At 38.1% G+C, this 72,089-nt stretch overlaps 1 protein-coding gene and 2 pseudogenes across 3 annotated transcripts; all 3 read right to left on the reverse strand.

Annotated features, from left to right (window-relative positions):
• Nucleotides 1–10,388: 10,388 nt before the first annotated feature.
• On the reverse strand, nucleotides 10,389–11,330 carry LOC306668130 (olfactory receptor 2L13-like; the record flags this gene model as incomplete). Its single annotated transcript, XM_079151201.1, has 1 exon — nucleotides 10,389–11,330. The coding sequence occupies one exon, from the start codon at nucleotides 11,328–11,330 to the stop codon at nucleotides 10,389–10,391; it is 942 nt and encodes a 313-aa protein (XP_079007327.1).
• Nucleotides 11,331–16,232: 4,902 nt separating this feature from the next.
• LOC306668859 (sideroflexin-1-like) lies at nucleotides 16,233–17,712 on the reverse strand (annotated as a pseudogene). The gene is made up of 2 exons: nucleotides 16,919–17,712; nucleotides 16,233–16,334 (listed from the first exon to the last, which is right to left on the reverse strand). The product of its transcript is annotated as a sideroflexin-1-like (transcript).
• A 2,723-nt stretch (nucleotides 17,713–20,435) lies between these two features.
• On the reverse strand, nucleotides 20,436–21,754 carry LOC306668911 (olfactory receptor 2L13-like; annotated as a pseudogene). Its single transcript has 2 exons — nucleotides 21,707–21,754; nucleotides 20,436–21,348 (listed from the first exon to the last, which is right to left on the reverse strand). The product of its transcript is annotated as an olfactory receptor 2L13-like (transcript).
• Nucleotides 21,755–72,089: the final 50,335 nt, after the last annotated feature.

The raw sequence follows: 72,089 nt of genomic DNA on the forward strand, positions 1-72,089 counted from the left end.
TGTCCCTCATGATGGCTCAGGGGAGGGGGAACTCCAGGCCTCTCATTATCAATACTAGTGTTATATAGGATGCTTTAGGACATTGTTCCCAAAGAAAATTTCTCTGTCCTGGGAAGAAGACGGAGCAGAGCAAGGTGGCGACCCCGAACCCTCCCCAGCACAGAAAAGAGCCATGAGGAACAGCTGACCAGAGGGGTGGATGACAGAACAGAAGCCCCAAGAGCCAGTATTAGACATTCTGAGTCCTGAAGGGCTTGAAGTTGGGTTACAGGAGAGGCAATCGAGGACTGAGTTCCCCAACCCCACACTGCATGGGGAGGGCAGTGGAGAGGGGAAGAAGAAACCCTTCACTCCCTTCCCACGGGGGCTGAATGAAAGCTGACCGAGGTAAGCATGCAGGAGCAGGGGCCCAGAAGGAGATCCAGCATTTCAACTCAATCATGGACAGACTGTGGAGTATGGCAGGACAGTCATCTCATGGAGCCCACATCTAGTCTGCTGCCTGAGAAGAACATAATCGCCTGCATCTAACACCTCAAGAGAGCAACTATCAAACCAGAGGGAGCCCTGCAGTGGACATCTCAGTGATCCAACTATGAGGAACTTCTAGAGGTTGGCTGCAACCCAAAGCTGCTGCAACTACCTCCCACTCAGACAAGGGGAGCAGGGAGGAGCAGGTCCCCTGGGAAGTGCTGGTCTAATCAACCCCTCACAGCCTAGGAACTGGGCCCAGAGAGTGCAGACACAGAAATTAACAATGGCATGAAAGGAGTCAGTAAGGTAACCTAGGTCCTGGGCAGTGAGAAGGGACTGGATCATGGCCCCAGGACCACAGCCAAGGCTATTTGGACACTGGGTGCTGCCTCAATACCAATAAGCAGAGGACCTATCACTCATGGTTCAGGACCTTGGGCAGTGGAAGGTAGAACCCAGGCAAAACAGCTGAGTCTGGACCTGGCAGCAGAGATGGTGCCCAGGCAAGCGATGTTGATGGTGGGGGGGTGCTTATGCACCACAGAGAATTCACCACCATGGGACCAGGGTTTGCAGACATTCACCAGTCTTCATGCCACTCTGAAAAAGACCCTGTGGAGGGGAGCAGGTTCATGGCCACCCTCAGTAGTCACAGGAACAGCCAGGAGCCCTGCATCCTGAGCTCCTACACACCACAGAAAGAGACAATGGACACCACCCACATCTTCTGAGCAGCCAGCCTCAGAACCTGAGTGACAAACGAGAAGCAGCTGGTAGGAAGTTCATGGCAACTAGTGGAGTGGTTCCTGTGCCCCAGTACCACTGAGGAGACCTAAAGTCAAAGAATGATGGACATCTTCTAAAGGTCCCAAATTCTGAAGAAAGCCCAACCAAACTCAAAAAGAAATTTTTTCATTTTGGCATAGTTTACTATAAATAGCTCTAACATTTTTTGTGAATAGCTCAAATTTGATTCTATATATATCATTCTTCATTTTGATTTGATAGTTGTTACCATGGTAGTCAACATTGTGTCCTCAAACCCTTTATAGTATTTCTTCTATTTTTTAAATTTTGTATTAGGGGTTTGAATCTAGGGGTGCTTAAACACTGAGTCGCATCCCCACATCCTCAGCACTACTTCAGGGTCTGGCTAAGTTGCTTACAGCCTCTCTAAGTTGCTAAGACTGGCTTTGAATTTGCAATCATCATGCTTCAGCCTCCCAAGTCACTAGGATTACCTATGTGCACCACCATACCCAGCTCTCTTCTAAAGATTTAAAGCATTAATTGGAATCATTCTCTCTCTCTGCTTTCCTAGATGAGGTTCACACAGTTTCCTCTTATCCCTCTTTTCCCTCATACATTACGTGCCACTGTCCCAAGTCCCCTTAATTATCTTTTCCTTCTTTTTGTCTTGGTATGTATTATTCTTAAATCTTTTCTTTCTTTTTCCTGTTTTTTTTTTCCTTTTATTCTTTTGACAAGTATTTTTCTTCTCCCATTTTCACTCCCTATACAAGATTTTATCAATTTTACTCTATTTAATAATAGATTTTTCAACCTATTCCAGAACTATATCACAAGTTCATACTTGAACTGGAAAACCTATGAAGAACAGTATCACCTTTTCCATTTTTCATAAGGTTGAATAGTATGTGGCTATGCTTTGAAGGAATTGCAGTTTTTGTGACTTCTGTCAAAGTGGTGCTGATACAGGGAACAGCAGAGGAATTGAAATATGAATCCTCAGATATTCACCCAGTCCAGGGCTTCTAAGAGAAAGAAGGTCATGAAATAGTCCCCTGGATAAAAACATGATAATCATCCCAATCGATGGGCAAATGTGTGGTTTGAAAAAGTGAGGGAACAAACCACCCTTTAACAGTCCACAACTCTTCAACAACTGACTATATTGATACCACAGTGGATAAAATGTTGGAAAAAGAATTTAGAAAATTCATAGTTAAAATATACAATGAGCTTAAAGAAGATGTAAAAAATGAAATTAGAGAGAAAATACAGGAATTGAAGACCATTTCAATAAAGTTATAGAGATTATGAAAAAGAGCCAAACAGAAATCATGGAAATAAGACCCAATGAATTCTATTAAAATTTTAATTAAAAAGCATCATTAGTAGATTATATGTCTTTAAAGACTGATTTTCAGGCTTTAAAGGCAAAGTGTACAATCTTTATAGTAAAGTAAAATATAAAGAAAAGATGTTAAGTAATTATGACCAAAATCTGGGATAATGTCAATAGAATAAATTTAAGAATAATTGGAGTGAATGAAGGCTCAGAAGTGAACTAAAGAAATGAACAATCTTTGTAATGAAATTACATTAGAAAACCTTCCAATTCTTAGGAACAAGATAGAAATCCAAATACAATAAGCATATAGAACTCCAAATAGGCAAGATGAAAAGAGATCCTTTCCAAGACATATTATGTCAAAAATAACTAAGATACAGAATAAGGATGGAATTTTAAAAGAAAGACAGCAGGTCACATATCAACTGATATCTCAACTCAGACCTTAAAAGCCTGGAAGGATTGAAATAATATAAAACAAGACCTAAAAGAAAATGGATGCCAACAAATATTACTACATTCAGTCAAATTATTCTTTAGAATATAAGACAAAATAAAAACCTTCCATGATAAGAAGAAACTAAAGGAGTTCTTAACCACCAACACTGTACTACAAATCATATTCAATGAGATATTTCATGCATAAGATATAAAAAATGAAAAAGGAAAACCAGCATGGGGATAAACTGTAGCAGAAGAATAGTCAATTAAAGGAAAATAAAGTCTGAATTATGCATTAGAATAAAATCTCTCTATAATAACATTAAAGGTAAATGGTCTATACTGTTTCATCAGAAGACATGCACTGGCAGATTGGATTAAAAAAATCAAGACCATTACCATTTGCTGTTTGCAGGAGACTCACAATTACAAAGATATCAACAGATGAAGGTGAAAAAATGAGAAAAGTTATAACATGCAAATGGTAACTGAAATCAAGCAGAGGTAGCTACTCTTATCTCAGACAAAGTAGACATCGATTAGGTCAAATTAATCAGAAGACACAACTAAGTCACTTTGAATTGGTTAAGGGCCTCATCTAAAAAGATATGTGATTTATATATTTATGATCCAAATTATGGTGCATCTACTCACATAAAATATATGCTTCTCAATATAAAGAAACAAGTAAAGTGTGATAAAATATTACTTCATCATTTTTAACACACCCCTGTCACCACTACATAGGTTGAGATTAAACTAAAAAAATGATTAATTTAGAACTAAAAATATGATTAATCAAAAGAACCTACCAGATATTTATAGAATATTTCATCCATTGACAACTGAATTCCTACTTCTCGGCTGTACATGGAACATTCTCTAAAATAAATCATATTTTAGGGCACAAAACAAATCTTAGCAAATACAATAAAAACAAGATAATGCCTTGCAACCTATCAGATCAAAATGAATGCAATTTAAAAATGACAGGAATAAAAAACAAACAATCCTAATGCCTAAAGATTGAATAATACACTTTAGCTTAAGGAATGGGTCACAGAAGAAATTAGGGTAAAAGTAATACAATTAGAAAAAATAAGACTAGAGATACAATATATCGAAATCTCTGAGACAGTATGAAGGCACTTCTAAGAGAAAAGTTTATAGTACTGAGTTCCTACATTTAAAAAAAATAGAAAGATACCAAGTAAATAATATAACATTACACCTCAGGGATCTAGGAAAAGAAGAACAAAGTAACACCAAAATAAGTTGAAGACAGGAAATAATTAAAATAATAGCCAAAATCAATTAAATTGAGACTAATGAAACAAAGGCAAAGGATAAATGGGACAAAGAGTTGGTTCAAAATTGATAAACAAGATTGATAAATGTTTAGTCAAACAAACCCCAAAGAAAGGAAGAGAAGAACCAAATTAACAATATTGAAGATAAAAAAAAAAGGTAAATATCATGACAGATACTATGGAAAGTCAGACTATTTTGAGAAACTATTTGTAGTTTTATACTCCAATAAGCTAGAAAATCTCGAAGATACTGACAGATTCCTAGAAATATATGACCTACCTAAATTGAGCCATGAGGATGCAGAAAACTTAAAAAGACCAATATAAAGAAATAAATTAGAAGCATTATTAAAATATTTCTAACAAAAACCCAGAACCAGATGAATTCATAGCTAACTTTTACTAGGCCTTTAAAGAAAATCCTCCTCAAATTATTCCCTGAATTCAAAAGGGAGCAAAGAGAGCAAAATTCATCCTACGAAGTTAGTGTTACCTTAATATGAAAATAAACAAAGTCACACAAAGGAAAGAAAAATTCAGGCCGACATCCTTGATGAATACAGATGTAAAACTTCTTAATGTAATATTGACAAACCGCATTCAGAAACACTATAAAATAGTGTATCATGAAAAATTGTATTTCATTCAAAGGATGCAAGTACAGTTTAAAATACACAAATCAAAAATGTAACTTGCCACATCAATAAAGTTAAGGATAAGAATCACAAGACTATCCCAATAGATGGAGAGAGAGCCTATGAAAATGTCTAGCACTCATTCATGTTAAAAACACTGGAAAATCTAGGAATACAAGGAACTTACTTCAACATTGTAAAAGTTATCTATGGCAAAACCAGGACTCATGTCATATTAAATAGAGAAAACAGAAAGCAATTCCTCCAAAATGAGGAACAATACAAGAGTGTCCACTCTCACCACTGCTCTTCAACAGAATCCTTGAAACTCTAGCCAGATCATGTAAGAGAAGGAACTTAAAGATAAATAGGAAAAGAAGAAGTTAAATTAACTGTTTGCAACAACATTTTGCAACATTTAGAATATGAAAAAAAATCCATTAGAAGATTGCTAGAGTTGATAATCAATTTTGATAAAGTAGCAGGATACAAGACTAACAAGTGTAAGTCAATCACTTTCCTGCACTCCATTAATAACTACTGAAAAATGAAATTGGTAAAACTATCCCATTCACAATAATATCAAAAATAATTGAAAGTTAATCTGATGAAGAAAGTGAAATACCTCTAGAGTGAAAAACCATAGGCCACTAAATAAATTGAAGACCTTAGCATATGAAAAGACTTTTCATGCTTTTGAATAGACATAATTAATATTGTCATATGAGGGCTAGGGAAGTGGTCCAGTGGTAGAGTGCTTGCCTAGTATGTTTAAGGCACTGGATTTGATTCTTGCAACCACATATAAATGACTAAAATAAAGTTCTATTGACATCTAAAAATTTTTCAAAAAATTGTTAATATGGCCATACTGCCAAACATGTTGTACATATTCAATGCAATCCCCATAAAAATACCATTGATATTATTCACAGACTAGAATAAGAGTTCTAAAATTCATCTGGAAGAGTAAGAGATCCATAACAGACAAAGCAGTCCTGAGCAAGAAGAGCTATATTGGAAACATCAAAATAGCAGACCTCAAAATATATTACAGAGCTTTACCAACAAAACCAGCATTGAAACAGACATGAAGACCAATTGAATAGAATAGTGTCATAGAGACAAACCCACAAACATATAGTTATCTGATATTCAACAAAGGTGTAAAAAACATACATTAATGGAAATATAATCTTTTTAAAAAGTTTTTTTTAAAAACAGGATATCCATATGTAGAAGAATAAAATTTGAACCCTATATCTCACCCTGTACAAAACTCAACTCATAGTGGACCAAAGACTAAGAAATTAGACAAGAAACCCTGATAATGCTAGAAAATGTTATAGGCTCACCTCTCCAACATGCTACCACAGGCATTAACTTCCTTAACAAAACTTGTAAGCATAAGAAATAAAACCAAGAGTGAATAAGTGAGATGACATCACATTATAAACCTTACGAACAGCAAAGGAAACATGAAGAGGTAGCCTGCAGAATAGGAGATCCTAGCTATGTGCACTTCAGAAAGAGGTTTAATATCTAGAAAACTTAAAGAATTAGCAAACTTGACACCAAACACCAACAATAACAAAAATTAGCCTAATTAATAAATAGGAAAAAGAACTAAACAGACACTCATCAAAAGAAGAAACAAATGGCCAATAAGTATATTAAAAAATGTTCAAAATCTTTATCAGGGAAATATAAGTCAAAACCACCTTGAGATATTATCTTACTCTAGCCAGAATGGCAATTATCAAGAATATGAATCATAACAATAAATGTTTTTGAGGGTGTGAAGGAAAAGCTACACTCATACATTTTTGGTGGGACTTCAAACTAGTGTAACAATTCTGGGAAGCAGTGTAGGAATTCTCCAAAAAATTAGGAAAGGAACCACCATATCACTCTGCTTTCCCAGTCCTCATCATCCAAAAGATCTAAATCAGCATACTGTAGGGATTTAGCCACATCAATGTTTAAAGCAGCACAATTTACAAGAGCCAGATTACGGAACCAACCTAAATGTCAACCAACAGATAAATGGATAATGAAATGTGGTATATGTACACAATGAAATATTACTCAACTATATGCACAAGACACTAATTTAAAAAAAAAAAACTTTAAACGCAAGAAACATGCATACAGTCAAGGAAAGGGAATGAGAGAGAGAGGGGAAAGGAAATGAGAAGTACCAGGACTAATTTGTAGCCTATTACAGTTCATGCTTCTATAATTACATCAAAATAAGGCCTAATATTATGTAGAACTAAAAGAACTATTGAAAATTAAATTAAAAAAATATTCTTTTAATGATATTGGGGATAAAGGAGAGTACTGGGTTAAAGAAATTGAAAATAGCAATGAAATAAACATGGAGCAGCTGTCTCCATGTTAGAAAGAGCTGTTTTATATACTATATGCCAAAGTACTTATTGAATAAATAATTCTTTTTTTATTGTAAACAAATGGGATACATGTTGTTTCTCTGTTTGTACATGGAGTAAAGGCCTACCATTTGTGTACTCATAAATTTACATAGGGTAATGTTGTTTGATTCATTCTATTATTTTTCCCTTCCCCCACCCATTGTACCACTCTTTTCTCACTATACAGTCCTTCCTTCCTCCATTCTTGCCCCCTCCCTAACCCTAACTCTAACCCTAACACTAATCGTCCCACCCCCCATTATGTGTCATCAACCACTTATCAGCGAGATCATTCATCCTTTGCTTTTTTGAGATTGGCTTATCTCACTTAGCATGATAATCTCCAATTTCATCCATTTGCCTGCAAATGCCATAATTTTATCATTCTTTATGGCTGAGTAATATTCCATTGTATATACATACCACAGTTTCTTTATCCATTCATCAACTGAAGGACATCTAGGTTGGTTTCACAATATGGCTATTGTGAATTGAGGAGCTATGAACATTGATGTGGCTGTATCTCTGTAGTATGCTGATTTTAAGTCCTTTGGGTATAGGCCAAGGAGTGGGATAGCTGGGTCAAATGGTGGTTCCATTCCAAGTTTTCTAAGGAATCTCCATACTGCTTTCCAGAGTGGCTGCACTAATTTGCAGCCCCACCAGCAATGTATGAGTGTACCTTTCTCCCCATATCCTCGCCAACACCTGTTGTTGCTTGTATTTTTGATAATCACCATTCAAATTGGGGTGAGATGGAATCTTAGGGTGGTTTTGATTTGCATTTCTCTTATTACTAGAGATGTTGAACATTTTTCCATATGTTTGTTGATTGCTTGTAGATCTTCTTCTGTGAAGTGTCTGTTCATTTCCTTAGCCCATTTGTTGATTGGGTTATTTTTATTCTTGGTGTAGAGTTTTTTGAGTTCTTTATAGATTCTGGAGATTAGTGCTCTATCTGAAGTATGATTGGCAAAGATTTTCTCCCACTCTATAGGCTCTTTCTTCGCATTGCTGATAGTTTGCTGAGAGAAAGCTTTTTAGTTTGAATCTATACCAGTTATTGATTCTTGCTTTTATTTCTTGTACTTTGTGAATCCTGTTGAGGAAGTCTGATCCTAAGCTGACATATTGAAGATCTGGACCTATTTTTTCTTCTATAATCTGCAGGGACTCTGGTCTGATTCCGAGGTCCTTAATCCATTTTGAGTTTAATTTTGTGCAGGGTGAGAGATATGGGTTTAGTTTCATTCTGTTGCATATGGATTTCCAATTTTCCCAGCACCATTTGTTGAAGAGGCTATGTTTTCTCCATTGTATGTTTTTGGCCCCTTTGTCCAGTATGAGAAAACTGTATTTATTTGGCTTTGTGTCTGTGTCCTCTATTCTGTACCATTGATCTACCTGTCTATTTTGGTACCAATACCATGCTGTTTTTGTTCCTATTGCTTTGTAGTGTAGTTGAAGTTCTGGTATTGTGATACCCCCAGCTTCATTTTTCCTACGAAGGATTGCTTTAGCTATTCTGGGTTTCTTATTTTTCCAGATGAATTTCATGATTGCTTTCTCTATTTCTGTAAGGTACATCATTGGGATTTTAATTGCAATTGCATTGAATCTGTATAGCACTTTTGGTAGTATGGCCATTTTGACAATATTAATTCTGCCTATCCAAGAACATGGTAGATCTTTCCATCTTCTAAGGTTTTCTTTAATTTCTTTCTTTAGTGTTCTGTAGTTCTCATTGTAGAGGTCTTTCACCTCTTTTGTGAGATTGATTCCCAAGTATTTTATTTTTTTCAAGGCTATTGTGAATGGGGTAGTTTTCCTAATTTTTCTTTCCGAAGATTCATCACTTATGTATAAAAATGCATTAGATTTATGAGCATTGATCTTGTAACCTGCTACTTTACTGAATTCTCTTATGAGTTCTAAAAGTTTTCTGGTGGAATTTCCTGGTTCCTCTAAGTATATAATCATATCATCAGCAAATAGAGATAGTTTGAGTTCTTCTTTTCCTATTCATAGCCCTTTAATTTCTTTGGTCTGTCTAATTGCTCTGGCTAGAGTTTCAAGGATGATATTGAATAGAAGTGGTGAAAGGGGGCATCCCTGACTTGTTCCAGTTTTTAGGGGGAATGCTTTCAGTTTTTCACCATTTAGAATGATATTAGCCATGGGCTTATCATAAATGGCCTTTACAATGTTAAGGAATGTTCCCACTATCCCTATTTTTTCTAGTGTTTTGAGCATGAAGGGGTGCTGTATTTTATCAAATGCTTTTTCTGCATCTATTGAAAAATTGTGATTCTTGACTTGAAAATAATTCTTTATGAATACTTGTGATTTCTAGGAGTCACTTGGAATTCAGTATCACTATAAGAATTAAAGTCAAAATTTAAAAGAAAATAGATGGTTGCTTATAAAAGTGAACAGTGCAATTCTTTGTCCCATGACCAAAAATAACAGTCTGAAAGAGAAACTCCATCTGAACCTAAGGGAGAGTATTATAAGTCACTCAGTGTTGCTGTGCTTTTACAAACTCAGTCCCCATATTTCTCTGGGACACTTGAAAAGTGTAGGGTGGAAATTGTTACATGGTATAAGCTCAAAATTTATACAAGGCTTTGTATTAGAAAGAAAAAACACTATGCAAAAATATTAATAATCTCATCTCAAAACATGTCACTATCATTATAAATATTATCACATATTTTATAGTAATACATATATAACTTAATGTATCAAAGATATGAAATAATATATGATTAATGTCAACATTGCTAACATTGACATTAATTATATTTCTTACTATAACTATACTTAATAATTATAGTTCTGTATAATAACCAACATATAATTTAAAATAATTTTGCTTTTAAATGTGTCATTAGAAAATTTAATTTCCATAGGTGGCTTGCATTATACTTCTATTAGTCTGCACTGTTCAGGAATCTGCATGGAATGAAGTCATACAGAGGAGCAGAGACAGCCATGCTCATTTCTTCCTGGAGGAGAACATTCCATACACTCTTCTCATGGCCCCTAGGATCTCCTTGTTTCGCAGGCTGTAGATGATGGAATTGAGCATGGGGGTGAGGATGGTGTTGAAGACAGCCAGGTTTTGATCTTCTCCTGGTGAGCAAAGACTCCTGGGCCAGATATAAGTATAGACCAAAGGTGCATAGTAAAATATCACCACAGTTATATGTGTGGAGCATGTGGTGAATGCTTTTCTTCTTCCCTCTTTTGAGTGTATATGGAAGACAGCAAGAAGGACCCGTCCATATGAGGCAGTGATGCCAAGGAAAGGGACAAGGAGAAACAGACTTTTGCTCACAAACACCCAGGTGTACTCACAGACCCAGGTGTTCATACAGGCCAGAGGCAACATGGCTGGAATGTCACAGTAGAAGTGATTGATGGCCCTGGAACTGCAATAAGGAAGATGAAGAGCATACATGGTATGTGCCAGGGAGTTGATGGAGCCCAGTATCCAGTTTCCTATGATCAACTTCAAACAAATCCTTTTACTCATGAGAATGGGATAGTGGAGTGGGTGGCAGATGGCCACAAAGCGGTCATAGGCCATAGAGGCTAGGATTAAACCTTCAGAACCAGCCATGGTCACATAGAAGAAGCTTTGTATGCCACAGCCCAGGAAGGAGATGCTCTTCTGGTCAGATAGGAAGTTGTATGCCATCTTGGGGACAGTGGTGGAGATGAACATCAGGTCCATGAGGGAGAGCTGGCTGAGGAGAAAGTACATGGGGGTGTGGAGCCGGGGGTCCAGGAAGATGAGGGCAGTCATTCCTGAGTTCCCCAAACAGGCAAGAACAAATAGAGAAATGATCAGAAGCAAGGGAAGTAGACCTTTCAGATTTGGGGGAAACAACCCCATTAAAATAAAGTCATTTGAAGTTTGGTTCCATTTCTCCATAAAAACCTTCTGCCTTAATTTCCTTCAAAGAAAGCAAAAACTAAGCAATAAATATGAAATAAAGTAGAAAAGGAGAATAAAAATAAATTGACTTTACTAGTCTTTGTTAATAAATTCTTTTTCCTTCAATACCATAGCCTTTATTAAATTTATTTTAAAATCTGAATTTAATGTTTCTGCCCTGGTTCTCTTTGCTAACCATCTCAGCAAGACATAGACAGATGTAAGGTCTTAATAAATAAACTCTAATACCACATGTATGAAACAGAATGAGGTGTATCCTTCCTTCCTGCTGAAACCTGGAAGGAGCATTCCTCAGGACTATGCACCAGTCTCAGCACCTGAGGAAGTCAGGGTCCTGCTTCCCCCCTCCTCAATTCAGCACTCCTGTTTACTACAGATATGAGCTGTGTGGCTCAGAAGGTCCTTGTGTGCTTGAATCTGCATCCTCAGTGACCTTGCCTGCTCCACAGCTTCAGTTTTGGCTCTTCCCTCTGCATGGATATTACTATTACTACACCTGAGTAACCAGCGTGTTCTCCCAGGAACTGTGTTGCTCACCTTCTCAACAGAATCTTCTCTGCTGCCCATGAACTTGTGTCACTGTCCAAAAGTATTGTTTTAAAACTGTGAAGGTATGGTGTGTCCTATATAATCTAAATAACACTTCTCTATATGAACTGTGACACATTCTGGAATTTTAACAAGTTCACATTAATTTTAAACTTATTTTTTATATTTTACAATTTGTTATGGCATGGCCTATTCTATATGCAAATAAATGTATCCTTAGGACTAGAAAACCTAGTCTCCAAAATATTTTCTTAGGAATGATGAGCAATTTTTTATATATTGTTGATCATCTGTATATCTTCTTCTGTGATGTGTCTGCCCAGTTCCTTAACCCATTTATTGATTGGGTTCTTTGTATTTTTGGTGTAAAGTATTTTAAGTTCTTTATAAACTTTGGAGATTAGAGATCTATCTGACGTGTGTGTGGAAAAGATTTTCTCCCACTCTGAAGGCTCTCTGTTCACATTGCTGATAGTTTCCTTTGCTGATAAAAAGCATTTTACTTTGAATCTATTCCATTTGTTGATTCATGCTTTTATTTCTTGTGCTATGAGGGTCTTGTTAAGGAAGTCTGGTCCTAAGTCAATATGATGAAGATTTAGGCCTAATTTTTCTTCTATTTGGTGAAGAGTCTGTGGTCTAATTCCTAGATCATTGATCCATTTTGAGTTGAGTTTTGTACAGGGTGAGATAGGGGTTTAATTTTATTTTACTGCATGTGGATTTGCAGTTTTGCCAGCACAATTTTTGGAAGAGGCTATCTTTTCTCCATTGTAAGTTTTTGGCACCTTTGTCTAGTATAAGATAACTGTATTTATGTGGGTGTGTCTCTGTGTCTTCTATCCTGTACCTATTTTGGTGCCAATTTCATGTTGCTTTTCTTACCATTGCTCTAGAGTAGAGTTTAAGGTCTGGTATTATGATACCTCCTGCATCACTCTTCCTGCCCAGGATTGCTTTGGCTATTCTGGGTCTTTTGTTCTTCCACATAAATTTCATGATTGCATTCTCTATTTCTATGAGAAATATCATTGGGATTTTAGTTGGAATTGCATTAAATCTGTATAGCACCTTTGGAAATATGGCCATTTTGATAATGTTAATGCTGCCTCTCCAAGAACATGGGAGACCTTTCCATCTTCTAAGGTCTTCTTCAATTTAATTCTTTAATGTTCTGTAGTTTTCATTGTAGAAATCTTTCACCTCTTTGGTTAGATTGATTCCCAAGTATTTTTTTGTTGAGGCTATTGTGAACGGTGTTGCTTTCCTCACTTCCCTTTCAGATGTTTCATCACTTATGAATAAAAATGCTTTAGATTTATGAATGTTGATTTTATATCCTGCTAGTTTTCTGAAATCATTTATGAGGTCTAGAAGATTTCTGGTGGAGTTTTCTAAAGAAGCTGACACAAATCAGTTTAGTACAATCGTATTATTTTACCTTACATCATCTGAAATTCTAAGACTGTGTTTTGAGAGAAGCACTTTTAATTACAACATACCATAACTATAGTGCAATGAATTCTGAAAGTGTTTAAGGTCCAACCTGTATTCCCACTCTGCCATGCTAAGCAACTAGGTCCTGCCACTGAGCAGCAGACCTGGATCTCACCAAATTCCCCTGATGTGACAAACCAAAGGCACCAGGAAAGAATTCTCAGAACACACTACTCCCATGTCTAGTATTCTCTTATGCTAAACTCACAAAGCTCTTCAACATGGAAGGTACTTTCTTACATCATTGCTTTCTTCAGTCCTCTCCCTTTGCTTTTGCCTTGTTCAAGTGAAACAGTCAAACATGTCACACTGACTTCCTCACATGTAGACAATAGGCAGGAAGGATGAATCTGTCTCTGGTGTGCAGAACATTCCTCCTTCAAGCCTTATATGTCCTCCTTCCTCTAATTGATCCCCAATGTCCAAGCACATGGGCAGAGAAAACTTGGTCATTTCACCTGATTTTGCTGGCTTCAAGGTGAACTCGGTTGATGTTTGGAACAAATCAGTCAACCCACTCAGTACTGCTACTGTAGCCTGCTGTACAGAATTAATCTTAAGAGGGATGAGCTCAGTTATTCCAGAACATGATGGAGAGCTATAGGTGGTGTTAGGTAACATCTACTGAAATCCTCCCATTTGTAAGTTAGAGTCACAAGATCAACAAGATGCAGTGTTCAGTTGGGTAAATAGCATGTTAGAAGCAGGAGCAGTTACCTTCTACAGCATAGTCAGTTTCTAAAGCAAATTATGGGTAATTGTGACTAAATTAAATTATGCCATGACAAATACTTTCCTATATGAGGAAATATAAAAATTGATTTGTGAAAATGTTAATTAAGTCGGCAATTCTCCTAAAGTGAAAATGTGACTTCAAGGTTTTGTGATAAAATGAGTGACTCCACCACTGACGAGGGGGTTCAACTTGGAAAATCCATTTAGACATTATTCTTTTGTCAATTTCTTTTGTTGTTGTTGAACCCAGTTCCTAAACACTAAGACACATTCCCAGCCATTTTTCTATGTTTTATTTGAATTAGGATCTCATTCAATTGCTCAGGGCCTTTCTAAAATGCTGAGGCTGCAGTTGAATGTGTGATCCTGCTTCCTCAGCCTCCTAAATTACTGGAATTACAGGCATGCACCACCATCCCTGACTGTTGTCAAATCTTTAAACAAGACTAATAGTAGGAACATTGTGGGAACTGAGTGGGAAGTGTGAACGTGGGTGTGTTCAAAGTAACTTTTGCACGGGTAGCACTAGTAGACATGAGGATATCTTACTACCCTAGCAAACCAGAGATTTGTACACAGGGAAGGGTACATTTCACATTATCTATGGTACTTAAGTGTAACCTAGATCTTATAATGTATGAAGAAAATATTCACCCTTTGATTTTCTGAGTTTGTCTTTTTCATATAGCACAATGTTTTCTTGAAGACATCGACACATTTCTAGAGACATATCATCCACCCATACTAAATCAGAAGGACATATACAATTTATACAGATCAATTTCAAGCAATGAAATAGATGATGCCATCAAAAGTCTACCAACAACAACAACAACAAAACCTCAGAGGACATAGACTCTCAACCAAGTTCAATAAGACTTTGAAAGAAGATCTAATACCAATACTCCTCAAAGTATTCCAAGAGATAGAAAAGGAGGGAACTCTACCAAACTCAATCTTTGAAGCTAGTATCAGCCTGATACCTAATGCAGACAAAGACACATCAAGAAAAGCAAACTTCAGACCAGTATCCCTGATAAATATAGAAGAAAAATTCTTAACAAAATCCTGGCAAATGACATAGAGAATATATTTTAAAAATAGTGCATCATGATCAAGTTGGGTTCATCACAGGGATACAAAGTTGTTTCAATATTTGGAATTCAATAAAAATAATTCACAACATCAGTAGATATAAAATTAAGAATCATATAATCATTTCAATAGATTCAGAAAAAAGTATTTGATAAAATACAAACCATTTTTTGCTCAAAACACTAGAAAAAATAGGGATGGTAGTAACATACTTCAACATTGTAAAAGCTATCTATGCTAAGTCCAAGACCAATATCACTCTAAATGGAGAAAAATTGAAAGCATCCCCTCTAAGAACTGGAACAAAACAGGGATGCCCTTTTACACTACTTCTATTCAACATTTTCTTGAAAATCTAGCCAGAGCAATTAAACAGTCAAAAGAAATTAAAGGGATACAAATGCAAAAAGAAAATGCACCCATGATATGAATGTGCCCAACCGTCAGCCGCAGGGTGAGATGCCCTGGCCTGTTGCTGTACTTTCGGAGGTCTGTGAAGGTGCCTTACCTACAATTCCAGAGTCTGCACCACTACGTCAGGCCTGCCCACTGCCCGCACAGGAAGCAGGGCCCCTCAGTACTGGGAGCAAATGCCCGCACTCCAGCTCGTGGCTGAGATCACCTTGTCGGAAGCACAGGTAGACTGGGACTGGACTGGTCATCTGCAAGTATTCACTGAGCCCATCCTGAGCTCCTATTCAATTCCCGCAGGACCTTTCTGAAACCCTTAGCACAGGCTGGGGTATTGTGTTTGAAAAGCAGTCTCTGAAATCTACGGGAAGGGTGTTCTCTAAGTCAGACGTGATTCTAACGTGAAGGTTCAACGGGTGTCAGGCACTGGCCCGGGCAAGGGGCAGTGTTGTCACAGCAGCTTTATTCTAAAAGGCTAACGTGGAGCTTGGAGAAGACGGGAGAAGACAGGCTGATCAGGGCCTTCCTCACCAACAGGGCTACGGTGGGCTTGCAGCTGGCAGGATCAGCTGGCGAGGTTTCTGTCCCAATTCACAGCCCCTTATTGAAGTACACGAGCCGCAGTTCAGGATGGCTCTCTTGGATCCTGGCTTGCGGTTCGTCCTCCAAGCTTGTCACAGACATGGAACTTTTCTGAGGTGTTGGAGGCCGCTGCCCTATAGGGCCCGCAGTGGTGGCTGGCCTCGCCCTAAGATGGCGCCAAGAAGCCCAGCTGCAAGTGCTTTCTATTGGCTGACTGATCTCCTCTGCATCCGTGCTTAGCTCATGATCAGTACATGTCCTCATTACCCACTATTAAGTCTCCCCAGCCAAACGCCTGACCCATTAAGGTGATTGGCTGTTATATCCCATAAAGCTGCGTACTTTGCGCGGCGGGGAGAGCAAGCAAGGCAAGGAGGGCAGGCAGCAGCTGCAGGACGAGAGAAGAGGAGAGGCGGCCACAGTGCTATGAGAGAGAAAGAAGAGAGAAGTGGCAGCTGCGCAAAGTACACAGCTTTATGGGGTATAACAGCCAATCACCTTAACGGGTCAGGCCTTTGGCTCGTGGAGACTTAATGGTGGGTAATGAGGATGGACATGTACTGATCACGAGCTAAGCACAGACGCGGAGGAGATCAGTCAGCCAATAGAAAGCACTTGCAGCTGGGCTTCTCAGCGCCATCTTAGGGTGAGGCCAGCCACCACTGTGGGCCCTACAGGGCAGCGGCCTCCAACACTGAGGAAACAGGGCACAGCCCAGGGGCTTGGTGAACACCAAGCAGAAGCCCAGGAGACTGACTTGGATGGGCGCGCTCAGCCACGGGAACCTCTTCAGGAAGGCCTTCTTCTCCAGAGTGTTCATGATGAACGGAGGGATGGCCAAGCGGGTCCCACTGTCGTCCACCGGAATGCCAGCTTTGAGCTCTCTTTGCCGCATCAGCGAAATGTTAATGCAATTGGCAGCGGCGAGGCCAGGAAGGGCACGAAGTGTCCAATGAGCGGAGACACTTGCTTGGCGAGCGCGTTCAGCCCCAGCGCGGTGGCCACAGCACCAGTTGTCGCAGAAACTTAAGCTGTTCCCAGTTCGTTCACAGTGAAAGGGGCATTTCTGCTTCTGTTGGTGTAGTTGACGATGGCGTTGAAGGACTGGTTAATCCACTGCCAGAACAGCACGGCCGGCGTGATCCTGTAGAAGGTCATCATGCAGCCGGTGATGGTCATGTTCATGGGTACCTGGGCCAACATCCGCCCGATCAGGACCATCTTCTCGCCAGTGTCCGGGTGGAAGGCAGACTCGTACACGTACTTGGCTCTCCACAGCTCCTTCTCTGTAAGACCCGGAGGGACAACTCCTTGTCCGTAGTCATGTACTATTTTCTTTGCGTTCTCAAGTTGCTCATTTGTTAACAGAATGTTCCTGGGATCCGTCACAGTGAAGAAGTGATTGGCTTGTCCGACAAAAGCGCTCTGATCCCATGCAGGTTCCTGGATGTTGATGTTCAGGCAATTGTCTGGGCAATTCCCCAGACATCGCCCCAACCTGCGACTCGCCGCCGCAGCAGCCTCCGCCACCCGCGCCGCTCTGCGCTGCCGCCGCCACCGGAAGCGTCACGGGTCGGCGCCTCGCAGCGCGTCCTCCGCCCGCGTTCCCGGCGCCTGTTTGTGTGTTTTTGTGTGTGTATGTGTGCGTGCCCAGGCTCAATGTGTGGATCTGACTGTTTTATGATGTTAGTTTCCACAAAAGTCTGGTGACCTTTGGCTCTAAAATAATATACAAGTCTAAAATCTGCAGTTATTTTGAGAATACTTTGCAAATTGTCCAATGTGCAACTTTCAACACAAGAATGTAGAAAAAAGCAACTTGTTCAAGTTTTAGTCACATGCTACATTCTTTATTACCCTTTACCTCAGACAATCTTGAATATTGGACAGAGTGATGCCTCTTGGGAGAGAATAACCCAATTTTCCCCACTTCTCAGTGTCCCTAATTCCATTTCCATTTGGCAGCATTTTAGTCATTTTTCACCCAGTTGTTAATTTCTTGTCATTATTTTTCTCTTCCTCTCATTTACTTAGTAGGATTTGAATTAGAGAAAGAGAAGTGAGTATTTTCTTCCTGTTTTGAAGAATGAGTATCTTTCTCAGGACCAGTGATCTTCACAGTATGACATTGGGGAATGAAGTAACTAAATTTCCTGCTGTAAGAGTCATCAATGTTACTACTCATATTTTCTTTTTCAATTGTCTCTAAATCTGGAAGGAAAATAGAAATTGCTTCAAAGGGCAAATATTTTATCAATTACTAAATACTGAGTACCTATCACATTATAGGGGACACAGAGGTGAGTGCAAATTTCCCATAAATTGGAGACCAATTTGATATTTGGGTCTTAAACAAAGCCCTTTCATCACCTTGCACAACTCTAAAGCATTGCATAGTCTTACTTTTTTGTCCTAAATATTTAAAAGTAACTTATGCTCCTCTATCACTATAATTACTACCCATATATTCTATAGGATTTTCTAGTTACTTCCCAACTGACAATTAGGATCTGATTTTATCAGCCAGGATTCTTCATTGAAAGGAAAAGAAAAAAATAAATAATACCCTTTGAGACAGAAAAGAAACATATTGAAAGGTATCTGGTGGTCCATAAAATCTTCAGAAACACTGAGTAATCAGGCTGCATATTTCCACATCAAGAGCAATTCCGAGAACATGTATGAGACAGAATGGTTAAATGGGAGAAATATGGCATTAACCCATTTCAGAACTATAATATCAAGGTATCTCAAGACAGCCCATAAGCCCAGGTTTGGGGAAATGGAACAGGTCATGGGATGAAGAGTTCTCTCCAGGAAGAAGCTGGACATGTTGCAGATGGCTCGTTGCACTGACCAGGCAGACAGATTAGAAAAGATGAGTCACAGTGATACCTGAATGCACAGGGCTACTTGTGAGGCTGGGGAGAGCAAAACCACACACCCTTAGAGATACATACTACCTTGACTGCCCAGGTTGTAGGAAAGAATACCCCAAAGAGGTGTTCTGATTAGCCACTGATGATAAGAGCCAAGGGGAATCTCTCAGTGAAGTCAAGGACCAGGTACCATGATTGTCAAGAATTTGAAAACAGCAATGAAAGAAAAATGTAGCCTCTGTCCTAATGGCAGAAGGAGCTTCTTTACATATCACATGAAAGGAGAATAATTAGAGATGTGGGTAACTGTGGTTTATACAAGTCACTTGAATTAAATATCTCTCAAAGAATCCAAACTAGAAATTAAAAGAATATAAAAGGCACTTAGATGACCTGAAGTTTTGTAGACACTGGCTTGATGTGGCTAAGGGACAATACAATTCTGTATGGAGCAAACTGTTTTTGGCTACATATATAAAATTAACACAAGTTCTTGACAATGGAGTATGAAAGCAAAGCACACAAGCACAGTAATAATTTCATGTCCAATATGGAGAAAAGATAATGTTAATATCATTTGCAAATTATATTAAATGCTTCAGTCATCTTTCTTTTCACTGTGAACAAGAGTTGTGACAAAGAAGAATGAGGACAAAAAGTTTATTTGGGTCTCACAGATTCAGAGGTCTCATTCCATAGATAGCAGATTCCATTGCTCTGGGCCAAGTGAGGCATAATATCATGGTAGAAGTGCATGGAGGAGGAAAGAAGTTCAGGAAATGGCTCCAGGAAGCAGAGAGAACTCATCTCAAAAGGGAAAAATATGTATACAAAAAACATGCCCCCCCATGATCTACCTTTTTCATTCACCCCCTACTTGGCTACAGTAACTACCCAATTAATCCATATCAGTGAATTTAGACATCAATTAAGTTATACTTCTCATAGTCCAATCATTCCACCTCTGAACATTTTTATATTTTCTCACATATTAGTTTTTAAGGGACACCTCATATCTAAACCAAGACGATATATTGATATTAATAAAAGAAAAAGTGTAATATATTATATATAATATAAAATAATAAAAGATTAATATCAACATTGTTTATGTTAACATTTATTGAAGTATTCTGTATGAATCATTATATAAATAATTAAAATAACTGTGCATAATAATCAGTACATTATTTAATTAATTTTACTTTATGTCATTAGAAAACTTTAATTACATAGATGACTAGCATTATACAAGTATTGGTTATTTCTGCTCTGGAGTGTTTTAATCAACATGGAAAGAAGAAATTCAGAGGAGCAGAGACAGCCATGCTCATTACTTCCTGTGGGAGAACATCCCACACACTCTTCTCATGGCCTCCAGGACCTCCTTGTTCCTCAGGCTGTAGACAATGGGATTGAGCATGGGGGTGAGGATGGTATAGAAGACAGCCAGGATCTTATCCTCTGCAAGTGAGCAGAGACTCTTTGGCTGGAAATAAGTGTAGGCAAATGGAGCATATCAAAATATCACAACATTTAAACGTGTGGAGCACACGGTGAAGGACTTTCTTCTCTCTTTTGAGCATGTTTGGAAGACAACAAAAAGTACATGTCTGTAGGAGGCAGTGATGCCAAGGAAAGGCAGGAGGAGAAACAGAACTGAACTAAAAATAACTGTACTCATAGACCCAAGTGTCCGTGTAGACCAGAGGCACCATGACTGTAATATCACAGAAGTGATTGATGGCCCTAGACTTGCAGTAAGGAAGATGTAGTGTATAGGCAGTGTGTGGTGCAGAGTTGATGGAGCCCAGTGTCCAGGACCCCAGGATCCTCTTCACACACATCCTTATACTCATGTGGATGGGATATTGGAGGGGCTGGCAAATGACCACAAAGTGGTCATAGGCCATGGAGGCCAAGATTAAAGCTTCTAAGCTTTCCATGGTCATGAAGAACAATTGCACATCACAGGCCATGAAGGAGATGCTCTTCTGGCCAGAGAAGAAGTTGATCACCATCTTGGGTACAGTGGAAGAGATGTATATCACATCCATGAGGGAGGGCTGGCAGAGGAGAAAGTACAAGGGGGTGCGCAGCCAGGGGTCCAAGAAGATGAGGGCAGGCATTGCTGAGTTCCCCATCAAGGCAAGAACAAATACAAAGATAATCAATAACAAGAGAAATAGGCCAGTTTAATTCTGGGGAAACAACCCCAACAAAATAAAATCATTTGAATTTTGGCTCTATTTCTCCATGAAAATGCACTGCTTTCCTTTCCTTGAAAGAAAAACAAAAATAAAAACTAATTCAAAACATTAATTAAAACAGAAAAATAGATAAAAGGAATTGATATTATTAGTGTTTTAAGGAATGCATTATTTTTTCTTCAACACTGTAGCCTTTGTTTGATTGTTTTAATTACTGAATTGAATGTTCCTGCCCCAGTTCTCTCTCTGCTAATCATCTCAGCAAGTCAGATGTAAGGTCTTAATATATAAACTCTAGTACCACATGTATCAAACCCTATGAGGTAACTGGAATCTTCCTTCCTGATCTCTCCTGGCAGGACCATTCCTCAAAATTATGCACCAGTCTCAGCACCTGAGGAAACCAGGGTCCTGCTTCTCCCCTCCTCAACTCAACACTCATGCTTACCACAGATCTGGGCTGTGTGGCTCAGAAGGTCCCTGTGTGCTTGCATCTGCATTCTCAGTGACCTTGCCTGCTCCACATCTTTAGTTCCTGCTCTTCCCTCCCCATGGGCTCTACTACAGTTGAGTAACCAGGGTCTTCTCCCAAGAGCTGTGCTGTGCACCTTCTCAACAGAAGGTTCTCTGCTGGTCCTAAATGTGGGTCACCATCCAAAAATATTGTTCTTGAACCGTGAAAGTATCATGTATATGAGATCTATCCCAATTATAATATCCTCTTTGGACAGTCTCTCATAACCAATGATATTTTCGTTTTTGTACCCCCACAATTGCAAAATCGAAACACAGTCAGGTGTGGTGTTGCATGCCTGTAATCCCACTAACTTTGTAGGCTAAGGCAGGGGAATCACAATTTCAAAGCCACTCTCAAAACCTAGTGAGGCCCTAAGCAACTCAGTAAGACCCTGTCTCTAAATAAAATACAAAAGCAGCCCATACCAAAAGAAAATCAATCTCCAGATTATATAAAGAACTCAAAAACTTACACCAAGAATTCAAATTACCCAATGAACAAATGGGCTAAGGAAATGAACAGACACTTCACAGAAGAAGATCTACAAGCAATCAGCAGATATATGAAAAAATGTTCAACCTCTCTAGTAATAAGAGAAATGCAAATCAAAACTATCCTAAGATTTCATTTCACCCAAATTAGAATGTCTATTATCAAGAATACAAGCAACAATAAGTGTTGGTGAGAATGTGGGGGAAGAGGTACATTGATACATTGCTGGTGAAGTTGCTAATTGGTGCAGCCACTCTGAAAAGCAGTGTGGAGTTTTCTTAGAAAATATGGAATGGAACCACCATTTGACCCAGCTATCCCACTCCTTGGCCTATACCCAAAGAACTTAAAATCAGCATACTACAGAGATGCAGCCACATCAATGTTCATAGCTGCTCAATTCACAATAGCTAGATTTTGGAACCAACCGAGATGCCCTTCAATTGATGAATGGATAAAGAAACTGTGGTATATACATACAATGGGATATTACTCAGTCATAGAGAAGAATAAAATTATGGCATTTACAGGCAAATGGATGAAGTTGGAGAATACCATGCTAAGTGATATAAGCCAATCCCAAAAAAACAAAGGACAAATGATCTTGCTGATAAGCAGATGATGATATATAATGGGGGGTGGGAGGATGCAAGAATGGAGGAAGGAGGAACTTTATAGAGGTAAAAGAGGGGTGGGGGGGAAGGAAAAACAACAGAATAAATAAAAAATCATTACCCTACGTAAATGTATGATTATACAAATGGTACACCACCACTCCATGTACAACAAGAGAAACAAGTTGTAACCCATTTGTTTACAATTAGAAAAATAAAAACACATCGATTTCCACAGTTTTCTTTATATATATATATATTTATATATATATATATATATATATATATATATATATATGCAAAGCACACATGATAAAGATGAAATATTATGCAAGGCTTTCACCCTATTTTTCACTACAGCCATGTAGAAGTAGTATGATCATGGTCATATAGCATAGGTACAAAAAACAGAATCACATACAGAAATTTTTCTGTGGTTATTAGATTCTTTGAGATGCCCAATCTTCTGTGAATTATTCACATTACTCATACATCACAATCTGTCTAGACACAATTCTGCAAATTTAGGTCTTAATGTCTTCATTTTCCATAAATTACCAGTAGAATTCATTGATAGGAATAATAGTGTTTTCAAATACAATTTTGCTTAGGATCACATTTTGAGACTGTGCCCCTACTTCACACTTCTAATGGTATGATAAGAGTTTATTAAGTGTTTTACTGTGTGTATAAGGAATCATTCAATCAGTTTGTTTAGCTATGACTCTCCTCCATAAGTTCAGGCCTAATTCCATACTTCAGTCTAGGTCAGGCACCTGGATTTGGACATTTCACTTCCTGTCTTAAACCTTAGTTTCCTAAGATGCAGGCAGGAGGTGACCCTGCTGCTTAGCTCTTCGACCAGGAAGGAACCTGAACAGAGGCAGCTTCCTGGCTGTAGCTTACGCATGTGTGCACTTTCCTTGATCAGAGTTATTTATTTAAGTTAAGCAACATAAATTATATGTCAAGTATTCACAGTAAAGAAATCAATATGAAAAATCAATGGTTAACTTTTCCTTCCTAAATAATTCTTTTTTTCTGAATTATTATGTCTAGGTCTTTAATTGGGAACTTTTACCTGTCATTCAACTCTTTGTAGCATCTTTTCCACTTAAAGTCATCTCAACTGAGTCATCTCATTTTTTTTTTCTTTCATTCTCAAAGTATGCTTACACTGTGAATGAGTCATTCCTTAAATTCCCAACATATGTGATTACCTTCTTATCACAGCTTGTTAACTATGGAGTTTTCTGCTTAATATATGTGTGCTCTTCCATCTGAAAGAAATACTTATGTCCCATCCTGTACCAGATATTAACATGGGTAACCAAATTGTGTTATCAATTTAAAAAAAGAACAATAACTCAAACTTTGTTGCCAAAATTCACATTTAGTAACAAATCAATTGTTGCTTCATGTAAATGTGGTAATCATGAATAATTGCCCATGAAAGCTTATAATAAAAAATAGGAATGCATTGTTAGAACTATCTAGTTGACAAATAATAAGAGTGAAAAACTGTTTGGAAAAAAATTCAACAGTAGGTCACCAACCAACAGGAGAGATGGGGTCATAGTTCTGCACTCAGTTTCTTAGAGGCAAAATCTCATAACATCACAGAAAAAGATAACTACAAGGCCCAAATCTTCACAATGTACCTTCAACATACACTCCCTGCTTCTGTTTTGTAGCAGCGCTGCTGGCTATTGTCTTGCTTTAATGGTTTAAATACACAACATTCCACAATCTGGAGTTCATATTTAGTGGGTGACACAGACAATAGAGCAGCAGCTCAAACAAATTATGAGGAGTGTGGACATCAGTAATAGGAAGAACAATAGAGCAGGGAGAAAGGACAGAGGGATAGCTGGGCAGAACACTGAGAACCACTCCAAGGAGGTGCTGTTGGAGCCTCAGGGTCTGAAAAATCTGCACAGACTGAGAAGGACCAACCCCAGAGGGAGCCTGCCTGGGTCCTCAGCACAGCAGCAGAAACAAGAGTGCTCTGGAAGCTCCAGGCACCAGGGCAAGTGTGTAGGGAGGAAGGAGGACTTAGACTCTGTTCTGGACCAGAGCGAGGACAGTGGGCGTGGCATGGGGTCAGGTCCACTCTGGAGATCACCCAGGAGGCTCTGGTTGAGCAGAGAGCTGAGAGGATGAGCCCATGTCAGAGATTGGGCAGTGGGCATTGAGGACAGTGGGGCTACTCTGGGCTTAGCAAAGGAAGACAAGAGTGCTAGGTATCCCTGAGTCCTGAGCACATCATCACAGCTAAGTGCTGCTTAGGTACAGAGTGGGACCCATTGAATCCTCTGTCTCTGCCCCCTGGCTTAGAGGCTTCTGCATAGTTGGTTCTAAGCGAATCTGCTGATAAAAAAAAATAGCCTTAGAAATAAATTTCTAAATTATTTCAACAGCAAAGTGTGACTAGACCATTTTATAAATCCATTTTTGGCATACATATCCTAGAAATAAGGGCATGGCAGAGTTTTGAGTTTCTTTCCTCATTCCTTTGCTTATTTCAGGTTCAATTTGAGAGAAAGAAAAGTGCCAGAAGCCCTGTTAGAACGAAGTCCTGAACACACACATGCTTTAAGTTATCTCATCCTTGGTTCAGTCATTTTAAAAGTAGGCTGTGTTTACAATTAGGATCTCTGCTGCATAGAGTTCAGAGTATCATAAAATGAGTTGATGTTAGTTTCTAGCAAAACTATGTTTTCCTAAATTGAAAACATTTATGTGTTCAAGAAATAAATTTGTATAGTTACTGTCAGGACCTGTATTCCAGTTTGGACTTGAAACTTATAGGATCTGTGACTTTGGTGTTAGACGTGAGGGTCTATTCACCCTTTATGAGTTGAGATTTTCTTTTGCACCAGATTTACGTGATATTCCACCCTCTTGGTTACAATAAAACTTGGAGAATACAGTTCCTGTGGCTTCAAGTTGGGTTTAGGATGAGAGTCTCCCTTGACCACCCTACAAAGCACATCACTCAAATACATAGTTAAACAAACAACCCTCATTGACAGGGACATGTCGTGTAGCAAGGGTAGGACACTGGGTTTGAGTTTGCCTTGCCAAAGTTATGAGTAACGCAGTTTAAAATACATCACAGCCAAGCACCACAAGTCCAATGAGCAAGCTGTTTGAGCCTCACCCAACTCTTTCACAACTGCCTCAGGTGACAGGAGTCAGGAGGGAGTAAGTGAGCTCCATGTGTCCAGAACAATGTGGGAATTGAAGGTAAATTCATCTCCCCTCTTCCTTCCCTGCTTCAAACATTCAAACATGGAGGAGACTCAGGCCCAAGATATTTATTGTCTCAATTAAGGTTAACCCCTTGAGAGCAGCATACTGTGGAATATTGACAAGTTCCCATCACCTAAATTTAAGTGTAAGCTTACTCTTAGCATTTCCAATTTGTTGTGAAAGTGCCTGTCCTTTAAAAAACAAAACAAAACGTGTATCCTTATGATAGGAAAATCACACCTCCAAAATGTCCCCCTTAGTTAAACCTAAACCAAATCAACTCAGTTCAATAATATCACCTAGTCTCACTTTGTCTGAAGTTTCTGAGTTTGTACTCCAAGAGGAATAATTTCATAATTATGACATTCACTGCTGAAAGTTTATTGAGATTTTAAAATATTAAAACCCCAAGCTGTGTTCCAGTTGGCCAGGCTAAGCAACTAGGTCCTACCATTAAGCAGCAGCCTTGATGTCACCAAGCTCTCCTGCCACAAGAAGCCAAAGTCACTAAGAAAGCATACTCAGAACACATTCAGTGCCCACTGCTTTTTCCTTTAGTATTCTCTTATGCTGAAAACACAAAGCTTTTTACCCTTGTGCAGTATCCCCTATGTTATTTCTTTGTTCACACATCCTCCTTTGCTATTACCTTGTTCAAGTGGGAACAATGAGACATATCACTTCCTTCCTCTGTTCTGTGGGGGTACAGAAGGAGGAGGTGCTGCACCTTGTGTGCAGAGCCTTCCTCCAGCAAGCCTTATGTCTCCTCCTTTGCCCTCAAATTGATCCCCAGTGTCCAAGCCCACAGGAACAGAAGCCAAAACCATTTTGCCCTACTTTGCTGAATGAAGATGAACTCAGCTCAATGTTAGAGTAAATCCATTAACCTGCTCATTTCTGCAGCTCTTACTTGCTGCCCAGAATTAGTCTCAAGAGGAAAGAACTCAGCTATTTCAGAACAGGATGGAGAGCTATAAGTGGTGTTAGGTAATGATTACTGAAATCTCTTTTTTTTGTACATCAGAAACCTCAGGATCAACAATATGCAAAAATCACTTACGAATCTTCAGCTGAGTAACAGCAGCATTAGTAGCAGGAGCAATTGTCTTCTACAGTACATTCAGTTTCCAGGGAAATTGTTGTTTGTGACTAATATTATTCCAGTGGATGGAACTAGCAGGTAAAATGTTTGTGACTAATTTAAATTATGCTAGAACAAAATCCTTTCTTCTATTTGAGGAGAGGTAGGTAATTGATTCATGAACATTCTAACATAGTCAGACATTCTACTAAAGTTAAAAGTTGATCAGAGGTCTCGTGAGACAATGAGGATTTAGACAGAAAGATGATTCTAGCCTGCCACATCCATCACTGACAAGGAGACTGAGTTGAAAATTTTTTTAAACAATAGTTTGTTGCCAAATCCTTTTAAAAATGACTAATTTCTTTCTGGAAATTAAGTGGAAGTATGTATGCCAAATGCTCAAAAAATGACTGTCACAGAGGTAGGAATGAACAGACGTGAGAATGTGTTAATATCTTCTTCAGTCTACAGGTTGTCAAAGCACAGAATTGCATATTTCAACTTATTTTGGATACTCATCTGCAACATAGAGGCATTTATCATAGGAAGACATAATGGAACATTATTTAATGAGATTTTATTCAATAAATATTTGTGTCCCTATGATGGAAATATCATAATGTACCAGCCTTAGCAAGTGAATTCCATTGCTTTAAATCCCAGGAGTGGATCAGTGATAAACATGAAGAGAACTTTGTCATTTTTGTTGATCTTTTGTGGATGCCTTCTCTCTACCCCATGCAGTGAGGGTCCCTTGATACCAAGGGAACAGGCCTGTAGAACCCTCAGTCAGCCAAATCTACCCCAAATCTGCTACCTGTGAAGTTCACAGGGAACCAGGAAACATGACTGGAGAAGAGTGCCTGCTGGAAGGAGGGATCTTAGCTCACATTTATGAACATGGGTGCTAGGCTGACACTCTAGCACGTCACAGTATTTTCTTACTCTCCAAAACTCAGTAAAACGTTTTTTGTCAAAATGCCAGTGGCCTTCCACATTCTTTCTTTTCCTTTTCCCAATTTTTTTAAGGTTTTAAAATTACAATGACAGCACATCTTTTCCCAGGCCAAACAACACTTGTTTTTAAAAAAAGTGTACGGGGTGTGTGTGCAAGTGCACAATTTCCTATTAAAAATAGGAACTGCATTGTACAGGTTTCTTTCTCCCAGGTCCTGGTGTGAAACATTAAGTATTAGCCCTCAATAGGCCTATATACATAGTCACACGTGCCCTGACCTGAGCTACTTTCCTTTATCACATCTTCCACCTCACACTCAGGTCCATGACTGCAGAGTCACCCAACCATGGTCTGAACCTTGAAAAATGTGAGCCAACAGTATACAATAGATAAGATATGGAACCAACCTAGATGCCCTTCAGTGGATGAATGGATAAAGAAAATGTGGTACATATACACAATGGAATATTACTCAGTCCTACAGAAGAATTATCTTATGACTTTTTTGGAAACTGATGGAATATAAGACTATCATCCTAGGTGAAATAAGCCAATTCCAAATAAACAAACAAATAAAGACCAAATGTTCTTTCTGGTAGGATGATAACACACAATAATGTAAGTGTGTGGGGAGTTATAATACAAGTCCATTGGATTACAAGAAATGAATGAAGGGAAGGGAGGAGGTTGGGAATAGGAAGGACAGGAGAATAAATTGGACATGACTTTCTTATGTGCATATGTGAATACACCACCAGTGAAACACCACATCATGTACATGTAGAACAATGGGATCCTAATTACAATAAGTTATACTCCATGTATGTACAAAATGTCAAAATATATTCTACTGTTATGTACATCTAAAAGTAAATTTTTAGAAGTAAAAAAAAATACTCTTAGCCAAAATAAACTTTTTCTTATCTCTCTTGTTCTTGCCAGGTTTTGGACACAACAACAAAAAATCTAACTAGAACATACCAATGCGGTTCGCACTTACTGATTTTCCATATGTTGAGTCCAGCTTCTGACTTAGGTACTTTGTAAGTTTCTGTGTTGCTATAAAGCAGTCATAGTCTATTGAAATTAAAGATGGTTTTGTATCATACATTTTCAAATGTCTTGCAAAACATTTTAGTCATAACTAGTTGTCTCACAAATTCCTAAACTATAGGTTAATGACAGCTCTTCCAGGAACTGACCCAGCAATGCAGGGAAGCAGCCATTATCTTTAAGACTATATTTTTTCCCTTAGCATCTATTGATGGAACTGCCAACCATGACCTTAACACTGGCCTCACAAGTAGCTGCTGAACACATGCTACCACTTGACAGCTCCGTGAAAGGTATGTGCACATTCCCCTTCCTAATACATTTTGAAACTTTCCTTTGTTCTTCAAACTTACCAGAGTCCACCCAAGCCTGTGCATTAGTGTCCTGAACTACAACCCTATTCTTTATTCCCACAAAAAATTCTGATTTTGAAGACTCATCTCTCCATTGTCTTTAATTTTATGATTGACTTTCACACCAACATTCCTACAAAGGGCAGAGATAATGTAATTTTTCTTGCCAGTAACTTCACTACAAACAAATATGGAGAACTCCAAGGCTATCAGTAATGATTTTGGGAAATCCTTGACTTAGCAATTTCTTATTTTCCCCATTCCTTTCCCTTCCCTTCATTCCCTTTTTCTAATCCAATGAACTTCTATTCTTCCCTCCCCTGCTTACTATATATTAGCATCAACATATCAGAGAGAACAATGGGACTTAGTTTCTTGTGATTGGTTTATTTTATTTAGCATGTTAGACTCCAGTTCCATCCATTTACCTGCAGTTGTATTAATTTCATTCTTCTTTATGGCTGAGTAATATTCCATGGTGTACATATGTCACATTTTCTTTATCCTTTAATTGGTTGAAGGGCCCCTAGTTTGGTTCCATAGCTTAGCTATTGTGAATTGACCTTCTATAAACATTGATGTGGCTGCTTCAATTTAGTGTACTGATTTAAAAGCCTTTAGCTATATACTGAGGAGTGGGATAACTGGGTCAAATGGAGGTTCCATTCCAAGTTTGCTGAGGAACCTCCATACTGCATTTCAGAGTGGTTGCACCAATTTTCAGACCCATCAGCGGTGCATAAGTGTCCATTTTTCCCCATACCCTTGTCAGCATTTTGGTTACATGTATTCTTGGTAATTGCCATTCAGTAAAGTGAGATGAATTATCAGTTTAATTTTAATTCCCATTTCTCTAACTGCTATAGATGTTGATCATTTTTCATGTTTCCTGACCATTCAATTTATTCTTCTTTGAAATGTATGTTCATTTCCTTTGCTCATTGATTGATTCAGTTATTTGGGTTTTTTTTGGTGTTGTTTGGGAATCTTTGTATATCCTGGAGATTAATGGTCTATCTGAGGTACATGTGGTAAAGATATTTTTTCCATTCTGTAGGTTTTCTCTTCATGTTCTGATTGGATCCTTTGCTGTGAAGTTTCTTAGTTCAATATCATCCCATTTACTGATCCTTGATTTTAATTCTTGCACTTTATGAGTCTTGTTGAGGAAGTCAGTTTCTAAGTTGACCTGACGGAGAGTTGGGCCTACATTTTCTTCTAGTCTGCGTAGGATCTCTATTCCAGTGACTGCATCTTTGATCCACTTTGAGTTGAATTTTGCACAAGGTGAACTGGATTAATTTTTTTTCTAGTCCATATGGATTTCCAGTTTTCCCAGCACCATTTTTTGAAGAGGCTATCTTTTGTACAATGTATATTTTATGGTGCCATATTTTTAGTATTAGTTAACTGTATTTGTGTGGGTTTGTCTCTGTGTCTTCTAGCCTGTTCCATTGGTCTTCATTTCTCTTTTGGTGCCAATATCATGCCATTTTTGTAACTATAGCTCTGTAGTATAATTTAAGATCTGGTATTCTGATCCTCCTGCCTTACTTTTCTTGATAAGGAATGCTTGGGCTATTCTGGGTTTCATAATTTTCCAAGTGAATTTCATGATTGGTTTTTCTACTTATATGAGGAATGTCATTGGGATTTTAATTGGAACTGCTTTAAATCTGTATAGTGCTTTTGGTAGTATAGCCATTTTCACAATATTAATTCTGTCTATCCAAGAACATCTGAGAACTTTCCATCTTCTTAAATTTCTTTGATTGCTTTTTTAGTGTTCTGTAGTTTTTCTTGTGGAGGCCTTTCACCTCTTTTGTTAGATGGACTCCCAAGTTTTTTTTTTTTTTTTTTGCGGCTATCGTGAATGGGATAATTTTCCTAATTTCTCCTTCAGCTGACTCATCATTGGTGTATAGGAACACAATTGATTTATGGGTGTTCCATTCATAACATGTTACTTTGCTGAATTCAATTGTGTGTTCTAAAAGTTTTCTGGTAGAGATTTTTGGGTCTTCTAAATATAGAATCATGTCATTGACAAATAGGGATAGTTTGAATTCTTTTTCTTTTTTAAAATGTATTTTTATTGTAAACATATGGAATACATCTTGTTTCTCTGTACATGAAGTAGAGGCATACCATTTGTGTACTCATACAATTAACTAGGGTAATAGTTTTGATTCATTATGTTATTTTCTCCCCACCCCTCCCATCCCTCTTTTCCCTCTATACAGTTCCTCCTTCCTCCATTCTTGCCCGCCTCCCACCTCCCATTATGTGTCATCATCCACTTATCAGAGAGATCATTTGGACTTTGATTTTTTGAGATTGGCTTATGTCAGCATGATATTCTCCAACTGCATCCATTTGCCTGCAAATGCCATAGTTTTATTATTCTTTATGGCTGAGTAATATTCCATCATATATATATACCATGGTTTCTTTATCCATTAATCAATGGAGGGGCATCTAGGTTGGTTCCCCAATCTGGCTATTGTGAATTGAGCAGCTATGAACATTGATGTGGCTGTATCTCTGTAGTATGCTGATTTTAAGTCCTTTGGGTATAGGCCAAGGAGTGGGATAGATGGGTCAAATTGCGATTCTATTCCAAGTTTTCTAAGGAATCTCCACACTGCTTTCTAGAGTGGCTACACTAATTTGCAGCCCCACCAGCAATGTATGAGTGTACCTTTTCCCCCACATCCTCTTCAACACCTATTGTTGCTTGTATTCTTGATAATCCCCATTCTAATTAGGGTGAGATCGAATCTTAGTGTAGTTCTGATTTGCATTTCTCTTATTACTAAAGATGTTGAAAATTTTTTCATATATCTGTTGATTGCTTATAGATCCTCTTCTGTGAAGTGTCTATTTATTTCCTTAGCCCATTTGTTGATTGGGTTATTTGTATTCTTGGTGTAGAGTTTTTTTGTGTTTTTGTATATTCTGGAAATTAGTGCTCTATCTGAAGTAAGAGTGGCAAAGATTTTCTCCCACTCTGTAGGTTCTCTCTTCACATTACTGATAGTTTCCTTTGCTGAGAGAAAGCTCTTTAGTTTGAATCTATTCCAGTTATTGATTCTTGCTTTTATTTCTTGTGCTACGGGAGTCCTGTTAAGGAAGTCTGATCCTAAGCCAACATGGTGAAGATTTGGACCTACTATTTCTTCTATAAGATGCAGGGTCTCTTTTCTGATTCCAAGGTCCTTAATCCATTTTGAGTTGATTTTTGTGCAGGGTGAGAGATAGGGGTTTAGTTTCATTCTGTTGCATATGGTTTTCCAGTTTTCCCAGCACCATTTGTTGAAGAGGCTATCTTTTCTCCATTGCATATTTTTGGCACCTTTGTCTAGTATGAGAAAATTGTATTTATTTGGGTTTGTGTCCGTGCCCTCTATTCTGTACCTTTGATCTACCTGTCTATTTTGGTGCCAATACCATGATGTTTTTTTTTACTATTGCTTTGTAGTATAGTTGAAGTTCTGGTATTGTGATACCCCCTGCTTCACTCTTCCTGCTAAGGATTTCTTTAGCTATTCTGGGTTGATTGCTTGCTCTATTTCTGTAAGGTACATCATTTTAATTGGAATTTATTAGAATTGGATTTTAATTGGAATTGCATTGAATCACTGGTCAGTTGCAGTTATGGAGCGAACTGGTGGGTGAGTTCTTTTTCTATTGGTATCACTTTAATTTCTTTCTCTTTCTCCTTGCTCTGACTAGGATTTCAAGGAGTATGTTGAATAAAAGTGGTGTAAGAGGGCATATCTGCCTTTTTCTAGGTTTTAGAGTGAATGCTTTCTATTTTTCTCCATTTAGAAGTATGTTGACCTTGGGCTTAGCATATATAGCTTTCACAATATTGAGGTATGTTCCTAGTACGCCCCATTTTTTTGTGTTTTGATCATGAAGTGGTGTTGTATTTTGTCAAATTCTTTATCTGCATCTTTTGAGATAATCATGTGATTCTTGTCTTTAATCTATTAATGTTATGAATTGTGTTTTTTGATTTCCATATGTTGAACCCACCTTGAATCCCTAGGATAAACCTCACTTGATCTTGGTTCTCTTTTTAATATGGTTTTGTATATGACTTTCCATGATCATATTAAGATTTTTGCATGTGTATTCATCAGGGATATTGGTGTGTAGTTTTCTATCCTTGATGTGTCTTTGTCTGTTTGGATATCACAGTGATACTAGCCTCATAGAATGAGTTTGGAAGAGTTCCCTCATTTTCTATTTCAGGAGAAAATTTGAGGAGGATTTGTGATAGCTTTTCTTTGAAGATCTGGTAGAACTCAGCTGAGAATCCATCTGGACTTTTCTTTGTTGGTAGGGTTTTGATGGCATCTTCAATGTTGTTGCTTGATATTGTTGTGTTGAAATTTGACCTAGAAAGTTCTCAGACTCAGAAAAATAATATAAGGCCCACTATTATGTAACTCCAACCACACGCCCTCCTTTCCCTTAAAATTCATGTCATGTAGAGAAGTAATGTAGAAAGAAGTAACATTGCTCAAATTTTGCAATTCACTATATTCTTTCCTATCATCTACTTCAGATTGTCTTGAATGTTAGACACTGATGCCGCTAGGGGACAATTACCCAACTCTTCTCTCGCAGTGTTCCTAACACACTCTTTGTTGTTCATCATTTTACCATTTTTCATGTAAATAATAATCTACAGTCATTATTTTGCACTTTCACTCATTCATTCAATGATTTGCCTCCAATAGTGAGATGTAAATTTTAAACCACATCATATGTATTTGAATGATTTTATAATGCCTATTTGTGCATTTTCAATTTTCCTATATTTGTTTAGCAAAACATGAATTATTGAAATAAAAATATGTTTTTCCTCTCTTCCTATATTGAAGGATGGATATCTTTCTCATCACAATTTTAATTCAGTGGCGGGATAATGTGTAATATAGTAATGATTATCTTCCTGCTATATGATTTGCACAATCCTACTACTTATATTGCTCACTTGTGTTGAGGGAGAAAGTTCCTTTGGCACAGTTTTAGACACCTCAGTTCATACAACAGCTGAATTCACTGCTCTGTGTTTGAGGTGAGGCAGAATATCACAACAGAAGGTTGTGGCTGAGAAAAGCAGCTCAGGACATTGCAAGCAGGAAAAAGAGAGAGAGCTCTGCCCACTGGGGACAAAACACTGCCCAAAGGAATATCCCCAGTGACCCACTCCTCTAGCCACATTCCACCCATGTATGCTACCCCCCAGTTTATGCATACAGTGGAAAAAGTCACCAATTAGGTCAAAGTCTCATAATTTAATCCCTTTGCCTCTGAAAATTCTTATATTATCTCACACACAAGTTTTGCAGGGACATCAAACCATAACATCCCTGGCCTTGAAAAGTTCATGTCTGTTTCACAACACAATTCTTGGTACCAGCTTCTGTTTTAGTCAGTTTTTTATAAACCCTGTAACCAAAAGAACTGACAAGAAGTACACAGAAGAGGGAAATTTTATTTGGAGCCATGATTTCAGAGGTCTCAGTCCACAGATGGCTGGGTCAATAACTCTGGGCACCAAGGTGAGGCAGAGATCATGGTAGAAGTACACAGAGGAGGAAAGCAGCTCAGAACAGGGCTCTCAGGAGAAAAGCTTCCACTGGTTGTTGCTTTTAAAATCTGGAGAAAAAAGAGCAAATTACTTCTAAGAGTGGAAGCTTTATCAGTGAATAAATCCTGAGTACTTAGTACATTGTGAGGGACACAGTGGTGTAGGGAAGTGTCTCATAAATTGGAGGCAAGTGTGACATTTGGATCTTAAACTGAGTCCTTTTATTCCATTGCTACCACTCTAAACAATCATAAAATCATCTTTTCTCTGCTTTCTAAGTATGTAAAGACATCTTTATGCCCCTCCTTCATTATAATCACTGCCTTTACTTTCCGTAGGTTTTCCAGTTACATTCAAATTGACATTGGATTTTGATTGTATCAGTCAGAGTTCTTAGTTGAGAGAGAATAAAATGAATTATATAACTAATTAGAACAAATTTTAAAAAAATAAAAATAAATTAATCTCCATTGATTAAAAAAAGGAACATTATTTAAAGTTGTGTGGTGGTCCTTAAAATCATCAGAAACACAGAGGAATCAGGCTGGATATATACACACCAAGAACAATGCACATGCAAGAAATAGGATTAATAAAAGATATCACCAGATCAAATAGCAAATAAATTGTTTTATCTCATTCTAGGATCAAAGGACCTCAAGACAGCACATGAGCATGGTTTGGTGAAATGTGGAAAGAGCACAGATTTCAGAATTATATCCAGGAAGGAATTAGTTGTGTGGCTGATGGCTCATGGAACTGAACAAACAAGTAGCTTAGAAAGAATGAGAACACAGTGAACAGTGTATATAGAGCCTGTCAGTAAGGCTTTGGATTGTAAAGTCCTGTGCCCTTTCAGAAGCACAAAGTACTAACAGCATAGATTTTAGCAAAGCAGACACCCTAGCATCCAGCTCAGATGAGTCACTGATGATTAAAATCAAGGATGAATAGGTCTCTGTGAAGTTCAAGGACCATGGACAGTGTTGGATCAAGAATTTGAAATGGTCAAAGAAAGAAAAGTATAGGACCTCTCCCCATGGCAGAAAGAGCTTCTTTACATATTGTATGCCAGGAGAATAATCATAGATATAAATAATCATGATTTCTATGATCCACTTGGAGTTTAATATCCCTAGAAGAATTAAAACTAAAAATTAGTGGAAGGAAAGATGGCACATTAGAGGAAGGGTGCTATTCCCAGCATTTCCTTAACTCACAATTTAAAAAGATGAATACTCCTCTTGAGAAAGGTGGATCTAGGGGAATTAACTAAAATTCATGGTGAATAATAATTCAAATCAAAAGAAAACAAGCATAGAGACACATAAATTTGGATGCTTTTTGTACAATATAAGAAGTTATGCCTTAGGCTTGCTTTGGCTTGGCAGATGGCAGCCAGAACTGCTGAGGGGAAGAAAAGCATAGGAGGAGAGAGAGGGAAAGAATATGGAAAAGTTGAGGTGGGAGAGATTCTAAAATACTGAGGAAGGCTGAATTTAATGAACTCAGAGTTGGTGAGAAAAGTTGCTGAGTGTAAGGCACACAAGGTTGTTTGAGAGTTCGGGGGAACCAGGGTCACTGAAATAGGGCACCATTTATAAGTGGCCTCACAGCAGCAAGCAGAGGCAGGAGGTCCACTCATGAAGGAGCTGCCAGCCTGACATAGCAGTCACCTACTGTGCGGTGATTGTGCTGAGTCAGTGTGAGTGAAACAGGAACAGATAGAATTGTGCCTCAGGTGATCCAGGCTTGAGATATCAAGGAGATATCCTAATTGCTGGAATCCCATGCAAGCTACTGGAAAGATGGCAATGAATCAGACAAGAGTGACTATACATTCCAGGAATAACCATAGGTGATTCATATTCATGGTGGTGAATGTGAGATCTGTGGAGGTTTATATTCTGATCCTAAAAGTGGAATTTACAGGAAGCCCCAGAGACCCAGATGTCCAGTAGAGATCAGCATCTCCCAGCAACAGAAGTTATGGATCAAATCTCAAATACCCATCAAAAGAGTTCCAAAGGTTAGCCACACCTAATCCTGACTACAGGAACTTCCAGTTTAGAACTCTGCACAAATCTTGCTATGGGAGTACACCACTGGTTATCACTCCCCATTCTGTGCCATACAATACTGGGAGATGGAAAACTTGCGATTACTACCACCACTCTAACCCCATCCCAAACCTGGCACCTTTATGAGAAAAACAAAACAACTGGACACAACCACCAGCAGGTTCCTTACAGAGACAAAAAATAAATACAATGAATGGCCAACTGCAAAGGCAATGAATGTCCATCAAGGAAAAATGTTTTGTTTGCCTTCATGGAAAGAAGTCCTTTGTTTTTCATTAAATATTTTTACCATTTTTATTCTCTATTCACTTACTCTTTTAAATTATACTTTTTATTTTGTTTTATTTGTTACGGTTTATCATCTTCAATGATTGTGAGTATATGAGTTTGTTCTCACTGTGCAGATAGTTAGAGTGAATGTATATAGTTATATAATTTTACATTCATTTCAATTGCTTTCTTTACCCACTTATTATTTAGTCTTGGTTTGACTTTGGTGGGGTAATATTATATGAAGCTTGTGTTGTTTTGATCTTACATTCATTTGTTTCTACCTTGATTTTTTCCCTCTTATTACCTCTTCCTCACTTCTTTCTCCACTAATAGCCAAACTTTCCTGTTCTACCTCCTTCTCTTTCATTATTTTATTGCTCTTAATTATGTTCTACTCCTCTCTCCTTATAACCACCATCTACTACTTATATTCTGTTTCTCTTCTGTTCATTCTTTAAATGTTTCAAAATTTCCCTCGCCTTCCTACCCTGTTCTCTCTGCACCTACATAAAACAAAAACAAGTAATTAGATAATCTTATATTATTATGTGGTTTATGTACTTCCTAACACATTCACTCTGTTGTAATTTTTAATGTAGTGAATGACATAGTAAGTACTTTTTGCTTCATGATTGATCTAATTCGTGATTGTTTAGTGATGCTGATGTTAAATCAGATCCCACCATTCCTAGACATTTATTTTAAGACTGTACATCTGTTGATAACAGTATTTCTGGCTCCCCCATTCTTTAAGAGGGGCTAGAAAATGATCAGAACACTCATTTTCAAGTTCAAGTTAATCGAGTAGAGGTCTTGCTGCTGAATAATATTCAAAACTCTGCCAAGTAATAGCAGTTTAAGTCTACACATATACTAGCCCCACGTTAACCTCAATAATACTTCAACATGTAGAGTTGTGTGGGGTCTTCCCTCTCTCATTTTGGTTAATTTGGCTAAGAATTTTTAAATCTCATTTATTTTTTTAAATACCAACTTGTTGTTGGTATTTGAAAGACTGGTCATTGAAAGACTGAGACTGTTGTTAGCACCAGAAGTCTTCTAGAGCTGATAAATGAATTTAGCAAAGTAGCTGGATACAAGATCAACTGATAAGTCAATAGCTTTTCTACATACTCCAACAGTTATTCTGCTGAGAAAGAAATCAGGAAAATAATTCCATTCACAATAACCTCAAACAAATAAAGTAGAATACTCAGAGATTAATCTAACAAAGGAGTTGAAAGATCTTCACAACTAAAATTGTAGAACAATGAAGAAAAAAATTGAAGAAGGTCTTAGAATATGGAAAGGCCTTCCACGTTCATGGATAAACATAACCAATATTGTCAAAATCAGTATACACATTCAATGCAATCTCCATCAAAATACCAATGGCATTCTTCACAGAACAACAACATCATCAAGTTCTAAAATTCATCTGAAAGAGTAAGAGATCCAGAATAACAAAAATAAATCTAAGTAAGAAGAGTGACGATGAACATATCAGAATACTTGATTTCAAATTATGCTATTGAACTATAGTAATAAAAATAATACATTAATGATATCAAAACAGAAATGAATACCAATAGAATGAAATTTAAGACACAAAGAAAACTCACATACTTACAGTCATGTGATACTTGACAAAGGTGCAAAAAACTTGGAAAAAATAACCTTTTTAACAATTAGTGCTGGGAAATAAGTAAAAGATTGAAATGAGATCCCTATATCTCATCCTGAACAAAATCCAAATCAAAGTGGATTAAAAACTCAGAAATCAAATCAGAATATGTGCAAGTGTTCAGAAAAATGATAGCATTTAAACTCCAACATAGCAATGCAGACACTGACTTCCTTCATACAAACCCTAAAACTCAAGAGATAAAATAAAGAATAAACAAGTTGGATTGATCAAAATAAAAAGACTCAGTGCTGAAAAGTAAATGGTTAAGAGTGTAAAGAGCCTATAGAATGGGATAAAATGTTTGTCAGCCTCTCCTCTGACAGGGTAATAGTATCCAGAATATATAAAGAACACAAAAAGCTTATCACCAAAACAAATAACCCAATAAAAATATGTTGAAGAACTAAACAGACATTTCTCAGAAGAAGAAATAGCCATGAAAGAATGTGAGAAAATGTTTGATATCTCTAGCAATCATGAAAATGCAAAATAAAACTACTTTAAGATTACATGTCACTATAGTCATAAGAACCATTATCAAGAAAACAAATAATAAATGTTGTTGGGGATTTGGGGGAAATGCACAATCTTTAATTGTTGGTGGGATTGCAAATTAGTGAAAGCCCTCTGGAAAGAAGTAGGGAGATTCCTCATAAAACTAGGAATAAAATCACCATAAGACCCATCTATCCCACTACTCAGTATTTCTCCAAAGAACTGAAGTCAATGAATGAATACAGTCACATGAATGTTTACAACAGCACAATTCACAATGGCCAAGTCATAGAACCCACCCAGGTGGCCATTCATAGAAGAATAGATTAAGAAAACATGGAATATATATACAATTAAGTTTTACTCAACCACAAAGAATACTAAAATTATGGAATTTGTCTATAAATGGATAAAAGTGGGGGACATCATGCTGAGTGAAATAAGCCAGACTCAGAAAATCAAGGATCCAGTGTTGTATCACATATGTAGAAGCTTGAGAAAATAGGAATAAAAAGGGGAGGAATTGATATTGTAAATATATCCAGAAGATCAGAGAAGATTAAGAAATAGATTGAGACAGAGGGAGGAGGGATGGGCAAAGGGAGGGAATGCAGAATAAACTTAACAAAATTACATTATGGGTGTATACAAATATACACGGAGAACTTGACCTTTGTGTGTATGTAGAAAGCACAAATCAAAAATTTAAAAATGAAGCCAGGCATGGTGGCACATGCCTGTATTCCCAGCAGCTTAGGAGACTGAGGCAGGTGGATCACTAGTTCAAGGCCAGCCTCAGCAAAAGTGAGGTGACAATCAACTCAGTGAAACCCTGTCTCTAAATAAAATACAAGATGGGACTGGGGATGTGGTCAGTTATTGAGTGCTGAGTTCAATTCCCAGTCCCCCCTAAAAATTATTTAAATAAATAAAAGTATATATAGGAATGTATATCTGCACCTCAACTCTTCACAGTCTCTCTTCTTCTCTTTATGTTGTCTCAGTTCTGGAAATTACTTTTCTTCTTTCATTCATTCTCCCAAATACACATTACCTGTAATTTTGTTATTTCTTATATTTGCAATACAAATGTTTAACTTCTTCCCTCATCTGTTCTCAGTGTGACTTTCTGCTTTCTATGTTTGTGTTCTTCCATCTGTAACACACAGAGATGTCATATCCTGTCCCCAGATATTAATTTGGGTACTCATTTTGGATTATTGCTTCTTCAACAGAGAAAAACAGCAAATAATATTCTACTGCCATTATTCCCATTTAGCAACTTAAGATCAATTTTTTTCCATAGTTAGGTAAACATGAGTAAAACTGTGAAAGAGATTGTAATGAAAAGTGTGAATGCATTTTTATTGCTGTCTAATTGATGAAAAGCCAAGAGTGAGAAGTGTGTGGTCAGGAACCCAACAGGAGCAGAGTCACTGGGCAGGCATGAAAGGTGGGATCACAGGCTCCTCTGCTCCTAACACTATTAGAAGCAAAAAGTCATGATCTCATAGAAAAAGTTATAAAACAAAATTCCCATCACTATGATGCATTCATTCTTTAAAAATATCCTCACTGTTTCTGTTTTAAGCCAGTTCTCTTAGGTATAGACTTGTTAGTGATTAAAATATACAAGATCCTGCAATCTGTAGCTAAAATTTAATGGTTGAGATAGATAATAAAACCACAAGTTCAAATATATATCATGAGGTTATATATTCATTCATATTAGAAAAAGATAAAGCAAGAAGGAAGTTCAGAGGGACAGCTGGGCAGAGCACGGAGAACCACTCTGAGTAGGTACTGGGGCAGCCTCAGGCTCTGGAATACTCTGCACAGACTGAAGAGCAGGACCAGTACTGGAGGGAGCCTGCCTGGGTCCTCAGCAGAGCAGTAGAGACAAGAGTGTTCTGGAAGCACCAGGCACCAGGGCAAATGTATAGGGAGGACTCTGTTCTGGACAGGGTGGAGGACCAGTGGGTGTGTCATGGATCAGGTGCCCTCCTGGAGATCACACAGGAGGCTCTGATTGAGCAGAGAGCTGAGTGGAGGATCCCATGGCAGAGACTAGGCAGTGGGCAATGAGGACAGCAGGGCTACCCTGGGTTGAGCAAAGGAAGCCAATCATGCTAGGGACCCCTGAAGCCTGGGCATGTTGGCACAGCTGGGTGCTGCTCAGGGACAGGGTAGGACCCGTTGAATCCTCTGTCTCTGTCTCCTGGCCCAGGAGCTATATATAGTAGGATCTCAGCAGATCTGCTGATTAACTGAACCAAATAATAGCCTTAGGAATAAATTAATAATATTGACCAAACTAATAAAAAGTGACTAGATAATTTTCTTACTCAATCAATAGTATACACACCTGAAAAAGAAGACATGAGAACCTATTGTGGTACCTCTTCTTTCCTTTGCTCAATTCATATTCAATTTCAGAGGAAGAAAGGTGCCAACAACCCTGACCATGCCAAGCAGTGAACACACTGTGGTTCAAGTTTATGTATTCCACATGTTAGTCATTTTAAAGGGAAACATGTTTACAATGAGATTCTCTGCTGTGTGGGTTACAGGTCAGAGTATCATAAAAATTGTTTGGTGGTACTTTGTATAATAATGATTTATTTCTAATAAGAAAACTTCCTTGTTTTCAGGAAATTAATGAGTATAGTTCCTTCTGGGTTCCCATGTGTTTGTAATTAAGGCTTTTAGGATCTGTAATATTAAAGTTAGACATGAGTGTTTATTTCCATGAATGACAAGTGACTTTCTTTATTGGATATGGGAACTTATTTCATATGTGAAACGCCACACTCTTGGGGACATTAACCCTTGGATAATACTTTTCCTGTGACTATATGTTGAGTCTAAGAGTAGCATTTACCTTGATCCTCCTGAGTCACATTGTTCAAATATGTAGAGACAGCCAAACCCTGGGGTTTAATAAATATTAGGTGTAGCAAGTGTAGAGACCTGTGCTTATCTTGCAAAAGTAACAGGTAAAGAACATTTTTAAAATTTTTTAAAATTTTTTTTGTTCTAATTAGGCTTACATGATAGTAGTATGCATTTAAACATTTTGATAGATAATACATAAATGTGGTGTTATCTCTCATTTTTCTGATTATACATATTGCAGGATTAGTCATAATCCATAGTCATCAGTCATACACATATATGAGTATTAACATGAAGTGTTAATGTATGTTTCACTCTACTATTATTCCTTCCCCATACCCCTTCCCCTCTTTTCACTCCCCTCTACCTAATATAAAGTTACTCTATTCTTCCTTACTCCATGCCACATTGTGAATTAGCTTCCCCATATCAGGGAAAACATTTGACCTTTGACTCTTTTGGTTTGACTTATTTCACTTAGCATGATATTCTCTAACTCCATCCATTTACCAGCAAATGCCAGAATTTCATTCTTTTTTTAAAGCAGAATAATATTCAATCATATATATAATCATATATATATATATATATATATATATATATAGAGAGAGAGAGAGAGAGAGAGAGAGAGGAGAGAGGACTTGTTTTTATCCATTTATGTGTTGAAGGGTATTTATGTTGGTTCTGTAGTTTAGCTATTGTGAATTGAGCGGCTGTAAACATTGATGTGGCTGTGTCACTGTAGTATGTTAATTTTAAGTCCTTTGCGTATAAACTAAGGAGTGAGATAACTAGGTCAAATGGTGGTTCAATTCCAAGTTTTCTGAGAAATCTTCATACTCCTTTCCACAATGTTTGCACCAATTTTCATTTCCACCAACATTGTATGATTGCACATTTTCCCCCACATCATCACCAATATTTATTCTTTCTTGTATTCTTGATAATTGCCAATCTGACTGGAATGAGATGAAATCTTAGAGTAGCTTTGATTTGTATTTCTCTAATTGCTAGTAATGTTGAATATTTTCTAATGTTTATTGACTGATTGTATAACTTCTGTGAAATGTCTGTGTTCTGTTTCTTATCCCATTTATTGACTGGGTTATTTGTTTTTATGGGGTTAAGATTTTTTAGTTATTTATATATCCTAGGGATTAATTCTTTAACTGAGATGCATGTGGTAAAATTTTCTCCTAATTTGTAGACTCTCTTCACATGATTCATTGTTTATTTTGCTCAGAAGAACTTTTTAGTTCGAGTCCATCCCATTTATTGATTCTTGATTTAACTTCTTGCATATTAGGGGTCTTGTTAAGGAAGTCAGGACCTAGACAGACATTGTGAAGATTTGGGCCTACTTATTCTTCTAGTCGTTGCAGGGTTTTTTTTTTTTTTTTTTTTTTTTTTTGCCTAAGCCTGTGATTCACAGTGAGTTGATTTCATGCAGGGAGAGAGATAAGGGTTTAGTTCAATTTAGTTATGTATGGCTTTGCAGTTTTCCCAGCACCATTTTTTTGTATAAACTATCTTTTCTCCAGTGATTGTTTTTGGCACCTTTGTTTAGTATAAGATACCTGTATTTACATGGGTTTGTCTCTGTGCCTTCTATTCTCTACCATTGATCTACATGTCTGTTTTAGTGCCAATGCCATGCTGCTTTTAATATGATAGCTCTGTAGTATAGTTAAAGGTCTGGTATTGCACTATCTCCTGCTTCACTTGTCTTGTTAAAGATTGCTTTGGCTATTCTGGGTCTCTTATTTTTCCAGATGAATTTCATGATTGCTTTTTCTAGCCCTATGAATAATGTCTTTGGGATTTTAATAGGAATTGCATTAAATCTGCATACGTTTTTGGTAATATGACCATTTTGACAATATTAATTCTGCCTATCCAGGAACTTGGGAGGTCTTTCCCTCTTCTAAGGTCTTCTTCAATTTCTCTTTTTAGTGTTCTGTAATTGTCATTGTAGAGGTCTTTCATCTCTTTTGTTAAATTGATTCCCAAGTATTTTTTTGAGATGATTGTGAATGGGGTAGTGGTCTGTATTTCTCTTTCTGTGGACTCATTACTGATGTGTAGGAATGCATTTGATTTATGGGTATTGATTTTATATCCTGCTACTTTGCTGATTTCATTTATTAGTTCTAGAAGATTTTTGTTGGAATTTTTTGGATTGTTCAGTATAGATTATATCATTGGCAAATAATGATAGCTTGGGTACTTCTTTGCCTATTTGTATATATTTAATTTCTTTCTTCTGTCTAATTGCTCTGGCTAGAGTTTCAACTACACATAATTTAAACAGAACAATTTCAAGTAATGAAATCAAAAACATCATTAAAAGCCTACCAATTAAGAAAAGCCCAGTACCAGATGCATTCTGAGCTGAGTTCTACAAAGGAAGTTCTTCAAGGGAGAATCTACACCAATGCTCCTTGAATTGTTCCATGAAATAGAAAAAATAGGGATCCCTTCCAAACTCATTCCATGAGGTTAATATCATCCTGATGCCAAAGCCAGACAAAAACACATCAAGGAAAGAAAACTTCAGACCAATATCCCTAATGAACATAGATGAAAAAATTCTCAATATAATTGTTGTAACTCACATACAAAAACATATTTAAAAGATTGTGCACATAAATCAAGTGGGCTGCATCCTAGGGATGCAGGGTTGGTCCAACATTAGGAAATCTATAAAGGTAGTTCATCATATCAATAGGCTTAAAACAATAATCATATAATCATCTCAATAGATGCAGAAAAAACAATTTATAAAATACAACACCCCTCATGTTCAAAACACTAGAAAAACTAGGGATAGTAGGAACATGCCTCAAACATCATAAAAGCCATATATGCTAAACCCAAGGTCAACATAATTCTAAACAGGGAGAAAATGAAAGCATTACCTCTAAAAACTGGAACAAGAAAAGGATGCCCTCTTTCACCACTTTTATACAATAGTGTCTTTGAACTCTAGCAAGAGCAATTAGACACAAGAAAGTAATTAAAGTAATGTACATTTTGAAAATATTATGAACAACCCACGACCAATAAGCAAAAATTTTCTCCAAGCAAATCCCAACAATCTCATGACAACTGTAAAGTGGAATTAAGTGAGCTCTATGTTTAGTACATAACGTCTTGAGTATGCGTTGATATTCTCTCTTTCTTCCATACTTTAAACATTGAGAAGATTCAGGCCCAAAGAAATCTATTTTCTCAACTAGAGTTGTACCCCTTGAGAGCATTACATGATAGAATTTTCACAGGTTCCCATCATGTCATTTTACACTTAAGCTTATTTTTAGTTTGTCCAATTTGTTATGGAATAGCATATATTCTGTGCATGAGAATATGTTTCCTTATGATAGGAAACCCACATCTCCAAAGTGTTTACATTAATTAAATCTAAACAAAATCAACTTGGTTCAAAATCCTCACCTTGATCACCTTGTCTGAAGTTCTTGAGTAGGTATTTTGAAAGAAGTAATTTTTAATTTAACATCATCTTCTGACAGTCCACTGGTTTCTTTAAAATATTCAAACCCTAAGCCATGCTCACGCTCTGCCAGGCTAACCAGCTAGGTCCTGCCATTGAGTAGCAGACAGTCATCTCACCAAGCTCTCCTGATAGGAGAAACCAAAAGTACCAGGAAGGAATTCTCAGAACACATTGAGTGCTCCCTGCTCCTACCTCTACTATTCTCTTATGCTGAAATCACAAAGCTCTTCTCCCTTATGCAACACTTCCCTAAGTTATTGCTTTGTCCACACATCTTCCTTTGCTATTTCCTTGTTTAAGCCAAAACACAGTAACACATTTCACACTTACTCATATTCTACACAGGGGGACAGAAAGAGGAGCTGCGGCACCTGGTGTGCAGAGTCTTCATCCTGCAAGACTTATAGGTCCTCCTTTTCCTCTAATTGATCCCCTGGGTCCAAGCCCACAGGGATAGAAGCCTAGGCCATTTCACCTGACTTTGCTGACTTGGAGATTAACTCAGTTCAAACTTAAAACAAATCCTCCAACCTGCTCATCTCTGCAGCTCTTGCCTGCTTCTCAGAATTAGTCTCAGGTGGGAGGAACCCAGCTCTTACTGAACAGGATGGAGAACTGTAAGAGCTATTTGTTAGTGTTTACCCAAATCCTATGGTTTTGTAAATTGGGGACATAGGAATCAACCAGAAGCAGGCAGCTCCTACAAGTTTTAAGCTGAATAATGACTACATTAGTAGTAGGAGCAATTACCTCCTACACTCTAGTTTCCATAGTCATTTATTAGTGATTGTGACTAAGTTAAATTATGCTATGATAAAATACTTCCTCCTATTTGAGAGTTAGAAAGGCTTTTCATGAAAATACTAATGCACTCAGCATTCACTGAAGTGGAATGTAGATTCAGAGGTCTTGTGATAAAATGAGGCCTTAGTCTCAGGAGACAATTCTAGCCTGTCAGATCCACCCCTGACTAGAAGACTGAGCTGGGAAGTATAGTTATGACATTAGTAAGTGAACTCATTTACTAAGGATTCGTTGCCAAATCCTGTAAACAAGACTAATTGGAGGAATATTGAACTGGAAATATTCTCTATAATCTAGTAAGACAAACTCTGTCCAGACCCTTTCATATTCCCTTGACTCAACTTGAAAAAAAAAAAAGAAATTTGGTGGGGAAACCTGATCCAACTCTCCTGCCTCTAAATGCTTCAGCTTTCTTCACGCTGTGACCCACATTCAGAAAGCTTCCAGGAATGGGGTGGGAGGTGGTCCTACACTTGCCTGAGTCCATCCTCCTGCTCTTGCATGGAATTCCTCTCTGTCTTCATCTCCTTTCTCCATCTTTATTTCCACTGTATCCTCCTCATAGTCATGTAAACGTATTTTTAGAGGAAAATGTGGTCATAGGAAATTAATCCTTCTCTCTAAACCAATAGAAAAATGAAAGGATGTGACATAGGGAGCACCTTTAACTGTTTGTGGAGATAGAAATTGTTCATGATTGAGGTGGAATGATATGGGTATTATGGGTAAGGTGTTTCAAGAATGTGATCAAGGAAGGGAGACAGAGTAGAAGAGACTACTCTGGAGGGTGTTCACTTGAATCTGGGAGCTTAGCCTGCAAGGAGAAATTTCTCACACTTAATGGGTGGGTGAGGCTGGGTTTCCCAGGGTAAAGAGATCCTTCAGAGAAGACATTGCCAGCACAAGGGAACTTGGTATGACAGGCAATTGCAGAGTTTGGAAGAGTGGGAGACTAGGATAAGGGACTCAGTGAAGCAGGTACACATTAGTAACCAGATCTTCAGCGTGTCCAATGGCAAGTGGCCAGGAACAGCAAGATGAAGAAGGATGACTTTTTGGAAAGGCACATGTAAATGGGCCCCTAAGGAATGTGATTATGTTCTTAAGTGCTTCACTATGGAAAACTTTCACGGAGGGCTCCACTAATTGGTTTAAATCCTTGCACTCTCCAGGAAATGCCAGCAGTCCCTCCAGTCCCTTGCTGCCTACTCCATGGGCCCTTCAGAAAGTGGCTATGGTGGCTTAGAAAGAGTCAGGGCAGGAGCTCATCAGGATGAGGCTGATCTCACCAGGGATAATCTGTTGTTATTGTTGAAATGCAATTCTGATTCATTTTTCTGGGTGATCTTATGAATTTATACAGTGTGCAATGAGCAAACCAGGGCAATAAACACTTTCTATTCTTCAAACAATAATTGTTTCAGTGTCTTGGAAGCTTCACATTGTTCTAGATATTTTGAAACACATCATCTGTCACTGCACCCAGCCTTTACCCTACTGTTAAGAAAAAAATTAAAGTTATTCCTCCTCCTCTTGTTTTTACCCTGACCTCCTTTTATTACTCCTCTCACCTCCTTCCCTTAATTCTTCTTTACCTCCTCCTCTCACTTCTTCTTCTCATTCCTCCCTCACTTCCTCCTCTCACTTCCTCCTCCTCTCATTTCCTCCTCTCACTTCCTCCTCTCACTTCCTTCTCTCCCTTTCTTCTCTCTCTGTTCCCACTTTCTTACCAGTCTCATCACCACTACTTTATGCCATTCTTCTAAGAGATCAACATTTTAATTGCTACAATTGAGTGATACTACATCACATTTGCTTTTCAGTTCTGGTTTATTTCACTTAATTACTTCCAGTACCACCCATGTTGCTGCATTCTCTTTATGGTACTGCATTTTCTCTATCCATATACCTATTGTTGCACACCTTGACTGATTCCATTTATTGGCCTTGGTGAATAGTGCTACATTCAACTTGCAGGCATCTGTTTGATATAGTCACCTCGTTTTCCTGGTTCTACACTATGTAGTAGGATTTCTGGATCCTGTGAGAGTTTTAATATTTCTTGGAACCCCCAAGCTGTTTTCCATAATGGCTGTAGTAATTTATATTATCACCAACAGGGTATAAGATTTACCCTTTTTTCACATCCATATCAGCATTTGTTATCTTAGTCTCTTGCATTTTCATAAAACACTTTCTAACTTGTTTTAAATGATATCTCACTGTGGTTTAGATTTGCCTTTCCTTCGTGACTTACGATATTGAGCATTTTTCATAGACTTATCATTCATATTTCATTGAGAAGTCTATTCAGGTCTTCCCTCATTTTACCAATATGCTACTTTTTTCAAGATTTACTTGATTAATATCCTGCCTTTCAGCAGTAGAGACAAAATTTTAGCTTCTGATACAGACTCATTCACTGAATCAATGTCTGGGGTTACATGTGGAGGCAGGCTCATTGGGACTCTTCCATGCCATAGAGGACATCAGCTTGTTCCCCAAAAGATGAGCACATGTTTTAGTCCTTGTATTTGACAACCTGTGCAACTGACTCATTGGACAGTAGCACAGTCCAAGAATCTGCATTCTTGGGCACGCATGCCCTTATCCATGGAATCCTCTAGAGTATGATCTCTGGCCAGCAGGCAGATTTTGGTGAAGCCACATGGGCAGTAGAGTCATTCCCATGTAAGTCACCTCTCATCACTTTCACCATCACCCAGGAGTATATATCAGTACACAATTGAAAAGACATGGTAAAATTCTCTTATGGTACCAGCTGGGGAAAACGCAGTGTTTCTCAAAGCTGCAATCTATGACAATAGGTAATAATAGTGTGTTTTTCTCCCACCTTGGTCCCATTATCAAATGATAAACACAGAAGTAATTGCTGTCAGTATTTCACAAAACTGACACATAATGTATTTTTGTTTCTTTCCTATGATATTTCATATCATTCTTTGAGTGTGAGGTGTCTCCCAGAAGCTCCTATTAACATAGGAATGTTCAGACATGTACTTAACAGATTTTGATAACTGTAAACTAGACAATCAATCTTAGTTTGAGTGAACTCTTAAGGTTGTAATTGTAGGCAGGTGAGGCATGAAAGGAGGAGATGTATCTCTGTGAGTATTCCCTGAAGGGTGTAACTTCCCTGCAGTGTCTTAGAAAGGAGGGGAACAGGGTGAAGAAGTCCATGCTGCAATGATGTGAGCAACTTCCCTTCTGTCATGATGTTCTGCTTCACCTTGGACACAGAGTAATGGAATTATCTGCCCATAGACTAAACATCTGAAAATTCTCCTCTAAGTTTTTATTTTCAGATATTTTGGTCACAGAAAGAAAAAGTTGTACAGAGAATTTGGGTCATTGTTGTGAATATACTGACAATTTGTTTGCTGTTGCATTTGAAGCTCATTTGCAGGAAGACTTTGGAACAGTTTGGAGATCCAGGCTGCAGCAGTTGTAGAATGTTGTAAGCTAAGTTGAATGAGATAGTCATTGGAAACTTAGAAGCCCAAATGAAGACCGTAAAGACTGTTCATGAGGTTTCAAAGGATGAATGGGTCTGTATTGAAAACTGGACTAGACACCATTCATGTTTTGTTTTGCCCATGTCTTGAGACTGTGAGAGACTTAATTTAATGGTGGTGGGCTAATTAATCTGGAGGTGAAAATTTAAGGCAACATAGTTTTTAGGCAGTGCTATGGATTTTGCTCACAGCTTTTACAAAGTTTTACTGAGAATCAGGAACAGAAGGCAGAGAAGGAGGATTATGAAAACTTGCAGTTTGGTCATAAAATTTCAGGTAAACTGATGCCAAAAAAGGTGTTGCTGTTGGAAAAAGTTCCATCTAAGTACTTTTCACAGAAACAATAGGAAAGATGGCTTGAAAGCATCTCAGAAATTTGCAAGATCACACTTTTGCAGGCTGAAGTGTGTAGCATGAAAAATTCTTTTGAGAGGAGACCATGGGGCACCTGCTTGCACAGGGTTGCCTAAGTTCTTTTACCATGCTCAGCTCTCCAGGCACACAGAGGCCACTTCAGCCATGACCTGAGAGAACTCAACCACTCTTTGAACTGGTGACAGACCTTGGCATCAACCATGTGGTGCTGGTTATTCAAAAATATAAAATGCTAGAGCTAATAGGGTCTTGAAGCCCTCCATCAGGATTTCAATTTTGCCTGGAAAATGTGACAAGGTAAGAATTTCTTTGGATGGTCCATGAGAGCCATGGGAAGGAAGCCAAACTGATGTGTGGACACCTTAGATTTAAACAAAGAGATGCCAATAATGTGAACTGTGGACTGAGAAAAGCTGCTGCCTGCAGAGAGGGTCAGGTTAAAAGAGAGGTCACATGGGCTGAAGAGGAAAGGCTAAAGTGGCAGGAATGTCCAGGTTTTCTGGACAGCATTTCTCTCCACCATGTGGAATCTCGTAGATTCTGTCAGTGCAGACACAGGACCTATTTACTGGCTGGGTTTCAGTGTTGGTTTGGTCCCATCCTGTCTCTCCATCTTGCCCCATTCCTCCATCTTGGATTGGGATTGTTCACTCTGTGCCACTGCATATTGAATATGTATAACATGCTTTTGATTTCCACAGGAGCTGACAGTCAAGAATTCACCTTATTCTTAGATGGGAATAAGGAAAATTTCAATGATTTGTAAATTTGGGCAGAACTGAAACTGTGAAGAACATGGAATTCTTAAAAATGAACCAAATGCACTTTGGATTTTGAGATGGACATGAGCTTTCAGGAGCCAGGGGCAGAAAGTTATGGTTTTAATATAGGGTGTCCCCCTAAATGCATGTTAATATAGGAATTTATCAGAGTTGATCTCATCAGTCCATCCTGGTTTGAATGGACTGGCTTGGTAGTAACTCTAGGCAGGTGAGTCATGGATGGAGGAGGTGTGTTACTGGGGGGGAGGGTGCCCCAGAAGGTTTTATCTTCCTTGTGGGCCCTTCCCCTCTCTGCTTCCTAGCTACCACAAGCTGAGCCACACCTTCTACCACATATTCTGCCTCATCCTTTGAACCAGGACAATGGAGTTGGCTGATCAAAAGTTGAACATCTGAAATTGTGAGACAAAATAAACATTTCCTTCTCTAAGATATTCTTATCAGTTATTTTGTCACAACAATAAAAAGCTGACTAATCCATGGAGTTCATAAAATGTAATCTAACAAGCTGATCAAACCAAATATTCAAGGGAGAAATACTCAGTTTACATAGGAACTGGAAATGGACCTGACTGATTAGCATCTGAAACTCTTCCAAATCTCCTTGGGCTTCCCACACTGCTGAACCAGAAGGTGGAAAACAGGCTCACTGTGTTTGCCACTTAATTATTCTAAATTGCCATGAGTAAGTGGATCCATGTCACCTGGGGTACAAGACATTGTGCTTGAAATTCAGAAGTTGCAGTTCTTCCTGAAATGATCCTAGTCACTGACAAAACACATCAGTTCAATAAGGAAAACAAAACTCTCCAGTCTAGTGAAATGAAGCCTTGCATTATATATTAATTAAAGAAACTTATCTATTCAGAATCTGGCAAATGGTAAAGGGAAGTGAAACTGTGTGGGTAAAGAGAGTAGTCATAGTTGTTCATTCATATTTTACTACAGCAACAGTCTACAGCATCTATATGTTATGTTGATTGATTATTTTCTCTCATCTTTCACCACATTAACAATGCTACTTGTGAATTTTGACCTTATATTTTATGAGGCAAGCAAATTAATATCTTTAGTTGAAAATATCTTTCAAAAACTCTTGATATTTCTTTAACCTATGTGTTATTTAAAAGTATGCTTTTTAGTTTTTAGCATTTGGGAGTTACTCAGCCATCTTAAGTTTTAATTTCTTATTAAATCCATTGATATCCAACAGCATACCTTGTAAATCTTTTTCTTCCTCACTTTCAGTTTTACTTTTTATAGAATCCTAAAACTAAAATGTTGTCATAGAACTTCTTTAATTCCATTGTGGTATAATAGCATACCTTCTATCACTGTAATTCTTTTCAAATTTAGACTTACTTTTGTAACAGAGTCCTAAAAGGAAACATTGTCATAGAGCTGCTGTTCTTTTAATTCATTAAAATCTGTTTTATGAGCCAGAATGCTGTCACTGTTGTGACTGCTCTGTGTGGATTTGTGAAGTTTTTAATTCACTTTTGTTGCATGAAGTAGTCCATGGAACTCACTTACATCAGTTGCTGGTGGTGCTGATACTGATCTGCATCCTGGATCAACTCAGAACTGATGGAGGGGTGCTGAAGTTCATGCTGTAATAGTCGTTCATCTTCTCCTCCTCTTCAGCTCTGCAGTTTGCCTTGTGCATTTTGACACTATTTTTCAATGTGTACCTATGAGAATGGGCCCCTTTGTCAGTATCCCTGGCTTCAACCCTGATTGTGGAACCTCTAACTTTGCATCCAGACAGGCAGAAATGTGGGGAGCTTGAACCTGATCACAGGGTCTGGCTTCAGAACTCAGACTGGGACTCAAACATCCATACGTGGACAGTGCTGCCAGATCCAGGTGGTCACAGTTGGATTGAATTGTGCAACAGGACAGCAGCTGGTACTGGAGGAAGCACCGCATACTTGAAGTCAGGAGAAAAAACCCTTCCCCACTGCTTTGTTTGAATTTCTATTAGGATAAAGTTAGTGAATGTTTTTCATGCTTTAGCATATAATGCAAACATTCATGCATATTTGATATTCATGCATAGACAAATATAGAGAGATTATGTTTTGACTTGACACAAATACACATATAACATTTCCAAATATGCATGCAAGTTTAGAAGTCATGAACTCTAATTAATAGTAAATGATAAATAAAGCACAGACATATTCACCCAACAGACTAAATAATATTTGAGTGGACCTGCTAATGTTCTGTCATAACATTGAAGAAGAAGCTACATTAACTTTGCTGTATTTTCTGTTTCAGATCAATTTTCACCATATTTAGGCCAGAATCAGCAAAATGTTTATTAATTTTTTTTTCATTTAATGAGAACAATAATCATCAATGGAGAAGGTCATATGTTCTTTCAAGGAGCTTATAAGCATGTTATTTATTTGCCCTACTAATGCTATAACATAAGCGATTTTATTATACACATTTGATACAACAGGAACTTAAAGTTCATTTATAATGGTTACCCAGGATTGTAAAATGGGTAAAGAATAGAAACAGGATTAAATGCAAAGCAAAAGAAAACAAAACAAATAAACTAGTCAGACAAAATTGTGAATAGTTTTTAGGCTGTCAAAGCACCAAAATCTAGTTTAGGATAGTGCAAAAAGGCACATTTAAACAGTGATTAAAGCACAGTTTCTCAAGGTGCAATTATCAGGCCTTCAGAGTGACTTGGGTGCTTCTTCAGTTTTGAGAATCACAAATTTAAGTGATTTAAGTGCCAAAATTCTTCCACTAAGGTATGTCATGCTGATTAAATAGTAGAGTTTCTTAAAATTACTAGCATTGCTTGCATTTCTGTGAAAATTACAAACTACTCGATCAAAAGCTGATTGTTAGATTAAATAAAATGCATATAAAATACTGAGCATATTGGTTAGGATTTAGAGATACTGAGTGAATAAAATCCACCTGCATTGTCATCATACAATTGCAAAAGCTTAATCTCTTTACTTCCTGCAGTTAAGTAATGCTTGTTGAGCCCAGTGATCATCACTGAGCAGATGCCAGTTTGCCAGACACAATTCATGGTATTTGCTGTTCTTAACAGGTACCTCTACACCTTTCCTTCCTCTTTAGCCTGGAGTAAATCCAGGGAGCTCATTACTGCCTCACATTCCTTTACCCTGTTCCTAGCCAAAGGTGATTTGCCTTCAAAGTGGCAGTACTCTTGGGAAGGTGTACCTATGTGGAGGAAGCTTTCAGTGGACACCTGGAATTCCTAATGAAAGTGGCATGATACTAGAAGCCCAGGTGAGAGTCCACAATGATGATTAAGGTGGATGTTTGCAGTCACTTGTCAGAGAATACACCACAACATATATGCAACCCATCAAGTATGATCCTCTGCTATGAAGGTGAGTGTGATTTGGTTGATATTTATTTTTCTAGTAATTTAGAAAGTCATTCCAAATGATTCATATACTTATGTGTCTGGTGGTATTTTACACATGAAGTTTGAATTGCAAAGTAAACTTTGTAAAGCTGCATCCACAAATGATGGGAAATAAGTCCCCTAACTGTTCACATAATGTTTTGAAAATGTAAGATGCAGTTTATTTCCACCCAGACCCATCAAGTCCAAAAATCTTCTTGAAAGAGCCATCAGTTAGGTAATGATTAAGTTCCTGTTAGTAAATTTTTTTCACAGAATCATGTAGCTGCTTCTAGATGGAGAATTTTATTTATTTATTTATTTATTTTTTGTGGAGGGCAGGATGTAAATTGTTGAATGTAAGGCCAATATCTAGAAAAATGATCTGAGTTTTCATGTGTGAATAGGGAGATGAATCAGTTTACCTACCAACATCAGAAAGAACATGTTCTTGAGGTAAACAGATACAAAATTCCTCATGTCATTTATAATGATCCTAAGATGGATAATTTTAAAAAACAAGGGCAAGATATACTGTTAATTTTAAAACAATAGAAGAGTCTCTCTTGTTTTTGGGTGGGTACTGAAGATTGAACCCAAGCTTACCATTGAGCTTCATGAACAGTCTATCATATTTTTTATTTTGATTTTGAGACAGGGTCTTGCAAAGTTGCTCAGGACCTTGCTAAGTTGCTAAGACTGACCTCAAACTTGTGATCTTCCTGCTAAAGCCTCCCAAATCTCTGTGATTACAGAAATGTGCCACCACAGCCAGCTCCCTTTCTTTCTGTAAAGGTTGCACACCTGGATGATTACGAAGGATCTATCCCCTTTTCCTGGAGGCGAAAATTCCTCTCACTTTAAAGGTATATACATACAGCTTCAAATAAATTTAATCCACAAACTGACCTAAAGAGGAATTATGCATTAGCATCTGTTAACATTCTCATAATCTTCAGAGTTACCTTTGCCTTTTAATTAGGGAATACTGATTTCAATTAGCAAGTAAAAGCAGTCATTTATCCATGATGTCAGAAAATCCTTAATTTAAAAAATGCTTTGAAAAAAAGTAGAGTGAAAATTACCAATCTTCAGTGGTTTATGTAAATGAAAGAAATTTAACAGATTCAAATTTATTTTCTATTAAGTTATCTGACTGCTGTAGCATAAAGCATAATTTATTAGGTTATTATACATCATAATTTTTTCACAGTATAAGAGAATGAAGATTTATTTACTTGTTATAATTTCTCCTTAAGAGCCATAGTTCAGATTAAGATATTTTATTTAGACACATATCTGTGTACATGTCTATATTATGTTTCTCTTTTCCTCTCTTTTTCTCTCACATACAAATACTTCTACCTCTTTTTTTCTCTATTTCTCTACTTCTACCTCTAAGAGTATTTATTCTGAAAAAGTCTAACCATTTTGAATGAGAAATTCATTCTTTTCAAATCTTAGAATTTCAGCTTCATGTTGCAATAGCATTTGGTCAAATGATCAAATTGACATTTTCTCCTATGACTTTCAACCTTCTGAACCAGTAGAGAAAATGGTAACATGATCTAGACTAAAAACTAAAATTAAACCAAAAAACTTATGTGAATATACAAAATGCCTTGGAAATTAATTCTAAATTCTCCTATACATTAAATATATAATTCATTGGATGATATGTCTGGAAGATTTATAATTCAAGACATAAGAAATAAAATTTAAGTAACTTGCCCTCTCAAGTATAAAATGATGATGACAATATTTTTTAAACTATGATTTTAGGTTCATTTTAGCATACATTCTGCCCAGAGAGAAAATACTATTCCTAAAATCATCTCATATCCCAGCAGCAACACCCTGTTAATTATGGAAAGCTGCCTAGGAAGCAACACCCCAAGTTTGGTGATCCTCTAGCTGTATATTCTGCAGCCACAGGACCACTGTGTCATGGTTTGTAGTTGTAGGGAGGCTTTGCAGCCCAGGAGTCAGCAGACAGCACTAATTCTGCAGGAAAGGCTCCTTAGCTAGAATGCAAAGCAAGGGACCATACACACTGACAAGAACCTGCAAGTCAACCTGATTACAGAGAACTGGGTCCACAAAATCTCTGCCTGTTTCGCCCAATTTTTGCCTACAGGACTCATTTCCCTGACATTCAGTGTTTGAGCTAGCCCTCTAGAGATACAGTTCCTCCTGTTTGTTCTGTCTACTCTCATCTGAATGCTTCTGTGGTGGATGTAGCACTGCTCTTCTGTGGATCCCTGACGCAAACCACCTGTGTGTGAGGTTCTTGTGCAAGAAGTGGGTCCTAACTTACACAGCATCAGAGTACTCACAAAATCAGACCCCCCCACCCCCAAGAGCAAAGAGCACCGCCACCCTTTCTGTGTGTGCATTAATCGATGACCAGACAATGTCTACAGAATCGGTTCAGATATCTTCATGACTTTAAAGCTTCAAATGAAATAGATCTGAGTTGTCCTTGCCAGTGAGAGGTCTAATACTCTGTGGAGGAAAAAAGGGTGCATTTGTGCATTTTTCTTCTGATAAAGAAGGGGTTGTCTTCTTAGAGCTATGCGCTCTTTTGGTCTTCACAAGTTTACAAGTTTTGTTTTCAGTAGGGAATTAAAAAATTGTAAACACTCAAAATATATTTCTTATGCTCAATGTGTAACAACTTTATACCTGCAAACCATTTCAAATGAAGGCATGCTCATTTTTTTTGGACATTTTAAGTTTGACTGTATCTCCAAAGAAAGTGAATCTGTTCGTTCAATTTTAAAATCAAGTACTGGGATGTCTTTAGTTATATTTTTTGCTCACATTTGCTGTGGCTAATTTCTGTCTTTTGTGTATTCATGTACATTTTGGGATAGTTTTTCTACCAGATTATCCTTGGTATTTGAACAGGGACTGCATTGAATCTATAGGCCACTTTGGGTAGTATGGACATTTTAACAATATTATTACTTCCAGTCTAAAACCATGGGGGCTCTTTCCTTTGTGTTTGCTTGCTTCTTCTTTAATTTCCTTTTTATGTGGATGTCATTCTTCATAGAAATATTTTATAAACTTAGCATTTGTATAAAACCATAAAGTCCCATATAACAAAACCAAACTTGAGCAAAAATAACTAAACTGCAGTCTTCACACTCCGTGACCTCAAAAGTGACTGCAAAACTGCAGTTACCAAAGTAGCATACTACTGTCACATAAATAGAAACAAACGCAAAAGAATAGAGGACCCAGAAATACATCAGCCAACTGACTTTCCACAAAGGTCCCAAGAATTTAAAATGAAGAAAGGATAGTCTCTTCAAAAAATGCTACTGAGAACACTGTGTATCCCCATGCAAAAGAATGAGACTAAATTCCTGTCATCGTGTAATGAAATCTCCTCAATATGGACAAAAGACCTAAATGTAAGATCTGAAACTGTAAAACATGTATGTCATAAGAAAAATGCTATATGGCATCATGATATTGTTGCAGCAAGGATTCTGAGACAAAATTCTTTAAAGTAAGATTAACAAAAGCAAAAAAATTTAAAAATAGGATAACACTCATTTGACAATCTCCTGCACAACGAAGGAAAAACCAAAAGAAGGAAGAGATAGACTAGAGAGATAGACAAGAAAATGTTTGCAAACTAGGAAGCTTACAAGGGGTTATTATCTGGAAGGACTAAGGAACTAAAACTACTCAATAGCAACAAAAAATGTGTGCAAATAATCCTATGAAGAAATAATAGTCTTGTCTTAGTTGCTAATATTGACCTCACTTTAAGGTGAGGTATTGGAAACCTGCAGGGACACTATAAATCTATAGGGGGAAACTGCAATACCTCAGATTCACACTGCTAGAGGGGAAGATACATAAACAACATGAGAAAAGAAGGAAAGAAAGTGTCCCAAACAAACCTAGATGCTATATCAATAGAATCGAATGACAGCATGGGAGAAGAAGTGTCAGAGGGAGTTCAGAATTACATAATTAAAATGATCCAAGAAGCAAATGATGAGATAAGAGAGCAAATGCAGGCACTGAATGATATCACAAAAATAACAGAAGAGCAAATTCAGGAAGCAAAAGATCATTTCAATAATGGATCCATGTATTTTTGAGAAGAAGGTGTATTTGCTCATTGATGGATGGAATATTATATAAATGTCTGTTAAGTCTAAATTATTGATTGTGTTATTGAGATCTGTGGATTCTTTGTTCAATTCTTGTTTGGAAGATCTGTCAAATGGTGAGAGAGGTGTGTTAAACTCACCTAGTATTATTGTGTTGTGGTCTATTTGGTTCCTGGAATTGAGAAGGATTGTTTGACATATATGGATGTGCCATTTTGGGAGGCATAAATATTTCTGATTGTCATTTCTTGCCAATTTATGCTGCCCTGTCCTTTATCTCTTTTGATTAACTTTGGCTTGACGTCCACTTTATCTGTTATGAGGATGGAAACCTCTACATTTTACTGAGTCCATGTGCATGGTATGTTTTTTTCCTATCCTTTCACCTTTAGTCTGTGGGTATCTTTTTCTATGAGATTTGTCTCTTTAAGGCAGCATATTATTGGGTCTTTCATTTTAATCCAATCTGCGTATATATATTTTGATTGATGAGTTTAGGCCATTAACATTCAGGGTTATTATTGAGATATGACCTGTATTCCTGGTTGTTTTGGCTTATTTTGGTTTTTAACTTCTCTTGGTTTCTCCTTTAATTGGATATTCCTTTAGGGAAGTTCCTCCCTTTGATGACATACATTGTTGTTTTTCATTTCTTCCTCATGGAATATTTTGCTGAGAATGTTCTGTAGTGCTGGCTTTCTATTTGTAAATTCTTTCAACTTTTGTTTATCATGGAAGAATTTTATTTCATCTTCAAATCTAAAGGTAAGTTTTGCTGGATTTAAGATTCTTGGTTGGTATCCATTTTCTTTCGGAGCTTGATATATGTTGTTCTAAGTCCTTCTAACTTTTGTGGTCTGGGCTGAGAAATATTCTGATATCCATATTGGTTTCCCCCATGTGTAATCTGATGCTTTTCTCTTACAGCCTTTTAAATTCTATCTTTATTTTTATGTTGAGCATTTTCATTATAATGTGCCTTGGTTTAGATCTGTTGTAATTTTGTACATTTGGTGTCCTGTAATTTTATATATGTAATTTTCCATGTCATTTTTCTGGTTTGGAAAATTTTCTGATATTATCTCATTGACTAGATTGTTCATTCATTTGTTTGTATCTCTGTGCCTTCCTCAATACTCATAATTCTTAAGTTTGGTCTTTTCATGGAGGATCTGTTCATGATTCCTTACCACCTTCTCTGTTTGGTCAACTTTGTTTTCAAGATTAAATATTTTGTCTTCATTTTCTGAGGTTCTGTCTTCCAAGTGATCTAGCCTGTTGGTTATGCTTTCTATTGAGTTTTTTCCTTCATTTCAAAGATTTCTGTTTGTTTTTCTTTTTCAGAATTTCTATCTCTTTATTAAAATTATCTTTTGCTTCCTGCATTTGCTCTTTTAAATGTTTATTGGTGCAATCATTCAATGCTTGCATTTGTTCTCTTATCTCATTATTTGCTTCTCTGATCATGTTAATTATGTACATTCTGAACTCTCTTTATGACGTTTTTCTGCCATACTGTCATTGGATTTTATTGATATAGCATCTGCTTTGTTTGGGAAACTTTCTTTCCTTGTTTTCTCATGTTGTTCATGTACCTTCCCCTGTACGAGTGCAAATGTGAGGTACTGCAGTTTCTCCCCTGTAGACTTATAGTGTCCCTGCAGTTTTCAAATACCTCACCTTGAAGTTAGAGATCAATATCAGCATCACACCATACCAACAATATACATTCTTAACTCAAATAGTTCCTTTTAATATATTAACCATATTGTCTTAATAAACAGAAGTTATGAGTTTGATTATTATCTACAGCATAACCAATAGGTTTGCCATAAGGACTACAATTTCTAATGGTGGACAAAAAGGATGGGGAGGGATGAAGGATACAACATTAATGAGATAAGAAGTGAGTCTATAGAGGTACTATGTCATAGGAGTAGCAAAAGTGGAATTAAAAGAAATTGTTGTTAGCATATGAAAAGGGAGAAAGAGTCTACAAGGAGACAGATAGATAAGAGGAAAATAGAGAGGATGAGAAAAATATTAATAACAGAAAAGAAAAGTAGTAGGCATAATAGGAATAATTATAATATTACTACTAATAAAACAATCTACAATAAAACTATACAGTACTGTTCAAACTTCCTAGCCTTCAGTAGCCTGATATCTGGGAGTAACTTGATAATGCAGTGACCCGAGAAGGGTGCTGCTCCTCTAGGAATGGTGACTTCCAGGTGTGGTATAATCCCTGTTAGTGGGCAGAGGTGCCTCCACGTGTTGACAGATGTTCAACAGCAGCACAGGTGCTATACCATGGGCTGTGGCTGGGCTGCTCAGGGCCTGGGTCTCTGGGCCTGCCTCCCCGAGTGGAAGTCTCACCAACTGGCATGATCTGGGCCTGGGTCTCTTGCCAGCATATTTCTTAATGGAGGAAAACTAAAAGCATTGCCCCTAAAATCTGGAAAGAGGCTGGGATGCCCTCTCTCACCACTTCTGTTCAACATTATCCTTGAAATTATAGCCAGAACAATTACAGACCAAAAAAATTAAAGGGGTTCGAATAGGAAAAGAAGAACTCAAATTATTACTATTTGCTGATGACATGATTCTATATTTAGAGAATCCAAAAAATTCCACCAGAAAACTAGAAAAGATAAATGAATTCAGCAAAGTAGCAGGATACAAAATCAATGCTCATAAATCTAATGCATTTTTATTCATAAGTGATGAATCCTCTGAAAGGGAAATTAGGAAAACTACCCCATTCACAATAGCCTCAAAAAATAAAAAGTAAGATACTTGGGAATTAATCTAACAAAGGATGTGAAAGACCTCTACAATGAGAACTACAGAACACTAAAGAAAGAAATTAAAGAAAACCTTAGAAGATAGAAAGATCTCCCATATTCTTGGAAAGGCAGAATTAATATTGTCAAAATGACCATATTTCCAAAGGTGCTATACAGATTTAATGCAATTCTAATTAAAATCCCAATGACATCCCTCATAGAGATAGACAAAGCAATCATGAAATTCATTTGGAAAAATAAGAGACCCATGATAGCCAAAGTGATCCATAGCAGGAAGAGTGAAACAGGAGGTACACAATATCACACCTGCATCTATACTACAGAGCAATATTAAAAATATGGCATGGTATTGGTAACAAAATAGACAGGTAGACCAATAGTACTGAATAGAGGACACAGAGACAAACCCACATAAATTTATCTCATATTAACAAAGGTACCAAAAGCATACAACAAAGAAAAGATAGCCTCTTCAACAAATGGTGCTGGCAAAACTGGAAATCCATATGCAGCAAAATGAAACTAAACCCCTATCTCTCACCCTGAACAAAACTCAACTCAAAATGGATCAAGGACCTCAGAATTAGACCAGAGACACTGACCTAATAGAAGAAACAGTAGGTTCAATCTTCATCATGTTGGTTTAGGAGCAAACGTCCTTAACATGACTCCCAAAGCCCAAGAAATAAAAGTAGGAATCATTAAATGAGATAGATTCAAACTAAAATAACTTTTTCTCATAAAGGAAACAATCAACAATGTGAACAGAGAGCCTACAGTGTGAGTGAAAATTTTTGCCACACACACTTCAGATAGAGCACTAATCTCCAGAATCTATAAAGAACTCATAAAACTTTATACCAAGAATACAAATACCCCAGTCAATACATGGGCTAAGAATGAGCCTACACTTCACAGAAGATCTGCAAGCAATCAACAGATGCTTGAAAACAATAGTCAACATCTCTAGTAACAAGAGAAATGCAAATCAATACTACCCTAAGATTTCATCTCACCCAAATTAGAATGTCTCTTATAAAGAATACAATCAACAACACATGTTGGTGAGGATGTGGGGGAAAATTACACTTATACATTGCCGGTGGAGATGCAAATTAGTGCAGCCACTCTGGAAAGTAGTATGGAGTTTCCTTTGAAAACTTGGAATGGAACCATTTGACCCAGCTATCCCACTCCTTGACCTATACCCAAAGGAATTAAAATCAGCATACTAAAGTGACTCAGCTACATCCATATTTATAGCAGCACTATTCACAATAGCTTAGATATCCTTCAATATATGAATGGATAATGAAACTGTGGTATATATACACAATGGAATATTATTCAGTCATAAAGAAGAACAAAATTCTGGCATTTGCATGTAAATGTTTGGAGTTGGAGAATATCACGTTAAATTAAATAAGCCAGTCCCAAAAAAACAAAGGCTGGATGAGTTCTCTGATAAGTGGATGATGATACATAATGGAGTGTGGAGGCAAGAATGGAGGAAGTATTGATTGTATAGTGGAAAATGAGGGATGGGAAGGGGGAAGATAAGATAATAGAATTAGACAAACATCATTACCCTATGTACATGTATGATTACACAAATGGTGTGAATCTACTTCATGTACAACCGGAGAAACAAAAGTTGTACCCCATTTGTGTACAGTGAACCAAAAGAAAAAAAAAATCATTACAGAAAAGCATTTGGCAAAATTCAACATTATTTTATAAAAACTGTCAAAAAATTAGGTGTAGGAATGGACACAACCATTACAAAGTGAAGGTCTCATATGAGAGCTCACAGCTAATTTCACATTGAATTGTTGGAAGGTGGGTGGTTTTCTTCTGAAGTCAACAAATGCACAGGAGGCTCACCTGCATCTTATCAGTCTAGCACAATTTTAGAAGTGCCAGAAAGACTATCTCTGAATTGGGAATAAATTATTTCCAAATAAAACACGGGGTACATTTCTGAAATATGAAGCACTGAAACAACTCATCATGAAAGCAAAGTGATGGTATTTAATGTGGGGTGTCTCTTCAAGACCTTGTCCTTTTCCCAGAATGTCTTGCACTTTTGTAAAAAAATCAATTGGGTGTGAACGTAGGACTTTATTTCAGCATCTCTTTTCTTTTCCTTCAGTGAGTGTGTGTATTTAAATACAATGACATGCCATTTAAAATACTATAACTTTGCAAAATAATTTGAAGTCAGGTGGGATGGTGCCTCCTTCAATACTTTTATTTCTAAGTACGTTTGTAGTCATTTCAAATGGGATATAAATCTCTTTCCCAATTGCTCTTACCTCTCACATCACAGGACAGGAATCTAATGCCTGAGTAGCTGACATTGATATAGGAAGAAGAAATTATATGGGGTTTGCATCATCACTTTGAGTGTGTTCTGTTGAGAAAAATGTTCAAATGGAGTTGGTGAGAAAATCCACAGTATTCAGCAATGATGGGTCAACTAGTGTTGACCTTATTGTGACTGCTAAACAGCGCAGGGAGGAAGACTGAAGAGAGTAAGAAGAGAGGCACCAGCAGCCTCGTTTACATCTCTGTTCTCTACTTCCTTTTAGCAATCAGGATCAACACATGATTTGAAGATAGGCCTAAGCATTAGGCATCTGCAAGTCCATTATGTTACAATGCTTTTGTCTGTGCATTTGAAATATTTCAAAATAAACTAAGATTTTTTTAATTTTTATTACATTATTCCAAGTTTCATATATATACCTTTTGTCTAATTGATATGATTGATAAGATGTAAAATTGAGGATTATAGTCCAGCTGGATTCTTAGTCATCTTAAAGACTATCCCAAGGAGATCTCTTTGCATGAACATATAATGATACTTCATAGAGTGACATGATAAAATGCCTTTCCTTGGCTTAATTAAAGGAAGTAGATTTTTATCACATATGCTTCATACAGATGTTAAATTCATGACAACAGATGATAAAGAAATTGCATTTTGAATTGAAAATTTATTTTTATGTAATACTGATAAATCATTCTAATATCTATTGTGTTTCTGAATTTAAATTATCCCATTTTGACATAATGCCTTTACATTAGTCTAGGAGGAGCTGGTGTTTAATACTAAAAGCTTATCATCTAATGGGTAATTACTGAAGACCAGGAAGCAACTGGAAACACTTGATTAGTTGGGTGAATAATTCAGAGAAAGGTAACCTGGTGCCACGGGATTTGTCTCTCTGCCAAGTGTCATGGTGGCAACACACAGCTGTCACTCTAGTGTGCTAACAAAAGGTCCTTACTGGTCCCTGATAATTTCCCTCAAGTCCCTAATGCCTTAAGACTCTAATTAGCTGCAAATTTCAAGAAAAAAAATTAGTCTTAACCTTTGCTAATTGGGTGGGTGCTCAACTTTTCCACACTCATTAAAAGTTTTCCATCACATATCAGTAACCTGACTTAATGAGCCCCTTAACACTACTCTTTTAACTAGGGCCTTTCCCTCCCATAAACTGTGCAGGGAATGCATTTGCAATTGAGTCCTGCCTTGATGTCCTCAGCAATGCACACCCACATACCCCCTAATACAAAGGCAGAAAATGCACCAAAGCTTCTGCTACTCTGGGCTCCCAGGCAGGAAGATGTGTGCTTCCACCCCTGCTTGCCAACTGTATTCATGATCTATTGGGTAGTAGACTGTTCAGTCTTCTCCAAACACTTTGGAATGCACATGAATTAAAACCCACATGGGGAAAGGATATTGTAGGAAGGAAAACAAACCCCACAGTGGCTGAGAGAAGCTGACCAGCAAACTCTCAAACCCAAAGAGCTGGTGAGATGCTGCCATTGGGTCTTTCTTATTAATGAGGTGATGTGTGAGAGGCTGTTGTGTGTGGTCCTTCTTTACCTATTCATGACTTGATGTACAGGCATATATACATAGTGGTCTATTGGATAGTCATTCTGCTCAGTTGCATTGTATGAGTATAAAAGGATATGAGTGAGGGACTCACCTTATTCCTGAGGTGCTATGCACCTCTAGTTGCTATAGTGTATGCAAAAATGTCTGACTTTCCCCTGAAAGGCATCAGAGTGAAGAAGCTTTGCAAGTTAGTCCAAGTGTCAACACTGAAGCCTGGCTCAGATCCTAGCCTGTGGCTCTCCACAGCCACCCAGACAAACTCTCTGGTAACAGATGCTTATGGTGCCCAATGCCAGGCAAGATGATCTTTTTTAAAAACATTTTTTTGCCCCTCCAGTTCTCAATTTAGAGAGAACTTGGAGAAGAGCACTCCTCTTCCCTTTGTATTTTCTTTCTCATCCACCATCAGGCTCAACACTTGATACACCCCAGACGGTTCACACACAGGTATAAAAGTGTGTCTGTATGACAAAGGACATGTGGTTTGCTTGTTTAAGTGAAGGAAATTCAACCATTCCTTCCTCTCAGAACTCCATTCTCTCTCTGAATGGACCAATGCTCTGAGGAATGTCCCATTTGGGAACCTTCTCAGGGCTTTGCCTGTGGGTGGGACTTCTGTGGGGATGAGGTAAGGGGGAAAATGCAGGTATTTCTTCTTGGGGTCTTGGTCACAGCTTCTCCTTACCCCATGCATTGTCAGACAGGTCCCTTCCAAGAGAAAATGACATGGTCTGCCTCCCATGTTAATCATTCTCACCTTTGAACACCAGAAGCCCAAGGATTTCACCATTCCCCACCCACATCTGAAGGTCCATCTTCTAGATTCCTAGTCTACCACATAGCCCAATCCATGTCCCTGATGGAGACAGTCTACTGCTCTTGCTTAGGTTGAAGTGACTGGTCAAGGAGATCAGAGTTCCAAGCCACCCTGAAGACCAATGCTGCCCTTAGTCTGCTGTACTTACAGTGAACTGCTGAGCATCAACATCTGGGACTGTAAACAACTATTGTTTGGTGCCCTTGGGAAGCATCAGAGGATAATTAGCAGCACTCTGTTCACTCCTTTGTGGTTCCATAAAATCCCTTGTCCCCACAGCATCCCTGGGTCCCTACAACAACCCACATGATTATGCTGTTGCATGTTAAGGGTTCGTTCTTTCCTTAACTTCCTGTTTGGGGTTTTTATAAACAATGAACCCAGAAAGACTCTTTATCATCTCCCAAGATCTACATGCAACAAATTTGTTACTGGTTGTAAACTAAAATTTCATTTTGGGGTATATATTTGTGTACTTTACTACATAACACCTACATATTTTTCTAAATAAATAGAATTTAGACATCTAAATTCCAATTTAGACATCTACTGTCTCTTATGAGATATGACTGTTGCTTCTCAGATAACTCAAGGCATTACAGAGTTTTAAAGAAATTTAAAATTGTTTCTAATTACTTTGTGACTTTAATTTTTATTTCTCTGATTACTGTAGTTAAACAATTATATTGATAGAGCCTCACCTCTTACCTACACAGTGCTCTCCATGCTTCCTCTCTGTGCTTCCTCAAACACTGGGCATGGTTGGTGATCAAACATATGCTAGTGGGAAACATACCATCAGGAGAGGAGACCTGTGGATAACTTCCTCACTTCATGCTTCCCAGGGGGAGGTTCCTACACAAAAGAGTCCCATGTCACCATTAGTCACCCCTAGTGGTGCTTAGCTGGGAATGCCCCAAGCTACCAGGCTGCACCCCTTTTCCACTTCAGCTCACTAAGATGGTTCTCTTCAATGCAGTTGTACAACTTAATGCTTTATGTCAGGCTCCAGTTTCTGAGGATCCTGAGACAAAGATGTTTTTTAGAGTTACTCTGGAAGAACATCCTCAAGATGGGGTAAGGATGCCATTGTTGATGGTCATTGATGCCCAAGCCATGTGGGACACATAGCCTGTGTTTATGCAGGAAATGAAATAGTTAAACTCTTAAAATTTGAAATATGCTATAGTTGAGTGGGGTGGAAGTAAAGAAAAATATTGGAATTTTTTAGTAGTCTGCCTGTGGTTAAAATCACTGAAAATCAACTGAACCTATAAACATATTGGCATATGTCTGGCAAGAAACACAGTCTCCCACAAGGCCAAGGTGAGGGATTGCAAATGAGGCCATGGTATTCTGGACCCATGCATTCTTCCTTCTCAGGACACTGGGTTATAACCAAAATCTTGATTCAAAACATTTACTGTGTTAGATGATTATTCTCATTTCTGGGTATTGTCTCTAGACTATGCCTGTTTTGCTTTTCAAAGATTCTTCTAATATGCTTTTTAGATGTCAGTTTCTTGGTAATTCATCATTTGATGTAGCCATTAGCTATTGAGATTTCATATCACTCCTGCACCTCCTTTACTGTGAAGGGGTCTCCAGTCCAGTATGCTGATGTATCCAATGCTCTGTGAACCAAGGAATGCCACACCATACTCAGAACCTATGCTTGTTCTTTTGAGAATGAATCTAGCTCTGCCATGGCTGATAAGATTTGATGTAGTTAATTCATCTCCATTGTGGCTGGGCAGCCCCTTTACAGGATGTTTCCACAACAGAAGCCATCATTGCTCTCTGTGCTGACAGGTGGTCTCCAGAGGCATGAACACATCATCATTGGAGAGTTGGAGTGTGTGTTGTTGGCCTACACATAGCCTGCATCTTTGCCAGAATGGTTGCTCACTTGATATGTCCACACTGTGAATGTAGCCAAGGTTGATGACAGGGAGAGGACATTGACAACAGAACCATTTTGGGTTTTTTTGGTCATTATTGTCCTTTTAGACTATGTGTTAACAGGAAGTAAAATGTTTTCCCGCTTCCTCTCCACTGAATATGTAATTCTTCATGTGTTGAAATCAGACCTCTGTTACCCATGTTACCATCTTTTCCTTTCAGTTAGTGGAGCACTTCTGCTGGTGCACAAGTGGCAATGACCTCTAACCTTGAGCAGCCTTCTTTCCACATAGCAAACAACCAAATGTGTTTTGAAAGTGCACTGTCTCACTTGTCACTATAGACGCCCCTTGTGTGAGTCACAGGTCACCTGTCCTGGTGTTCACCTTGCTCTCCTACTGTGAAAGGCACTCAGGGATGTTCCTCCTCTTGCTGGGTTGCTCCTTGTGGTACCAGATGTGAGATAAAGGTGAAGGATGCTGTTGAAATAGCAGCAGACAAATGAAGACTTGAACTGCCTGCTCACGTCTGCCCAATTTTTCCAATTTGCTGGTTCAATGCTGAATGCAGGCTATTCAATTTACTATGTATTGTTCTGGAGTTGTTGAGTCTGATGGCTTGGTGAGAGGAGGGAATCTTGGTCACTGTAGTTATGGCTATGTTGTCACTGGATGCCCTGTGATGAGATTTCTGTGTCTGCCAAGATCCAGTAGCATGGCAAGGGTTGTGTTTCAAAAGGCATATTTTTCCCAATGTGAGTGTGTATTTGACTTGTGGGTACTCCACTGGGGTGTATGATAAAAGACATAAAACACCATTCCCAAATAATAGTACGTGGTAATACCATAGATTTTAGCAATCATGTGATCCAAGTTACAGGGCTGACATAGCATCGAGATTATTTGTGATCCCTTTGCTACTTATTAAATTTAAAGTCAGTAGTTTATGTGTAGCCTTACCATGTGATTCAAAACAAAAACCCAGGTGTGGGCAACACTACCTCCCAAGCCCAAAACATATACTATTTTTTTTCCTGTTTTTCGGTTTTTATTCTTTGACTAGAAGTCAAGGTGCAAAGATCCATCCTGTGCTTTGAATATCCCATCACCCTTTAGCATGTAGCTTCCTATAACCTGTTTTTTGATAAATCTTTGATTGTGATAATGTTCATCTGCCACTCTCTGGAGTACTTGTGTTTTAGAAGCTTCCAATGTGCCAGACACTTTCTGTTTTTAGGATTTCAAAGTTTGGGTTTTGAATAATAACCAAATGATTTTATGTTTATTTCACATGTTGACATATTCTCATTTTAGTAGCAACAAAAAGAGTGTCATGAGTTATCCTCAAAAATAGGTCAAAAAATACTGATTTCATGAACACTTAATGTCTTCTTAGTGCATTAATAGCTATACGTAATAGTAGGGTTCATTTTAACATAATCACATAATCACACAGCCCTGAATCCACTTCACTGCCAAGTGTTTCCTCTTTCTCTCCTCCCTCCCCTCATTCCCTTTCTTTTACTCTGTCTCCCTTCCATTTATTGTTATTTTTGGTGCTTTAGAGACACATATACAGGTGAGGTTCATTGTGTTGTACTCAAACATACACAAAGCATAATTTGTTCAATATCATTCTGCAGTTGCTCACTTTTCCTGCTCATCCTCTCTCGCCTCTTTCCCATTTCTCTACTGCACTGATCTCCCTCCTATATTCATGGAATCCCATCCCCTTTTTCTCCACTTGCTTTGGACTAGTTTTCTCATAGGAGAAAAAAAACATTTGAGTCTTGGCTTTCTGTTTCTGGCTTATCTCACTCTGCATGAGGTCCTCCAGTCTCAATCACTTACCAGCACTGCTATAATCTCCTCTTCTTTATTTTCTTTTCGCCAAATCCAACCAGCCCATTTTCATTGAATCAGTTTGTCTTTTCCATGGTGTGTCAAAGTAATTTGTAAATCTCTCCACTATATTATAATACAAGGCAGGAGAAAAAGCATGATCCCAAATGAAACTGCAAACAGAAGTCTGCTACATGTGAATGCAAATGGTTTTTGCCACTCTTCTCTGTAGTGACAGAAAAGAGTTTACTTAGCAAATCAATAGTATGTGTGTAAAATAATGTAAATGTTCCCTGCAAATAAGCTAAATTTAATGCAAGAACTTTCACTTACTTGAGTTTCAGATGTTAGGGTAATAATCTAACAAGATATTACACAAGATATTAACACACCATCCCCCCAGCCCTACCCCAGAAGAGCAGCCTCAGCAACCCGGCTGGGTAACTGGGATGGATTATTACGGGAACTGGCCAGCATTTCAGGCAGCCAAAACCCTGAGCAAGCTGATGGGCCTCAAGGTGAGGGGAACTGAGGGGAAGGAGGCCAGTCTGGTGGGGTCAGGATAGGAGGCTATGGCTGATTCGGAGTGTGGCCTCTGAGGGGACATGAAGGACATCACTGAGTCCAGCATATGGTGGGGCAGCTGGGGAGCTGGAAGCTTAAAACCCTCACCTATTCCTTGTTTTCAGAGTGACCTTAAGCAGGTCGCTTAGCCTTTTTGCCTGTAATGAATGATCAGCAAGCGCAAGATCAGCTAACTCGCAGGGTGCTCTGAGAGTAAAGGAGGCAACCACAAGCTGTGACCTCCAGGCAGGCCTTCCCTTGCTTTGCATCAGAATTTAGGGCTTGCTGCCCCACTGAACCCTCAGCCTCTGAGGGAGGGAGGATACTCAGCCACTCAGGGCCACAGGACTTTGCCAGAGCCCTCCCGGGCGCCCCTGAGCCATTCCATTAACAGGGATAAAGAGCTCTCGTGAAGACGAGCAGAGACCCCCAGCTCACCTTGCCTGCGCACTCCCGCTGCTCTGGGGGCTCCTCCTTCTCCACCTCATCATCATGTTTTGCGAGTGGAGACACTTGCTGCGGCTGGTTGGCGGGGACCCGCTCTAGCTTCCTGATGGCCGCGGCCCCCTCTGCCACTGGCCCGGGGTCCCCGAGACCCCAGGCCCTCCTCGTGGGGCCCCTGCCACCCGCGGCTCCCCGCGAGACCAGAACCGAGGGGCCGCGGCCCCCACCCCCCAGCCGCTGGGACCTGGATGGCTGCCGGGAAGCGGGTACCGGGCGGAGCCGGCTGCTGGAGGGTGTGAGCATCCACGCGGCTGTCCTCCTCAACAACAACCAGTGGAAGTTTTTCTCCTGAGAGCCCTGTTCTGAGCTGCTTTCCTCCTCTGTGTACTTCTACCATGATCTCTGCCTCACCTTGGTGCCCCGAGCTATTGACCCAGCCATCTGTGGACTGAGACCTCTGAAATCACGGCCCCAAATAAAATTCCCTCTTCTGTGTACTTCTTGTCAGTTCTTTTGGTTACAGGGTTTTAAAAAACTGACTAAAACAGAAGCTGGTACCAAGAAT

The sequence above is a fragment of the Sciurus vulgaris genome (assembly GCF_902686455.1).
Source record: "Sciurus vulgaris genome assembly, chromosome: 8".
Classification (NCBI taxonomy): domain Eukaryota; kingdom Metazoa; phylum Chordata; class Mammalia; order Rodentia; family Sciuridae; genus Sciurus; species Sciurus vulgaris.